This window comes from Topomyia yanbarensis, chromosome 2 (assembly GCF_030247195.1).
Source record: "Topomyia yanbarensis strain Yona2022 chromosome 2, ASM3024719v1, whole genome shotgun sequence".
In the NCBI taxonomy this organism is placed as follows: domain Eukaryota; kingdom Metazoa; phylum Arthropoda; class Insecta; order Diptera; family Culicidae; genus Topomyia; species Topomyia yanbarensis.
The window spans coordinates 152,589,856-152,661,944 of record NC_080671.1 but is presented as its reverse complement, the minus strand read 5'-3'; positions in this window follow the sequence as shown (position 1 = coordinate 152,661,944).

Below are 72,089 nucleotides of genomic sequence, written 5' to 3'. Positions count from 1 at the left end.
TGATCTAGTTATCTTATCCTCTTCGATGAACTGTTGTCTGCGTTGTTATGTAAATTTTTATTTGGATCGTTCTCGGTTTGTCGTCGAAATCGGTAAACGTAAGTTGTTTCAGTTTTACTCGAAAACTGAAACAACTTATGTTTGCCGATTTCGACGACAAACAAAATCGCTAACTAATAAACGGCTACATCTCTTGTATATAGAATCTTATTTCTAGTCTTAAGATAGCTGTAAAATTCTTCTCTTTTAAAAAAATATTTCAACATTGTAACCTCCTAGTTTTAAAATATCCAAAATGTAAAAACAAAAGAATTTGGCACCGCCAAGCTAACGCATTTGTGCCTATCAAATAAACGAAATGAATAAAAAAAAATAAACGGCTACATGAAATCGCTTGAAAAACTGAAAGCATACTGGAATAAAATTTATTGTTAGTAATATATAGATCAAATGGAATAGAAGCATCTGATGAACAATGAATATTGAAGTTGCTTTATTTCAATTTTGCACTTATACACGGTTTACATTACACCAAGCAAATATTCATGTAAATATCGACGAGGGGGGTAAGAGATTAGGTTCATTCGGTGAAAATTGCTTTTAATAGATTTAGATGATACACAAAAGGTTAGTCAATTTCCATATAATAATGTAACATTTTTTTTTTTATTCATTTCGTTTATTTGATAGGCACAAATGCGTTAGCTTGGCGGTGCCAAATTCTTTTGTTTTTACATTTTGTATATTTTAAAACTAGGAGGTTACAATGTTGAAATATTTTTTTAAAAAAGAAAAATTTTACAGCTATCTTAAGACTAGAAATAAGATTCTATATACAAGAGAGGGGGCGAAAGATTTTTTTTATGAAAAATTTTTAAAACAAGGAATTCAATAGTAATAATTTTTAGGAAATATTTACAGTTATCTTAAAACTAACAATATAGTTTGGTACACAAAAGGGGGAACAAATATTTATGAGAAAATTCGCAGGTGTTTTAAGACTAGGGTATGTAACATTTGAACTTAATTTCTCTAATTTTCGTGGCAAAATACTGAAAATAATCGAGAGTGCATCTGTGAAGGAGACTTTAAGAAAATAGGTGTGCATCATAACTTAGAATCTACTGGACCAATTATTTCAAAATTTTGTACAGTACTTCTTCACACAATTTCCAATGGAACTACGAGCACTTTTTATTTAATTATGGTATTACGTTTACAATAACTCATTAATTGATTATAAAGACTAAAATAATTTTGAATACAGTACCTATAAAATGGTTGAATATAATGAAGCCAGATAGCGCTTTATATTCTTGGATACTAACAGATATTAACCACTCCTTTTGGATTTTGTAGTAGATTGTTAGTATTTTCAAGACAACATTATGTCATTTGCATATTTTTGCAATTTTTTAGAAAACTTGTTAAGAAATATGACATTTTTAATCAAAAAACAGCTCTAACTCTTTCTATAAACATCGGATTGTCTTAAAATATTCAACAAAGTTGTGGGTTTTTACAATATCTAAAATATTGTGAAGAACATTGTTGTAAAGAAATGAATACGACAAAAGTTATTTTAAATAAACTGATTTTTATGGGGTTCATTGGAAAACTTCTCCTAACAACGAAGCGGCTGTTGATAGAGAGTTAGTATCTTCAGCTAAATTACTTAAAATAACTTTGTCTGCAACTTTGCTCAACAGACTCAAACTGTCTATCTCATTCCAGTAAAAAGTTACATTTCAAAAATGCCTTTACATTTCATTTTGGAACATGGTCGTCTACTTCTGAAAATCTGTCGTAATAACACCAAAAACTTGTCCTAAGTCACCAAAACTCAAAACCTTATGGTTTAGCCGCAAAATAATTAAAGGCATCAAATTGCTCATTTTGACGACTGTGCGGTGTCATCCTTCCTTATTCAGGCAGTGGAACAACACGCCTGTCAGCCCAAAGTCGCCGTCCAAATCGTGATCCGTGTTTTGTCCGTTGTCATTCCCCATGGCCAGTATGCTATAATCAGGATGTTACGCGCGTCGATGCTGATGTACCGCTTGGCACTCCGGTTGGGATAGAGTGCTTTTATTGCTAAGATGTATGTGTGTGCGTATTTGCGAATATTTTAACAAAATGTCCACATCGTTTTCTCGGAGATGGCTGAACCGATTTTCACAAACTTAGTCGCGAATGGAAGGTACAAGGTTCCCATCGGTTGCTATTGCATTTCATTTAATTTCGATTTCCGGTTCCGGAGTAACGATTTGAAACGTATAGTCACATATAATATCTTGTTAAAATTTCTCCACATCGGTTTTTCGAAATTATCTCAACCGATTTTCACAATCTTAGTCTTAAATAAAGGGTACAATGTTTCCATCGGCTGCTATTGAATTTTGTGTGAGTTTGACTTCTAGTTCCTGAATTACAAGATGATAAGTACGATCACGCAGAAAATCCCGATTTCAACGAATACTGCGATGAATGTATAAAGGTCATTTTTTTTTCAAAAATGCGACCAAACTGCTTCGATTTATAGTTCTAGATCATTAACAGTCGTTCAAAGTCTCTTTGACCACCATCACCGAATCAGGCGATTCAGGCGGAAGTATCCAAACAGAATAACAATTCTATCGGTTTCTCGGAGATGGCTAGACCTTTTGGACCAAACATAAATGAAAGCTTTTACTACCCCGTAAACTGTTATTAAATTTTATTCTGATCCGACTTACGGTCCCAGTGGTACAGGTTGTGGCATGCGGTCACATAGAAAATTTACGCGGTGAATGCAAAAAGGTAAAAATTTCGCTAAAATGTATAATATACATTGTATATATGTGTCAAACATCTTGCATTTGCAGTTCTAGGTCACTGACGGCCAACCGAAGTCTCGCCAACCACATTAACCATCATAGACAGTTCCGAAAGTGGCCCGGAAAAGTCGCCATCTATCAAAATTAATAAACTCACATCGCTAACAACCGGAGTATTTCCCGATCTCCGGAAATCCTCCTTCATGTTTCCAGTTAACAAAAAAGGTAGTTGACAACTACCGTGGTATTACAACATTAAGCGCAGTTCTTAAGCTGTTTGAAATGGCTAAGTTGGAAACCATCTCCAGCCACTGCAAACAATATATCTCCGAGACTCAGCATGGATTTATGCCGAAACGTTCAACATCTACGAATCTTCTGTCGTTCACAACATATGTGACAGATGCCATGTCGGACGGCCTTCAAAGTGACGTTATCTACACGGACCTTTCAGCTGCTTTTGACAAGATTAATCACGCTATTGCAGTGGAAAAGTTGGATAGACTTGGCTTTGGTACTAATATTCTCCGTTGGATGCAATCGTATCTCAGTGATCGTCATTTAGCAGTCAAGATAGGTGATTGTGTATCCAAAGAGTTCTTCGCTTCATCTGGTATTCCGCCAGGCAGCCATCTCGGTCCATTGATTTTTCTTCTGTATTTCAACGTCAACTTTTGTTTAGAAGGACAACGGTTGTCTTTCGCCGACGACCTCAAGTTATACCATAGAATCCGGAATACTGATGATGCGGCTTTCCTTCAACGCCAACTGGTAACCTTTGCGGAATGGTGCGAAATCAACCGAATGACCCTAAACACCAAGAAATGTACGGTCATTACGTTCTCGAGGAAAAAACGCCAAATCGATTCGATTACTGTCTAGCTGAATCCACGATTGACAGAACGAATTGTGTCAAAGATCTCGGAGTTTTTCTCGATGAACAACTGACGTTTAAACAGCATATTAGCTATATTGTCGCAAAGTCATCACGCTCTTTGGGGTTCATAATGAGAATATCTAAGCACTTTTCAGATATTTACCGCTTGAAATCTCTCTACTGTTCACTCGTTCGATCAACTCTGAAATATTGTTCAGTTGTGTGGAACTCTCATTATCTCAACGGTGTCCATCGAATTGAGACAGTACAGCGCAGATTTGTTCGGTTTGCCCTTCGTCGATTGCCTTGGAGCAACCCTCGCCAGCTGTCAAGTTATGAAAGCCGGGGTTTGCTTATTGGACTCGATACATTGCAAGTGCGGCGGGATCTATTCCGTGCTATGACGATTTCGTTTATCCCAAATGAAGATATACAATTGCCATAGATATCCATAAAATTTCCTTCGGATCGGTTATAATTCAGCGGTTCTCAACCTTTTTCGTACCACGGACTCCTTAGAAATCACCCTGAGCTGCAGCGGACCCCACGGATAAACATCGATTTTGTATGCTTTCAATACGTTATTTTCAATTTGTTTTGAAACAAGACTTGAAATTTCAATATACATTCGGAAAATATATTTTTCTTCGCGTACCCCCAGCAACGACGTCACGACCCCCTAGGGGTCCGCGGACCCTAGGTTAAGAATCACTGGGTTATATGATTCAAGAAATATAGGTTGAACCGCCCGGTCACATACGAAATTCCCACATAAGCCGGAACATTTTTTTTTTCTTAGAGGGACCACATGAAATTTCAGAAATTCGTACTTACGATGACAAATATCTCCAAAATGCAACGTACGTCACCGATGAAATTAAATATTTAATTTTTTTGAAGTGAAGTGCGAAAAAAATAGGAAGTATCCCAAATTGAATTAAAATAAAGTTGAATTCATAACCGTCGTTTATGAGTTATTTTTTTTAAATTTTACGTTACATCGAGGTCAAAATTACATTATATCGAGATTATTTTATATCGATGTATAACTGTATAAGCATTTACAAACATAAATATAGGTATTTGAAAAGAAATGTACGTAGTTTTTAAAAGGAGTATATGTACAGTGCATATCGAATAATTAAATAACTATCAGCCAGGGATTTTTACGGGGTTACATACCTTTTTAGTTTTCAAAAAAAATCCAAATTTTTATTATTACTTTATCTGAAAGTACAACTTCTTGAGAATATTTTCCCAAATTTGTATAGAGATCCGAGAAATAGATCGAAAGTTACAGCGCTTCTAAGCGCGCTTAGTGTACAAAGAGCAGTGGTAACTTGAGAATTTAAACTCGATTATCTCGTTTTTCCAAAAATGGTGATTGATCCTAGCGGTTGAACCCATTCCGCCTTCCGTTATTAGATCATCACAAATGAATGAAACACAAGTTGGCACAACAAAAGACGGGCTGTGATATGCAAGAACAATAGAACACACAGTGCTGGACAACGATCAACCGACCACCACTGGCGGTGGCTGAAATAGACTGTAGTGAATTTTAATTGGCACACTTTATCACAGATAATACAACGACGGGGGCATGTGCACAGATTGAGCTCTGCCGCAACAAATGATTTTTCCGTGATCACGATTGCCGAAAAACTACTGAACCGATTTTCTTCAATTTTTTTCAATTGATCGTAATAAATTTTTCTTGTACCTTAACGATTCCTTTTTATGCATAAATGTTTGTTTTGTAGATGAGAATTTTTAATACAATTTTTAGAACTTAAAGCAGCGATTTTTTAGGAAAAATATTTCCTAATGCAGGAAAAAATTGTTGTTTATTCAACTAATCGTTAAGGTACGAGAAATACTCATATACTAATGGATTTTTTTTTGAATTTTGGGATTTTAGTTGATCTATTGGTCTTCAATCGTGATCACCGCAAACCTCTTAAATAAAAAAGGGTTTCGGGGAAAAAGCCTTAACTCCGCCAATTATCAATAATTTTTTGTAAACTTATGCTTGTTTATTTCACTGAAAATTGTACTATCAAAAAACTATAAGTTTGATATAATGAAATCATTGCTATATGCCTTCACGTAAATTCAAACTTTCTTGACATTTTTCGTACAAAAAGGTACTCCTTAACATGAAAAAACTGCTGACTTGAGGAATGTGTTGAAGAAGTAAGTACTTGCAGACGGGTTGAAGATTTGCTGTTGGCTTATTTTTAATTTAGAATATGACCAATGAAATAGAGAAACGTTTGTATGAAATCTTCGTTAGTATTGAGCCTATCTGAATTTGGTTAATATATTAGGTTATTCATAGGGGCTAAAGCTTTTTAAAGCGCTAACTGATTCAGTATAGACATTTCATTCAACGACTACCCTTCCTTCTAATAAATTTAAATGTAGAAACAAGCCACCTACCCCAATCTCGAGGGTGTGTCTGACGAGGCATATACTAGAAATCATTAAGCCCGCAGTGTCACCGACTATCAAACGACATATCTGTCAAGCCCTGATTCCGGTTGTTCGAATAAAACTTCCTAATCCGGGCTGACTTAAAAGTTTTCCTAATCGTACCGTGGCAATCTAGTTACTCTTATTGCGGTAGGCGAAAAGGGACGGTCGACCCAAAAATCCAGGTCTCTACCTCGCACCCTTCTCATACCGCAAAACGGAAATTTAGGTCATCGTTGTCGGTAGCTCATTTCCGGAAGTCAGGAAGCGACCTTTTCTCTGCCTCTGTTGGGGGTATCATCAGCGATGTTTGTTCGGTATTAGATTGTCATCATTGTAGCCTACAAAAGAGCAAGAAGGTATTAAACAGAGCACGTCTTTTAGTAGCTGGAGCCCCTTCACTAAGTTCGTACAGAGGGAATATTTATCATTGAATTCGGTGAAGATGGCAAGGGTGGGTGAGAATACGGTGCAATCTGTGCAAAACATTTTGCTGTATCCCAAATTATGACGTATTCATTTTTCATAACGCAATGTGTGCTATCAGATTTGAGATTCCTTATAAATCTAACACAACGCCTTGCATAATGGATAACATTCGGTTTCTTCAAATGACAGCTCGTGATGATGCCACCCGTCGTATATTGGGAATATGGTTGGATTCAAAAGGCAACACGCATAAAATGGATAAAACATATCAACATCTGCCATTTTTACGACGGCTCCTCCAGCCTGTCAGTCTTGTCGCATATCAGCGATATCCGGCTGTGCCGCCTATCGCGATGCCAAATAATACATACTACAACTCAGCAGGAAAATACGGTTTAAATGGATTTTTCGCTTTCCCAAAATGATATATACGTTTTTCCTTATTTATACCTCTATCCAAACTTTGATATTGCAACGATGAGTCTGTTCATATTTTCGGTCGTACTTCATCTCAAACCGAACGTAGCTTTTGTCGGAACGTAGCTTTTTTGTTATTAATTCAATAAATTTTCTTGTTTCAAAATTAGAAACGCAATAGCTAAATCGAATTATATACTTTTTCGAATTCGGTACCTACACATTAGGCTACCGGCTCCTACTAAATTCTGGTGTAAGATCTAAATAGAAGCATGTTATCTGGGGAATCGTGAATCACAGTACGTGGAATGACTGCAGGGAGTGAGAAAATATGATGCGAATCTTGCTGGAAAACAAGATATTTCCCGCATTCTACCCTTTCCAATCAGATCTCGGAAGTGGGGACTGAAACTATGATTGAGTGGGATACCGCTCGGGGCGAAGACGCGGAGGCATAAATCATTGCTGAGTTCGTGCAAGATGATACAAGTGGCTTCCATCAATGCGAAGACATTCTAATTTGGAGTCATGATTTGATTTTTTCAGGTGTTAAAGGACATAAGTGTTCTGGTTGAGTTGTAAACATCGTTGGTGGTAGGCAATAAATTAACTATGGTACTGCGTTTCATTTCCGAATTATGGCAGACCGAGTAGTCTACTACCAGCGCACAATAGGTATATACGGTCAAAAATTTTGTCTGTAGCGTAATAACCGTAGCGTTACACGTTCACGCTTATTTCATGAGGTATGTCTGCAAAAACGATAAAATCAGATGCTACAAAATTGCATATAATTAAGGTCCCTATGCTCTACATTTTTTCAACAGAGGTTTTTATCATGAATGGTTTCCGCTTTTTTGACATTTTAATATGTCTGTCACATTACGCAATTTTTCCAGCGACTTTTGAGGTTGCCCAACGAAATTATAAAAGTTGGTTCCGTTTGCCCCCGATTTTCCGAAAAACACAGTTCTTAGTTGAAGCTTGGAAAACTATAAAGAATTTTCGTGAAGAATGTTTTTTTTTTCGATTTTATGAAGTAGGGGAGACCGAGGAGGATTGAAGCATTTTTTTGTTTTTGTTAGATAAATCGACAAAAACTGTCATTCGATGATTGCTTATTTTGAAATTTCTTACTTCTGTTTATGCTTTACCAAATAACATCATTATAACTGGTACAAAACAAAAACAAAGCATCAATATATTAATTTTTGTAACAGTGTTCTCTTTGTTTCAACTCTCCTCATACCGAGGTAAGTTGAAACAGCAATGGATATGAGTTGAAACAAGTAACCAATTACTTTGAATATTATCAAAGCGCTTTCTGAAGCATCAAACGCTACAATTGTGTCATTTTTATTTGTTCACACTAAGATAATTCCTTAAAATGACATGCATTCTTATCATTATTTTTCACAGTGTATCTTCCATTATCATAGAAAGTTTAAATGCATTATTTGCTTTCTCAGAAATAAATTTGAGTTCTCAGAAATAAATTGATGTAGGTGTTTCTACTGCTACATTGAATGCGATAGTGATTTGTTGGTAGATACCTCCAAATAGCACTTGGTCCTCTTTGGATTAACACAGGTGTCTTCTCAAATGAAAGGTTAAGGTATTAGGACCACTTCTTCTACGGAGTGAATTTACTAAAAGGCTGTTGTCAACATCTGAATTTTTGAATAATGAACTTATTTTGGGTAAAATTTCAAATTCATACCTGAACTGGCTTAGATATTTTTAGTAATTTCTATATTCTAGAGATCCAAATGAATTCTTTTTGGGGAAATAGTTTGTACAATTTTTGGATTATAAGAGCGCCAGAGTCATTAAATCTTGGTGATAATTGCAATTATTGGTGTTTCATATTGGTTTTTCTTCAAATCTGGGCACCTATAACATTTTAAAAATATATGACACACCTCAGATAGTTGAGTCGAACGAGCGTAATTTGGTGGAAGAAAGTGTATACTTACGGCTAATGAGCTATGAGTTATTCAACACTTTGTTAAATAATCATTTGACATTTTTAGCTATTAATCGACAACAAAACCGTTCTACAAAATAAAACAAAGTGTGCTTAGATAGCATGATGGAAAATGGGAGTTTCCGTTTGTCTCTAGTGTGTGTGCGTTAACGTTCTAAATTCCACTGGCCGGCAGCGGTATTATGGAAAAAAGTTTTCTGCATAAGGTCTGGTTACCCCATACAAACAACTTGATTTCGGGATTTAATAGATGTTAGCTCTACGGATTTTCCAATGATCCTTTTCAGAATGACAGAGACCCAGTGGTACATTCCGAGGTCATTTTCCCGTCGGCAAACCCCGTTCCATTATAATAGGAGTATCATATTTATACCGGTATTGTAATAAAACTTTCGATTCCTTGCCACGAATAAGTGCGCATGGAACTGATGCGTATTTAGTATATCATGAAATTTTAATTGACACATAAATCCGTATACTTATCAAGGTATTGGACAAAAATACAGTTCCTCCAAGTAGTATCCAGGGCTCTGGCGAACCTGAAGAATTGTCGACTGACGAGCGCTACCCTCTTTCATGGCAATTCTTCTCGAAATCCGCAGACACTGGCAACTTTTACATCACTGAAACTTCCTAGATTCACTGACTCGCCGATGCACCTGATCAACACATCAATGTTAGCAGCATCCACTTTAAGAGAAGCCGGAAACCGTTCAAAAATCTAACATTCAAGATCTTTATCGATTCTAAAAAAACCTTGATGGGAGCGAAAATTTCACGCGTCCGACGCACTACGCTTGCTTTGATCCATCGAGTTTCCGTTTGTCTCTAGTATATTAGAATTTATTTTATGAGAATATTATGATATTCAGCTTTTTGTTCGTGGCTGCGTTCTCAAATGCGCACCTCACTTTGACAAGTCGTCTGTCCAGTGTCAATTTTGACATATCAGTCTTGTTAATTTTGACAAGCCGCTCCTGCGGTCTCAATTTTTACATCGCGGTAGGCGTTCATTAATAATATTAATTCAATTTAGGTATATTAATAGCTCCCTAGGTTTAAAATTACGAAAATTTTTATGTCAAGTTAGTGGCGAATTTTGGCAAAAATTTGAATACTGAGTTTTACAAAAGAAGACTTTTTCAAATTCTGAGCAAATCTGTTTCAGAGCTTGCTCAAAATTTGAAAAAAAATCATTAGCATCATGTCAGTTATCATGGCTAACACGGGTCATGTAAATCCAACTTAAACGGATGACATATAATCAAGGAGTCGAAGCAAATTTCTAGTGCAGTCAACTCGCTAAAACAAAAGACTGCTGCTTCACCTGCAACAGAATCCTCCCCTAGTCTAGAGACCGAGATGTCCGCCCAAGCAGCCATTATCTCAGGCTCGCGTTTCCTTGGTAATTCTAAGGTATGGAAGGCTGATTGGTCCGAATACGACGCACGTAACATACGTTGTTTCAATAAACAAAAAATGGCGAAGAAATCTAGAATAAAGAAGAAACACACTAGACATCACCCGTAAAAGTATCAATAACACCAAGCGTCGTAACAATCACGCTACACAATTTTCAACAACAATAGCGGAAGTAATTATAACCACATCAGATTTTCTGACCATGACTTTATTACCAACATTGCACCGCGACATCGACAATCTTCCGTTAGATTGAGACCTATTGGCTGAGGCAAACGAAACTGTCCGATTAAGAAGCAATATTTCGTTTTTGCCGTTTAAATTTGACTGATTCAGCCGATAACAATCCTTAGAATCAACAACAGTCGTCAAACAGCCTAACAAAAAGATGATTCCATATCTGGGTATGTTCCATATAATTATGAAAGTTTCTATTACATTTTAATACACTTAGAACCAATATACAATGAATCGCACACCACGAACTTGATAGCTGCATGTCGACAGAAACACTTGGAACACAAAAATATCATACTCAATTAGTATAATCAGCATTAGTTCAATGTTATCTTTCTGTTTATTTTGACATGCGGGGGTAAGTGTGTGAGGGGGGGAAATACAACCTAACGACCCCTGGCTTATTTTAGCATGCCTGGTGGATGAAGGCAATGGGAATAATAGTCTGAAGGGTCGTGATGGTGGGGGTTCTTAAGGTTGTTTGAGGGGTTGATAAAGGGGGCGGTGTAATATACGAGGAGGACTTCGACAAGCACGTTTTTATGAACAAACCTCGAGTTGACTTCAATTCCGAGTGCCGATGAGCTGCCGGAAACATTAGCAAGGGTGTGTGATGTAACAATGCCGAGAAAAATAGAGCCGAGGAACTGCCGGCGTCTGACGAATCAGACTCAGCATCCTGCGTGCTACCTGCTTAAAAGCCAGAAGACGAGCTCAGAGAGTAAGATCTGAGGCAGACAGAGAAGAGTGTAAGGTGACATTCCGGGTGGCTAGGACTGCTTAAAAATGCTAGATCACTGGTTTTCAACCGGGGGTGAATACACCCCCAGGGGTAAATTAGACTATTGTAGGGGGCGAATTATGCGGGATAAATTTAAACTTGTTGTCCTAACGTTACGTTCGGAATATTGTGTCAAGAATTGAGATGCTTACTGAGAGTGTACAGGAACGAGTTTCTAATTGGAAAAATATGGGTTTTATCCAATTAAAAATCATTTTTTGTGAGAGTAATGATGGTAAACAATTTTCAGAAAGGGATACATCATAAGGATCAATATTCAGAAATTGGTACATGGAACGAAAAAGGTTGAAAACCACTGTGCTAGATAGTGCTTAGTAAGTACACCTGCTACAATGAACTGTACAGAGAAGAAGCGCTAACCCTTGGGGCAACGCTTTCCGTGTCGTGATTGCGAGGATCAAGGGTCCAGCTGAAATGTGCGCTGACAAAATGAAGTTTATTGTAGAAAGTCTTTTCCCAAAGTCGACCCAACTGCATGGCCGCCTACGACGTACGTTGACGCAGACATTGGAAATACTGATGACAATCGTGTCTTCAATGACGAGCTTCTTACAGTGGCGAAAGGGCGGAAAGCGAAGAAAGCTCCTGGTCCAGACGGTATTCCCAACGTGACACTGAAGACAGCAATCCTGGCGCTTCCAGACATGTTCAGGATAGTTCTACAGAAATGCCTGGGCGATGACTACTTCCCAAACAGATGGAAGTTCCAGAAGCTAGTGTTGCTGCAAAAACCAGGGAAGCCATCAATAGATCCAGCATCGTATCATCATATCGGCTTATATGTCTGGTGGATACTCTTGGTAAACTTCTGGAAAGCGTCACCCTGAACAGGCTGACGAACTACACTGAAAGTGAGAGCGGACTATCGCAGAGGCAGTTCGGATTCCGAAAAGAGATCTCGACGGTGGACGTCATCCACACAGTCATCGCGAACGCGAAGCAAAAGATATGTGGTAATCGCTACTGTGCCGTGGTGCCGATCGACATGAAGAACGCGTTCAACAAAGCCAGCTGGGTGACTAACATCGTAGCGTTGTACAGAATACAGGTCCTCTACTATTTGTGCAACGTATGGAAAGGTTACTTTCAGAACCGAGTACTGGTCTACGAGATGAACATGGGGCAGAGGCAAGTCGACCTTACGGCGGGAGTATCTCAGGGCTCCTTACATAACCCAATGCTTTGGAATATAATGTACAACAGAGTGTTAACAGTGGAACTACCCTGGGGAGTTGAGATTGTCGATTTTGCAGGTGACGTTGTCCAGACGATAACCGATGAGAGCCTTGAGGAGGTGCAGATGTTGACGGCAGAGATCATAGGAATCGTGGAAACCTGGATGGCTAACGCCAAGTTGCAGCTAGGCTCACCACAAGACGGAGGTAGTGCTGGATAGCAATTGTAAACAATCAAGCGTGTCGTGATCAGCGTATGCGGATATTGCATCCCATCGGTACGTGCGCCGAAGCACCTTGATGTGATGGTCGATGATCGGTTAAATTACAACACCCATATGGACTATGTACGTGAAAAGGCTGCGAGGACAACTAACGCATTGCACAGTGGGGCCGGGCCGGTCAAAACCTCCAAAATTTATTGTCGATTTTCACACATTTTATATATTTTTTTTTTTCTAAATGTACATCACCCAAATCTGCATTCGCCAAATTTTTGAGTAAATCGATTGAAAAATATAAGTGCCACATTTTTTGAACCGTACAAGGTCTTCAAAATCTGCAAGAATTTGAGTGACAAAAAGCTTTTGTTCATTCTAATTCATATCGCTTTAACAGTGGCGTAGCCAGGGGGGGTTTTGGTGGTTAAACCCCCCCCCCCCCAAACCAAAATTAATTGGATTGAAAAAAAAAATTGATACTAACGAATTTAATTTAATATTCCGCAAAATATTTTTGGAAAAACATTCTCTGATCACTACATTGAGAACTGTGTTTAAAGCGTCATGAGAACTTTTGGAAAATTGTGGGAAGGGGATCTTGTAACTTATCTCTTAGCCAAAATCCCATAGTTGTCAAATTACTTCAATGTAAAATAAAATAACTGTCTGAATTATTATGAGCTCATTTTTGGAAAGATGCTTCAAAATATGGATTAGAGACAATTTTTCGAATGGGAATCTAAATTTGAATAGGTTGATTGCATATAAAACATGAGCTTGTTTACCGAAAACTTACATACATTTCAACATTTGCTGAAAATGTATTTTTTTAGATTGTGTAGAGTTTAGACAACAATTCAATATGGTTAACTACAAGAATAACATTTCAGAAACTAGTTGAAAGCTGATGTAATTTTGTCTCTAGCAGGTCAGGATCGGTTTTATGAGCATTGGATTTTTGTTGTATTATCAACTATATGAATAGCCTCTTAGCAGGATGCAATGAATGGCGGACCAAAACCTTTGTGTGCTACGTACTAGTACTGCAAGTTGTGAGGTTGACTAATGAAGAAAAGTAAAATTAATGCTCGATAAATTTTTAACGGTTACGAACACATTCATTCGAAACTGCCAAATTTCGATGTTAAGTAACATTGAAGAATTTCAAAACGTAAAACTGTTCATCTGCTGATAGAATAATTTTGACGGTTAATCCTCCTAGAAGTAATTATAGACAAGAATTACTCTTCAACCAAATTTGGGTCGAGACTTAATGTCTCCAGCAAAGTTTTCGAAAGTGCTATTTCAAATAACTTTGTCAAAGACATAAATATCCCACATATTCAGAGTATCGAAATATAGTAGTAGAAAACCTTTACAACAAGCTATTCTGAAATTACTGTATTTGATAAATCTCTTCTGCGGTAACTAAATAATAAATTCACATTGCGTTCAAGGTGCCTTTGAAGCTTACAAAAAAATACGGGAACTGGATTTAAAACAAATAATTCCCAGATATTAAAAGGACTCAAAAACACAAAGAGTGATTCCATTTTCAGGAGCTAGCGTCAATTCGGCACTATCTTAGTCCGCCCACCATGTTAGTGTCGGATTCTGATGAGATGAAGTCGAAACGCAACTTTTAGTTCCATCCATCCATAATTTAGTTATAGGTTTTGTGTTCTCAACTCGCAATGATTGTTTCAAACAATTTTATCCGCAGCGCAGAAAAAATAGTTTTCACCTAAATTTTTCTTCACTAAGGAGAAATATAGCATGCCCAGTCAATTTAAATCCCTATATGTTGAATTCATGTAGCCTTCATATTTTCAACAAAATTGTTTGAAATGACATTATCAAAAGCTTTGCTGAAGGCACCATGTCTCTTAATATTTTTGAAAAATTAATTCACCATAATTACCTCTATGAGAATTAATCACTAAAATTTCTATATCAAAGCAGGCGCTGTTTTATGTTGATAACTTCCCGAAGTTGTCAAACCTTCAAAGTCAAGGATTATTATATTAGGTGATCTTGAACGTTGAAAATTTTTTAGATCATTTATCCCACTTTAAAAGATCGCAATTTTTGACTTCATTGACATATTATACAAGAAAATAATCTATAGAGGTTTGAAAACTGTTCCATGTTGATCCTTCTTGTTTGTAGACTGGAATGACGTCTGTTAGACTACTTATGTTTTTGAGTTTTCAATAATTTATCAAACTCATATTAAATTTTAAGATTTTTTCAAAAAAAATGCGATTTTCATCAAAACCCCCTCCAAACCAAATTTCTGGCTACGCCACTGCGCTTTAATAATTACTACAATGATAATTGAACAACACATAAAGGCGTTTCTGATGGAAAATCGTCTCAGGAGTTCAATGGAATATTTCGAATTGAGAAATAATGAGTATTTCACAAGTTACCAATAAAATCAATATAACTAGGGTGAGTGAGCCAGTCGTGGCATTAGCACCAGTGGTTCGCACTAGTGCATCCAACACAGCCATTAACCAAAATATGAGTCCATTCAGAGTATTTCGTAAATTAACATAAGTAAATAATCTTGTTTCACATTGTTTCCAAAAGTTTAACATTGAAACCTTCATGTTGAACGATGTATTGTTCATTTCAAATATAAGCTTTCAGAATTCAACACTTTTCTTAGCCGTAGGGCTAAAAACTATACATTTTATTTCACTTAATTTTAACTGAAATATGCAACCACTCAATGCAGTAAACACGTATAAGTGGTGTATAGTGCTTAGATATTACTATTAAATATTTTATTGTATATGTTTCGTATATTTTAATGTAGTATTTGATAGGGCGAAGAACAGGTGCATCAATTTAGTGTGTGCTTTATTTGGCCGTAGTTTGCTCGATTTGTTTTTTCGTTGTTTCCGGGCGTTTGATCTAGTGATCGTTGAAATTTCCACTCCATAGCGCGGTATTAAACTGGTAAACATTTAGTTGTGTGCCAAAGTTGTGAAATACATTTGTTTGATGCGGAAACTGTTTTGCATCAAATCCCGTTGTAAACCACAATGTATCATTCGATGGATGAATACTTATTTAAATTTACAGCAAAATGGGGAAGAGTTCCAAGATAAAAGGAAGATGCGTTACAAATGGGCATAAAACGAATTTGCAATGGAATGACGAGGTATACCACATGCAAGACCTACGGTATTCCCGTTTCTACGGAGCGGTACCGATTGAGTGGCCACTGGCAGAATAAAAATGGGCCAAGATCTATGCTAACGATGGAGGAGGAGGAGGAAAAAGTAACTAAGTGGTTGACTGACATGCAGGATAGGGATTTTCCAGTTTCTCGAACCACCTTGCTCTTTAAAGTTAACACATTTGTCGCATCAGTCCGATGGCCAACTCCATTTGAAAAAGGTTCGTCTAAGTCAGTATCTATTGCAAAAAATATGAAGCACAATATTGGTTATTAATTTTTAGGAAGGAAATGGTTTGAATGATTTATGCACAGAAATCCAAAATTTTTCCTAAGTACTATAATGGCTGCCACTGGACGGGTCAGGCCTAATCATGTCAGCATTGCATCTGAACCAACATCGTCTGATAAATGTACCGTTGCTGAAAAGCACAACGCTGTCGAGCAAACTGAAAATAGCGATCTTTAGGGTTGTGCGGGTTAAGGCATTTTCTGATGCAGATTGGTGCCGTGAGTTAATATTTCAAATCCACGAAAAATTTCGCCGCTAGATGCGCTGAATAATATGCCAAACGCCCTCCGAGTTTAGATGTTTAATTTTTTTCGGATTTTCTGAGTTTGCCACCATTAGCCGCAGTGAAAAGCACAGAAATTACAAAAAACAATTTCTCCCCGTTCTAAAGCTAAAAAAAGTTACGCAAAATTTACTGCCTCTCCCACATATAACGAATTGTCACAATTTCACAGTTTTCTTCATCCTTCCCCTCGAATAGTACGTAAAAAATATCTAAAAAGATATTTCGTCAGTAAAATCATGTTATGTAACTAAACTTTCTAGTTTACTCTCGCTCCCCCACATTTCACAACATGTCACATTTTGTCGTACCCCTTCCCCCTAAAAGTGTTAAGTAGACTTGTAAATCCTGGCATTTTAAAGCCGATGTCAATAGAGTTTGAACCATTATTTTGTTATTATAGTATCTGCTCGTTTACGGAAATGCTATCCGTGTGCGCACTTATCAACCTGTGCTTCCAAAACCTGAACACAGTTCCGTACAAACTGCATATATCCTATGAAAATATTACAATTTGCATAGAACTTTAAGTATTGTAAACACTGGCTAAGGCATTTCCGAAATAATAATAGTGTCAATAACTGGAGCACTACTAGGGCCAACTAAGGAACACTTGGTGCCATAACTGGAGCAAGACAAAACTTTTTGACTTCACATTAAAAACTATTTTCGATGGCAAATAGGTTGAATTCAAAACAGCTTCTTGTTAAGAACTGTCAGATCTTCCTAAAAAGATATAGATTGTAATTTAGTGTGGAATATTGACAAAAATTAAGGACCAAATTCTTTCCTAATGCTTAGCTAGTGCCATAACTGGCTCACTCACCCTATGTTGTTTAACGCGGAGTTATTTACATTCAGAGTGTCATCTCTTTATCGGTAAAAGCGTGTTGAAGGATCTCATCTAGTACAACTGACGTAGAATTTTATCTAGTTTTCAAAAATCATAGTGCCATCTTGCGCCGAAGTTTGATATTTGGACATTTGTAAAATTAGTTTTTTCATGGAGACGCACAGTATTTTTTGATTTCATGAAGTTTTGCATTATTATTCACCGGTGGAATTCTTTTTCTGAACGCTGCTCGTAAATTCAGGGTTTGGGGCGATTTCTTTGATGCAAATATAAGTACACCTTAGCCGTCTTCCAGCTATGACTCGTGTTTCTACATTTTCACAGTTAACTGCGGTATAGAAAATTCAAATAAATACAAGCCAACGAGGCAAACTATCTGCAACTATTATTATATCTTTCCATGAATACTACTTCTTTAGTAGGTATTGGTTGTTAGCTTTACTGGTGACCGATGTAAGGTAAACACGTGAGTGTGGGAAGTGGGATTTTTAGTTATTGGCCAGTAATGCAACATTTATTTTCAAGTGCAAACTCCCTATTGAATCTATCACAATCAACACTCATATTCAAAATCTCCCTCAATAATTCACTTCCAAATTGATGAAAGTTTCATGCAAAAACGCTCACGCCTCTATTTCAAAGCATACACCTACAGTGCAAAGTATGCTCAGGATGTTTTCGTACAAAAAACCAAGTCAGTACCCACAAGGAGAGCTATTCATGTCATCATTGGAATTGAAAATCAATGGAAAAGTATTGAGCGGGTTAGCTGCAGTATGCATCGTATGAGAAACTGTAAATAGTGCATAGTAGGGCATGATTTGAGATCTTCATTAAATCAAATAAACCTGTCATCTTTTAATATCTTTAGCGATAACTATAAATAAATAAACCAATACAATAAAAATTTAAAGCATTCAAACAAACACCTTAAGATATGCTACCTTTTACAACTATTCTAAACATGCGTTTATGAATTATTACATGAGAATTATCTCTTAAACAGCTAACTCGTTAGGACTACCCTAGGAAATCAAAATGTTTCTGTTCACTTACAACGTATCTGTTTTGAGAAGTTAATAAAATTCACTTTCGCGAAATTAAAAAATAAACTTTTAGAACCACCCTAGGCTATCTAATTTTCATTTTAGCGTCCTAATTTAATTAAAATCGAATTCAGAGTACCAAAATTACCCTTAGATGATATTTTCAGACATTTTAAAATACTTTTGAGGTTTTGTCCAGCTTTTGTATGGAGTGGATCCACTGTGCATTGGCAAGGATCATGCCGAAAGGAGCAAGAGACAACACGAGACGTCTCTTGGCGAGTGTCTCATCCTCAATACTGTGGTGTGGCGTACCAGCCTGGGCTGCTGCGTTGAGCTCAAAGCGGAACCGGACGAAGTTGACAAGCACGTTTCACCTAATGGCTATTAGTGTCGTGAGTGCGTACAGAACGATATCTTCGGAGGCGGTAAGCGTGATTGCCAAAATTATTACCATAGCTGCATCACTATGGCTGAGGATGTGGAATGCTACCAGCGAAGAATTGCACGTAATACAAGGAGACTGTCCCAGAGGACTCGTTGGCTAAGTGGAAGCAAGAGTGGAACAACGCGGAGAAAGGAAGGTGGATCAACCGACTCATCCCAAATGTGTCTGCTTGGATACACACGGAGACGTGCACTTCTATTTAACGCAGTTTTTGTCCGGACACGGATGCTTCCGAAAGTACCTGCATAGGTTTGGACACGTTTTGTAATCCCTTTGGCCAGAGTGTGTCAACGTGCAAGAGACACCGGAACACGTTGTCTTCGAATGTCCTAGGTTCGTAGAAGTAAAAAAAGGTATGCTATGTGTGACAATGGATAATATCGTCATATATCGATAATATGTGCCACGCCGAGCATATCTGGAGCGCTGTCAACAGGGTGGTTACGAGCATACTCTATGAGCTGCAGAGGAAGTGGCAAAAGGACCAACAAAGTAGCGCCACTGGTGAAAAAGGCCGCCGGGAAACCACAAATCGGGTTTCGGGAGAAACTCCGCCGCCGGGGTACTCTCCACCGGTGTAGACTAGGTCCACCACCGGGGACAAGTGGAGTAATACGCGACATAGCACCGGGTTTGGGTTATCGGGGCGTCAGTAAACCTGACGTCAGGTTTCACCGGAATGGTCGGACCAACCTCAACACCTTACCGGTAGCACCTCCGGAGATTAGACCGAGTAGAGGGTCGTTGGGGTGCCAGTGATTCGGAAGCTACGCTTCGCCAGAAATCGCTGGACCTCAACACCTACCGGCCCGCCCCCTTTAGTTGCCTAGATCCACCACCGGGGACTATACCGAGTAGACGTAGCGGGGAGCTAAATAGCTCACGGAAACTAAAATCGGTATCGGGAGCAAACTACTGTCGGAGAATTCACGGTAGGGTAGATTCGCCACCGTGGACTACCCGACAGAATCGCGACGAAAAGGGGAGCTAATTGTCTCTCGAAACAAACATTGGTACCGAGAGAACTTCCGTTGCCGAGGAACTCTCAGCCGGAGTTGGATAATATCCGAGTTGATCTCGATAAAGCTGGAAGCTAAATGGCTTAAGCAAGCGTTTATCGGTGTCGGAAGAAATTCCTCCGTCGGGGAACTATCGGTCGGAGTAGGGTGAGTTCACCATCGGGAACTATCCAAGTAAGTCCCCGTTTAATCAGCCTAAAATTCACCAAGGGACTTATAAAAACGGATCTTCATAGTATTCAAAAAACGACTAAAACTCTATTATGAGGCCGTTCATAAATTACACTACATATTTAAGGGTAAAAGAAGGAAGTATGAAGCATGTTACATAGTGGCTAGAGCAAGATGGCGGGCTGAAACATACCATACGAAACAAAAATTTGCTTATCAGCTTTAGGGGGATTAATTACCAAATTAATATTTTCTCTAAAGTGGGAAACATTTTGTTTTGTTTTGTTTATTACTTGGCTGAAGACACTATAATTCAAAATTCGTTTTTTCATGGTCAAAACAATTTTGATAACTTTTTTCTAACTTTGGAAACGCTGCTGACTCCTCTGTGTAACAACTTTCCCAGAAAGTTGAAAAAATTCCATTTTGACACATCATCGGACCTCCCTATACATTGAAAATGTCCAAAACTATTGATTTTCAACTGCCAACAACTTTTTCTTCAATATAAAACGCTTTCCCGAAAAGTTGAAAAAAATCCATTTTGAGACATCGTCGGACCTCCTTTGCACTGAAAATGTCCAAAACTATTGATTGTCAATTACCAATTACATTCCCTTCAATATAAAACACTCGAAAAGTTGAAAAAATCCCTTTTGCCGCATCGTTGGACCCCCGTGGGAATTGAAAATGGCCAAAACTATTGATTTTCAACTGCCAACAACATGTCCTTCAATAGGTATTTATTTCTAAACAATTGAAAGTTAACCGCATCAACTTTAACTCCAAAAACCTGTTTTAATCCACCTAGCGGTGCAATTGTGCCTTTCTCATTTCTCTAAACTATGGCACGGAGGCTTTTTATGTTCAACATAATTGTGGAAATGTCCATCACATTCTTAGTACACTTTGCACTTATACACAATGGCATGCCAGCCACGAACTTGATGAGCTACGTTTCGACACTTGAAACAAAAAAATATCATACTCCATTAGCCTAATCAGCATTAGATCAATGTTATCTGCTTGCTAACTAATTTTGTCATGCGGGGGTGGGTATGTGAGGAGGGCGAAAGTCCCATGAACGAACGCCCCAGCTTAAATTGGTATGCTTTGTGATATAGTGGTGGTTTCAAGATAATGGGGTTGGGGGGGGGGGGGGGGGTATGAGGGCTGGATGGGGTGGTGGTCTGAGGGGTGATTTAAGGAGATTTTTAAAGGAGGGGAGTGAACAGTAGAGGGGGGTGTAACCCCTCTCCGTAAACCATCAACTACGCCCCTGTTAAAATCCAGAAACCTTATGCGCCGGGATTAAGTGGACGTTTTTCAGAGTGATTGCATAACCTTTCTATTTGAGAAAGGCAAAAATGTGCCAAAATCCAAAAAAGTAAAAAAAAATTCGAGTTTGCATCAAATCTCGACGTTTCATGTACCTTGAACACATTTAGCATCAAAAATAAAAATTCTATTTTAAATTTTTCCTATAGTTTATATGAGAAACTTCTGTGTGGCCGCACTCTGAAACCCGTAATTCCGGAACCAGAATTCCGATCGATCCAAAATTCAATAGCAGCCGATGGGAAGGTTGCACCTTTCATTTGAGACTAAGTTTGGGCAAATCGGTCCAGCTATCTCTAAGAAAAATGAGTGACCTTATTTGACACATACGCACATACACACACATACACACATACACACACACATACACACATACACACACACATACACGCATACACACATACACACATCCACACACACATACATACACACATACACACACATACAGACTTTTTCCGATCTCGACGAACTGAGTCGAATGGGATATGACACTCGGCCCTCCGGGCCGGGATTAGGTTGGCGTTTTTCAGAGTGATTGCATAACCTTTCTATATGAGAAAGGCAAAAACGGGAAAGTAACGCGAAATGTATCGCGATAATCGATGAATTATCGCCGATGCCGATTAATACGACAATACAATTATCGACGGTGACGATGACCGCGACGATACATTATCGTTAACGGAGTTTCCGATGACGATACATTATCGTTAACGAGTAACGCCGATAAATAATCGTGAAAAATGTATCGTATTAACAATCCTGACATACGCCCACTACATATCACGGTCCGAGATCCCACAGTGTTCAGCCTGTAAACTGTCTAATCTCCAACTGCTGCGAGTTCGAGGAACTCCGGATCAGGCATCATATATCAAACTTCATCAAAGAGAGCTTGCCGAACGACCCGGTGCTAGAGAAGAGCAAGATAAGCTTCATTAGGACGCAAACCTCTTCGACAAAATATACCGGCTGGAATAGTCGACAATATAAGACACACCTTGAGAATTTTGTGAAGAATCACAGCCAGATACAACAAAATTTGTAAATTAGTCAGCTAAAACCCACAATCAAATAAATAAATAATAAATTCGACATCTCATATGAGGTCCACTTTGTGGATCGTCATATGTGGCATATAGAGGATCCCATAGTCCCAGGAAAGACACGACTGTTCTGTTTTTCTCAAGTACTACCAGTGCCACCTAAAGCACTATCCGGCGAATGCTACAAAGAAGCGAATAAAATAACCTGTTTTTTGCATATGACCATAGTAGATATGAGATGTGAAATGCGTTCTGTATGCAATGGCGCTAATTATGTGTAATTGGTTATTGCTATGAGTGAGGTCCCCAGTAACTGTTTACTTTATGTTATAACGCTTGCCTACATATAGAATGACTGAGTTCATCGCCGATATAAACACATAAAATCAAAATGTCAACCTGTATGGTGGTTGTTTTTTCTTTCGCATGATGAGCAAAATAAACAGTCACTAAAATTAACAAGGCTTCAGTTGCTAGTAAGCATGATTTTCAACCTGTCCATCGTATGACAACAAGTTTAAACAATTCAAATTTAGACGAGAACAGCACCACAAAGTTTTAGTGCAATGGTTGGTGACGAGTTAAACTGAGTCAACTTTAAAAAGTATTTGCCGAATGAAGGATCCAAAATGTGCTGCATGTATCGTGACAGTTTCATCATACTCACTATTCAACAAAGTATCAAACAATATGTACCTGATTTGTGACATTTGCTGCGTGAAATTAATCTCTGACAGTCATTTTTCTTCTTTTACAAATTGCACACAACTGATTATTACGTACATTCAGGACAAATACGAACGGCGAAATTGTTATAAGAACACAGGCTTGATGCTGCTAGTACACAAAACTTTCCATTCCGATGAAATGACCCCATACAAACCACAAACACCGTACGTGGTCAGTGTGCTTGGCTGGAATTACGTTCCGGTCCGGCCGCTCGCTACCGTTGTCGTGGATTACACTGCCGCAGTACTTAGTTACATACCCAGAAACGGGCGGCCGTAACAAATCACACTTGAACCACGAGAAAAATCTCATTGTGTTGCCCGTGTACCTCCTACATGCCGCACACTGGTAGAGGGCGGTCGGGAAGCTGAAGACCACATATGCCGTGTACCACACTTTGTCCCAGGGAATACTCGTCGCCGTCTGCCTGCTCGAAGTGAGAAGAAAAATGTTTTTCACACCACAATCCCCTGGTGCTTCAACGCCGCAGCAAAGGTTGCGAGATGCCAGGAAAGATTAAATCTTGATTGTGCATTTGCGGAACCAACAAGTCCGAAAAATCCCAACTAGGTCGAAGGCAACTTGCTACAGTAGGGTGACGGTTTGGACAACAGTTGCTCATCGGATGAAATTTCAACTGGTAAAAGATATATTTCAACGGCAAACCGACGAGAATGGAAAACGGATCGTAAACTTTTGTCCAACATTATCGAATTACCAAAACTCTAATATGTAGCTACATTTTGTTTTCATGAGCAAGTTGATCGCCCTGCTTCAAACCGTACATGGACTCAATTGGAGGGGGTGAAAAAACGGACTCAGCCCTATGACTGGGTAAACATACAAACTCTAGGAGCGGATTGCCGGCCAGAAGTGCTAGGGACGAACGATGTAAGATAATGCTTAAGATTTAGGTGTGTGTGTTCAAGTTGGAGGAAATTTTTTTCTTTCTGGACAGTACCTGCCTAGAATGTAAACTATGGTTTAGGTTGTCCCTTTTCATCGTGAATTAGGGAGCGCATCTAAGTTGCAATAGTAATCTATAGGATGGTCTCTACAACATTTATGGTAAATAGGTGGTGTTGGCAATCACAGAAAGAAAATGCGTCAATTCTTTACTATATGTTTTCGAACAGAATGGACACCCTTTGGCAGACATTGCATTTAACGGACAAAGAAGGCTGTGCCGTAAACATTCTGAACCTGTGTGTAGGCGGAAAAAATCGGTCGGAACAGCAGCCGACGACGTGTTCTGCATGGATGCTAAAGCAGCACGTAAAACAGTTTTGTTTTACAAGCTCATCCGATACTGGAAGACGGAGAATGAAAAGACCCAAGTGAGTTTCATAAGAGAAAGTAAAGGATTCTTCATGTGTATGTCGCTGTCGGTTCCACTGTTGAAACCCTTTATTGTGTTTCATTTCTTCGCAGAAATTGTTCACAAGCATTAGCTAAAATCTAGATTTATTTAATCCGGAACCCTCCTTCGTTTCCTTTGGATATGCCAGGGTAAGTTTTCTTGGTCGGGTGTAATACTCTTAGAAAATAAAGTTTACATTTCAATATCAATTCTTCAAAAGGGCTAATGAGATTATTGTAAACAAACTTATTTCGCTAATTATTCCGCTGTCGAGTTGAATTTCATAAAAGATTCACATGAATCAACATCTTTACCCTTGGTAGAATCAATTTCAAATGTCTTCTGTGTTGAAATTATAATAAATTAAGAGAAATCAGCAAAACAAAAGTTTGTTTACAAATCTTATTAGCCCTATTCAAATGTTGATATGGATTTATAACTGTCGCTTATTCAAAACCGAGGTGTTACTTTATCCGAATTTATATGCACACTCGACAGCACTTGCCGCTTCAAGCATCATCAGTCATTCCTCTACTGCTGTCGTGATGGTTCCGGACGGAGTACATAAGCGGTACTCTGCGTGGATTGGTCTACAGCGACGACGATGGCTGTTGCTTTACTCTGGCCGCTGTTGCTCTGGGGGAATGAGGCGCAATACTGTCTAGCACAGATAAGCGGTACAGATTACCGAGTCATTCTATTCCATGCTGGCGCGCGATGCCGCAGGGTCGTCTGGGGAGCGCAAAATCTTTTGATCTCACGGTTGGAGATGAACAAAAAGGACTTTGTACTTTTGCACACACGTGCTCAGAAGGTAGTTTACAAGTGATGGCTTGTTGAGGCACATTCACTTTCATAGAAGCATTTAATTGTAGTAAGGTTTTTGTGGTTACTGGTTTTTATACGGTTCCTACACGCAAAATCCGACGAAAAAGTTTTTTTTTTCATTTCGATAAAATTCTATTATTAGCTTTTCCTGGCGAAAAGTCTAGAGAAAATTTTCAATATAACATTAAGAGCATCTCGTTATTTACTTCCTCTTTCGATTATTACGACGTCACTAAATCACTTTTCACTAATTTTTCTGCACATATCTAAAGCTTACAGTTTTTACAAGAATGCAAGATGAGTAGTAAATGTAAAACGAACGAGTAATGAACTGAAGAGAAAATCAGTAAAGTGAATCCCTCAATGTTGCTTACGACCTAATCTAATTTTTTTTCAAAAATGTTCAATTCTACAGAAAGTGTTCGAATGCACCAGTGTACTTTTGTGTCTCGTACCGGTGAGTGCAGTGAGTGTAAGTACATCAGCGAATAGAAGTGCTTTCGTTGGGCATAGTACACCATTGATGCTGTTGAAAAACTGCTTTATTAGCGTAAATGTTTTTTTGTAGAGCCCTGCACCCAGGCTTCAGTAGCGTATAGTATATGCTGCAGCGTTTTGCTAGTGAAATCGATAGTGCCTACTGCTTTGGAGAGTGCGAGCGAATATCACATGTACGGTGCTGGAAAATGAACACAGCAGCCACAAATACTTTGCGGAGAACATTTTCTACCAGATATGTGTTTTAACTACAGTTACAAACAATAATGAGCAGATCATAACAGTTTTTGCAACCGGCCGAGACGGTTGTGCCTCCAGGTGGAAGGTTTTGTTCTTGAGAGTGCGAGACGCTGTATGCGTTTTTGTGGGAGAGAGAAACCAGTTTGTTAAATATGAGTCGACAGTTGATACGTCGGAGGCGTGGTCAACGGCATCCTCGACAAGTGGTGTTTTGACAGCAAACCGCGGGTAGACGAATTTGCCTACCGCGGTGGCAGAAATCGACAGTGATCGTGCCTGTACACACAGAAAAAAATATATTGTATTGGTGTCGTCGGGCAATTCTAATCGACGAGAGGGAAGCGTCACAGGTAGACCCATTTGCTCTATTTGTCTACCGCAGAAGTAGTACGACGAATAAGGAAAACAAGTGGCACCGAAAAGTGCCGCATCGACAGTGGGATTTTTGCAGCAAGCCACAGGTAGCCACATTTGTCTACCGCGGCGGTGGAAACGGAGAGAGCGTGCTTGTGGTGGTGATATCGACGAGCAGCTTAATCGGAGAGAGTTTTGAAGTGTTGCAGGTAGGCCTATTTCTCTACTGAAGAAGCAACGCGACGAAGAAGGACAGCAAGTGTCACATTGTCAAACAACGGGCACCGAGTTTACAACGTAACACATGAGGTGTGTTCTACCGGTGTCTTCGTCACCTAAGAGATAGCAGATAACAGGTATATTTTTCATTCCTTTTTGTGATAGTTTTTCTTGCTAGGTAAAATGGATGACGAGATGGGAGAACGAGTAACAGACCCTCCCCCTAAGCCTTCTGCTGAAAATGTAACCCCGACTAGAATTAAAATTTACCCAGAGTCGTCAACGGGACCATGGATTGTATTTATTAGGCGTTAAGTAAAGGCGCTAAATATCATTCAAATTTCGAAAGATTTGACTTCGCGATTCTCGGATGTAAAAGAGATCGTCAAAGTTAATAAAGATAAAATACGCATTGTCGTTGGTAGTCTCAAACAAGCCAATGCAATTGCTTCTTGCGAGCTTTTTACGCGTGAGTATAGAGCGTATATTCCTTCAAAGGAAATTGAAATTGATGGGGTCATCACAGAATCGAGTTTGACTGTTGATGACATAATTAAGCATGGGGTTGGTCGTTTCAAAGACACCATACTTAAAGACGTAAAGATACTTGAATGCAAGCAATTGCATTCAGTATCACACGAAGGAGATAAAAAAGTCTATCGACTGTCTGACTCGTTTCGAGTGACTTTCGCTGGGTCTGCGCTGCCCAACTATGTCATTATCAATAAGATTCGTCTCCCTGTTCGCCTTTTTATCCCTCGTGTAATGAATTGCCTTAATTGTAAACAGCTTGGCCACACAGCCACTTACTGTTCCAATAAGGCACGGTGTGGCAAGTGTGGGGGTTCTCATCAAGAGGATACATGCAATGAAAATTCAGAAAAATGTTTAATGTGCGGAGAAAACTCGCATGAGCTCCCTGCATGCCCCATTTATAAATTGCGCGAGGATAAAATTAAACGATCCTTGAAGGAGAAGTCTAAGCGCTCCTATGCAGAAATGTTGAAAAATGCTACCCCTAAACCCATCTTCTTAGAAAACACTTACACATCTCTATTTTCGGAACAGTCTGACTCTGACGGAGCGTGCGAAGGTATATTATTTGTTTTACCCGGAAATTCCAGAAAAAGAAAACAGTCTTCTTTTCCCAAGATGCCAAGAAAGGGCCTTAAAATTTCTCCACCAATAGATAAACTGCGCCCAAAACCGAAAAATTCCGATTCAAAACCGAAATCAATTTCACCCGGTTTTGGGAACGTACAATCCAAACAGAACACCATTACTGGAAATAATAAAATTCCGACTTCCTCTGAGTCTCAGCCGGGGGTAGGAATATTGAAATTTTCTGAAATTGTTGATTGGATTTTTAAAGCATTCAATATTTCTGAACCACTAAAGAGTATACTTTCAGCTTTCCTCCCAACAATTAAAACATTTTTAGAGCAGCTGATTGCTCAATGGCCCATCCTTGCATCAATTATATCTTTCAATGGTTAATTCAACTCCTAAGGTGAAAGACTCCATCACTGTTTTACAGTGGAATTGCAGAAGTATCATACCAAAAATTGATTCCTTAAAAATTTTACTGCATAATTTAAAATGCGATGCTTTTGCTCTATGTGAAACATGGCTTACCTCAAACATTAATTTCAACTTAAATGATTTCAACATTATTCGCCTAGACCGAGACACCCCGTATGGAGGAGTGCTTCTAGGAATTGAAAAGTGCTATTCTTTCTATAGCATTACCATCCCCATGATTGCTGGAATTGAGGCTGTAGCAGTTCAAACGAATATTAAAGGCAAAGACATGTCTATCGCTTCTATATATACCTCCCAAAGTTCAAATTGGACAACGTCAAATTTTTGAGGTAGTGGAATCCATGGCTGCTCCGCGTCTGATACTGGGAGACTTCAACTCGCACGGAGTATTGTGGGGTTCCCTCTACAATGATAATCGATCCACTTTGATATACAATGTTTGTGACGAATTTAATATGACAGTTTTAAATACTGGCGAAACAACACGCATCCCCAGACCTCCTGCACGTCCAAGTGCATTAGATCTATCTCTGTGCTCGACATCACTTCGGTTAGATTGCACGTGGAAGGTTGTACCTGATCCTCACGGTAGCGATCATTTGCCAATCGTTGTTTCAATTAACAGTGAGTTAGGCCTTACGAATTCAATCAATGTCCCTTACGACTTAACACGAAATATTGATTGGAAAACATACGAAACATTAATTTCCACTTCTCTTGCTTCGACAGAAGAGCTACCCCCTACCGAAGAATATTCCTAGCGGGTTTAATTATTGAAGCAGCAGAATGCTGCTTCAAGCCCAAACGAAATGCAATCCTGGAATGACAATAAATAGACGGCCCCCTAATCCTTGGTGGGACAAAGAGTGCTCTGATGCTATGAAGCTAAGCAAGTTGCCTACAAAAAAATTATGAAACAGAAAGGGGGTATACGTGAGAACTTTGAAAATTATTTCATTTTTCAAAACAAATTTGACAGTATACGTCGTGCCAAAAAGTCTAGTTATTGGAGACGCTTCGTTGATGGCTTGTCAAGAGAAACATCAATGAGTACTCTTTGGAACACAGCCAGAAGAATGAGGAATCGAAACGTGTCTAATGAAAGCGAAGATTTTTCGAATCGTTGGATATTTAATTTTGCCAAGAAAATTTGTCCAGATTCTGCTCCTTCGCAGAAAATCATTCGCGATGCTCCCACAAGTAACGATTTCATAGATTCGCCTTTGACAATGATGGAATTTTCAATCGCACTCCTCTCATGCAACAATAATGCTCCGGGACTAGACAGAATTAAATTCAACTTGGTGAAGAATCTGCCTGACCTAGCAAAAAGACGCTTGTTGAATTTATTCAACAAGTTTCTTGAGCAGAATATTGTCCCGCGTGACTGGAGACAAGTGAGAGTTATCGCCATTCCAAAACCGGGAAAACCAGCATCCGATCATAACTCGTATCGACCGATTGCAATGCTATCCTGCATCAGGAAATTGTTGGAAAAAATTATCCTACGACGTCTCGACAATTGGGTTGAGGCGAACGGCTTGCTCTCAGATACCCAGTTTGGTTTTCGGAGAGGAAAGGGAACGAATGATTGACTGGCGCTACTTTCGTCAGAAATCCAGCTCGCTTACGCAAAAGAAGCACAAATGGCGTCTGTGTGTAGACATAAAAGGAGCATTCGACTCAGTCTCCATTGATGTTCTCTCGGAGAAGCTACATCAATATGGTCTTTCACCGATATTAAATAATTATTTATACAATTTATTGTCAGAAAAGCACATGAATTTTTCATGTGACGATTTGGCAACACTCAGAATAAGTTACATGGGCCTCCCACAAGGCTCTTGTCTAAGCCCCCTTCTCTATAATTTTTACGTGAATGACATTGATAATTGTATTGTCAGCCCATGCACTTTAAGACAACTTGCAGATGATGGGGTGGTTTCTGCCACAGGACCAAGAGCCATTGCAAGATAGCTTGGATAATTTATCAATTTGGGCTTTAAAACTGGGCATCGATTTCTCTACGGAGAAAACAGAGTTGGTCGTTTTCTCAAGGAAGCGTGATCCGGCTCAGTTTCAGCTTCAGTTGGTTGGTAGAACGATATCCCAAGTCCTGACTTTTAAATACCTTGGAATATGGTTCGATTCTAAAGGCACATGGGGAGGCCACATTAGGTATCTAATAACGAAATGCCAACAAAGGATAAATTTTCTGCGAACAATAACTGGATCATGGTGGGGTTCTCATCCAAGTGACATGATAAGATTGTATCAAACAACAATACTTTCAGTAATGGAATATGGGTGCATCAGTTTCCGTTCAGCTGCGAACACTCACATTATTAAACTAGAACGGATACAGTATCGTTGTTTACGAATTGCCCTAGGTTGCATGCAGTCGACCCATACGATGAGTCTTGAAGTACTGGCGGGAGTTCTTCCTTTAAAAGACCGATTCTGGGATCTCTCCTCTCGTTTACTTATTCGATGTGAGGTTATGAACCCACTGGTAATTGAACATTTTGAAAGACTTGTCGAGCTTCAACCACAAACCAGATTCATGACAGTGTATTTCAATCATATGTCACAAGAAATAACGCCTGCTAGTTATGTTCCCACATACGTCAATATACTAGATACTCCTGAATCCACTTTATTCTTCGACACGTCCATGCAAGCAGAGATTCGTGGAATTCCGGATCATCTACGCTCGCGGCAGATCCCTAAAATATTCACAAGTAAATATCAACACATAGACTGCCTTAAAATGTTTTACACTGATGGGTCACGAATCAGTGAGGCCACTGGTTTCGGTATTTTCAACAATAATTTTTCAATTTCTCTCAAACTTGCAGAACCCGCCTCTGTTTATATAGCGGAACTAGCAGCAGTTCACTATAGTTTGCAAATAATTAATACTTTACCACCGAACCATTACTTTATCCTCACTGATAGTCTCAGCACAATTGCAGCTCTACGCTCAAAGAGGATTGATAATCACGATCCACGAGAATCTCTGAGTAACCTAACAAGAAAATGTTATAAATTTACCCTAGTGTGGCTCCCCGCCCATTGCTCTATTGCGGGCAATGAGAAAGCTGATAATTTAGCCAAGATTGGTGCACTAGATGGTGAAATATATGAAAGACCCATCGCTTACAATGAATTTTATATCGCTTCTCGACAGAGGACACTTGCTAGTTGGCAAACATCTTGGGACAATGGAGATATGGGATGATGGCTACACTCAATTATCCCTAAAGTATCAACGAAGGCATGGTTCAAAGGATTCGATGTAAGTCGGGACTTCATCCGTGTGATGTCTAGGCTCATGTCCAATCATTATACTTTAGATGCGCATCTCCGTCGTATTGGGCTCGATGAAGATAATCATTGTGCTTGTGGAGAGGGTTACCACGACATTGAGCATGTTGTTTGGTCCTGCACTGAATATCGTGAAGCCAGATCACAATTAGTAGATTCTTTACAAGTCCGAGGAAGACCAATCCATGTTCCTGTTAGAGACATCCTGGCGTATCGCGATCCTCTATACATGGAACTTATCTATCATTTTCTAAAAACAGCGTCTGTCAAAATTTAATTAAATTCATCTCCTCATACTCTCATCCAATGCTAATCATTCACCAATTAAAGTGTCCTAGAATATTTAGTTTTTAAATTTAGACAATAACAGAAAAAAGTAAATAAATACACCCGAAAATACTAGATCATTATGAAATACAACAATGTAAGGAAAAAAGCAAACAATAAAGTGATTTCAGTGTTAGTTTTAGACAAATTACTAGTATAGTTAAAATTAGTCTTAAGGATTTTTGTAACGTGCTATGTAAAAAAAGAAACTGGCGTAAAAAGCTTTTGCAAATGCCGTGTCAAATAAACGTATGAAAAAAAAAAATAATGAGCAGAAAATATTCGTCGTTCGTCGATTCTAGTAATTAAGACCTCATGAGTTACCCAAGAAGTCATCGACAATAAAATGAAACGAATACCATACCTTACTAACACCATATCATTTGTTATCCCTTTCATTTGATGCCGTCATCACGTTAAGCTTCTGGGTTGTTTTTTGCTGCCATCTCAGTAAAACGAGATGTTCTGTTTCACTTTTTTCTACCACCTTAAAAGTAATCGTTACGTTAACAATAATAAACGGATCAATAAGGTCTGCTGCTTTCGCACGGAGTACAACAATTACAATACTAGACATCATATCTGTTATAATGAAGAATTTTTTTGTATCTTACGGTATGCAGCGCTCAAATAACGGAAAAGATAAAGAGTTGGCACGTTTCTGACGAAACTAGTCTGTCGGATCACAGACACATAATGTTCGCCATAGAATCCAATAAACTCACAATGCAAAAATACAGGGAAATAAGGAAAACAAATTGGTGTGTATTCCGCTCACACCTGGAACAATCAAAAAGAACGTTGAGTAAGATCCAATCTCCGACAGATCTGGATAATGCGGCAAACGGCCTACAAAAGAGGTTCATAACCGCCTATAATGACAGTTGTCCTCTTGCAACAAGGTATGTATGTCGTGATGTTCCTTGGTGGAACGAAAATGTAGCAACACTTAGGAAGGAAGCTAGGCGCCTTTTCAATAAAGCGAAGATTACTGGTAACTGGTCAAACTACAGGACCGCTCTTACCAAATACAACACCCAGTTGAGAAAGGCCAAAAAACTATCAATGCGCGAGTTTTGTGAAAACATCGGAAACTTTCCAGAAGCAGTTCGCCTCCAAAAAGCCTTATCAAAGGACCACACAAATGGCCTAGGGCAAGTGAAAAAAGGCGATGGTTCTGTCACAATTGGCAATAGTGAAACATTGGATGTTCTTATGAACACCCACTTTCCTGGGTCGGTTGCGAAAGACGAGAATTCGACAGGTCAGGATTGTGATGGACTCCGTCCTAACAGGACTTGTGAGGCATCACAAAAACTGGCCTGTCAGATTTTCACACCATCTCTAATTAAATGACACCTTCGAACCCTACAAATCCCCCGGCCCTGATAACATTCTTCCAATACTTCTACAAAAATCGGCAGACATAATTCTTCCGGATCTACTAAACATCCTGAGATCCAGTCTTATGCTTGGGCACACACCTATACGCTGGAAAGAAGTTAGGGTAATGTTTATTCCAAAAACGAGTAAAAAAACCTGACACTACCCAAGGCCTTTAGACCTATTATTTTGACATCAACACTTCTAAAACTGATGGAAAAACTGCTAGACCACTTCACAGTGGTCGCAATGGTACCAAAACGTGCGTTTAATTAATGGTGCTCTAGGAGTTGATTTTAGCAATTTGGTGTGTTAGGAACACTTTTTCAGAATTGAAGCCCCCTTCTTTTGATGTGTGTTGAATTGTGATTAATCCACCTAAAAGTGAGATAGAACATTTATTTATACTAACTTTCGAAATTGAGTCATGATGTCAATGACAAAGTTATAGAAAATTCTACTACGAGAAAACTTGCTAAACGTGTCAACTCTCCAAAATATAATGGTGTGGAGATACTGCGCGTTGTTCGTGGAAGGCACCCAAAAAATCATTTTTCCATTATAACTTTTTTCTGAGATTTTTTCAATTCTTTAAATGTTCTGAGAAATTGTTGGAATTGAGAAACTACAGGTATTTGTCGAAGACATCAAAAATTTTTATTCCAAAACTTAAGAGTTATTGAATAAAGTAAGTTAAAAATATTGCCATTTTGAACGTCAATTACTAGGAGATGTGGAAATAAGTGGAAGACATTTCGATTCTATGAGAAAGACAGTGGAAAGTACTCCAAGAAAAAATACTAGTCACAACGGGCATTCACTAGCCTGTATGTAAAAATTACCTTCCAACATTGCATGTTTTGTATTTTGTAACAAAATAAGTAGGACTTTTTCAACATAACCTTTTATAGTGATTTTTTCTATTCGTCAAATATGCCAAAAAATCATTGGAAGTATCAATGTAGACATATGAATCCAGAACTCGCAGTTTCTGTAATCGTAAAATTACGAGTTATTCATAAATTAACACAATTTCAAATGGGAAAATTAAAAGATTTGCCCAAATTTTGGCAGTATTTGCAGAAGTAAGAACCATAACTAAAAGTATTAGATGATGTTTTGACGAAACGATTACGTAATCAAAGTTGCTATTTAGGACTATACTTGCCAGAAATACTTTAAACAAATATTTTCACGTATATCTTACAACTCAGTGAAATTTTGATCATTCAATGTGCATTGCACCCGCATTTTGAAGGATTCAACGCAATTTGTAAAACAAAAGAATTAATAGAAATTCTGACCACGTAATCGTTTCATCAAAACGGCTTACACCTTTTCATTATGGTTTTTACCACAGTCACACATTTTTGCGAATCTTTTAATAATGTCATGATTCGCTGGTCGGTCACTTTGTACCTAGACCACTTTTAATAGGACCTCCGCTAGGTGGACCATTAACTAAAAAGCTTCTGAACGCCAAAATCTCATATCAAATTTGCCTTAACAATCTACTTGACAGTAATTAGAGATGTAAACAGATGCATTCACAGTATTAACGTCTCCTTTGGAGAGTTTTTAACATTTGTCAGACGGTCCACCTAGCGCATCAAATTCGTTAGTTGGACAGAGGCTGTGGCCCAGCCAGCGAATCACGACAATATTCACATTTGTTATCGTGTTAATTTATGAATAATTCGTAATTTGACGATTACAGAATCTGAGAGTTCTGGATTCATATATCCAGGGCCGTAGAGAGAAAATACGGGCCCGGGGGGTCCAACGTACGGGCCCCCACCATTGTGTATTGCCTGAGTAAAATAAAGTTAATGTTTGAAATCCATTGGAGTTCACTTATATTATGTATAGTACACTGATATTTTATATTTATGTACCAGTTTTTTGCTCTAGTTGTTTGTAGTGCCAAGGAAAGAAAAATCGTAGAGCTTTTATACTTTGGGAGTTTTTTAATACCTCTTCAACAGTTTTGGTGACTTTGAAAAGCGCCAATAGTATTTGTAAAAGTAAGGAAATGGAAAGATTAAAAATGGAGTAATTACAGAAATTAAAGATATCTAAACGGCGATCAACGACAAAAGATAAAAAAAACAATAGGAAAACTAAATATTAAAAGTATGTACAAAAAAGATAGAAACAACAAAATCAACCAAATAAACAAATTAATGTCAATTGTCAAAAAATGATAAATCGAGAAAAACCAGAACAAAAGCTATAGAAAGTTGATTAAAGAAAACAGGAAACTAGAAAAACATATTGCGAAGATTAAAGAAGTCGAACATTATTGAACAAATGGTGAAAATAATGAAAAATTGATAGGAAAGTAGGAGAAATTTTAAGAATCAATGACAATGAAAAAAACTACTAAAAAGAATACAAACATTAATATAAACATTAATAATAATGACAATGAAAAAACTACTAAAAATAATACAAACATTAACATAAAACTGAAAAACTCGATAAATCAAGAATAATTAAATTTATTTAGGATTAAAAACAAGACATATTTAAAGCAAAGGAAAAACTAAATAAAACGCTAAGAATGCAAAAAATTAGAGGAGTATATATAAAAGACAAGAATATAATAACCATAGAGAAATTAAAAAATGGACAAACAAGAAAATTTTGAAAAGCTGTAAGATTGGAATAATGAAAAGACGAATAAGTAACGAAAATTGGAAGTATTGAACAAAAACGGAGCAAACAGACAAAATGAAAAACAAAAAATAGTATAAAAAAGCCAACATGGTATACTATATAAACACAAAAAATGGAGAAATTAACGCGAAGAAAATGAATAAAATGGATTAAATTATTTAAGATTTCATTTGTAGTGTTTTTTATTTAAGAATAAAAAACACTACAAATGAAATTTGAAATAAATTCAAATAACGAACTAAACGTAAAATTAAGAAGAAGTGCGCATAGTGTCAAAAAAGAAAAATCGCATGTTTTTAGGAAAATAAAAAAATCAATGTTAACGTATAGGAAAATGGTCAACAGAAATAGTACTTTCAAATGGAAACAATGAAGAAATAACAATAACGAATTAAATCTTAAGAAAAAGGTATAAAAAATAAATAAAATTATATTAAATCAACAATGAGAAAAAATAAAACTTCGAATCACGGAAAGCTAAAATTTAGAAAATGAGGAAGAAAATAGGAGAAAGGTAAAAAATTAAACAATAAGACAAATTGGAATGAATTTGAATAAGTAAAATTGCTTTTGGAAATGCAAAAAAAATATGAAAAAAAGGAAATAGAAAAGGCTTTGATAAAAATAAATGTAGTAAATAGACAAATTCTAAAAATTAGATGGAATGACAAAAGAAACAAATAAAAAAGCAGGTTATTAAAATACGAAACGATAAGAAAAATAAAATAAAGAAAGGAGAATTTTTCGAAAAATTGCGAATAAAATGAAATAACAGAAAAAAAACTATAAATTAAAGTAAGTGATAGTGAGAGCAATAAAAAAAACAAAAGTAAGGAACTTAGAAAGATGGATAAAATAAAAGTATGGAAATATATAAAAAAGGCAGAATATTAAAATTGTGCAAATACAAATACAATCCACAACTTGAAAAAAATAGATTAATAAAATTTTAACAAAATAAAAAAAATCCACGTAGGAATAAAAAAAAAGAGAAACATGGATGAAATTTCAAATAAGGGTTGTCGTTGGATTTTACGCTATGCTGGTTTCGAAAACATTCATAATCCTATAAAAACATGAATTATTCTTTTATTTGTGTTGGTGTGTTAGCACACCTTAAAATATTTTACAAGAATGTTGTAACTGATTTCTAGTAAATAGTTCAAAAATAAAAATAAAATCGTTACGTTCAGGAAGCGACGTTCAAAACCTCACGCTCACTCCTCCAAAACGAAAAAATTTTGTATGCGGATTTAACTTGCTACATTAGTTAGCTAATCTTGCTAACTAGTTGATTTAGTTTGGTAACAGAGTTAAATTTTCTCTTCGAAATCAATCAAACACAATTTAGTAATTTAGTTGAACGTATGGTTCATCATTGGCAGCTGCAGGATTGTGAACTGAGAGATTTTATCTTCATGCTCCATGATATAAAAAATTCCAAACAAACTATATTCGTCATGAATTGTAAAACGTATTTATTTTTTGTGCATCCCTGGCCGCTTTACAAGGGGGGATTGGTAGTCGAAAATCGCCGAAAAAAGCTACGTCATTGGAGTATGACCCCTTGACAAAAAAGTTTCGGAATCATCTCATATCTGAATATGATTTTTTATGGATTTTGTAACAATGAACGGCAAACCAAATATATTAAATTTTAAATTTAAAATTTTGGATGAATTTCGAATTCTTTTGGCATATTGAGAATTTTTGATGACTCATTTGACCAATTGAGCTCGCAAATAGAGGTAGGGTTACCGCCTCTAGTGGTACTTTGACCAGCAGAATTTTACTGAGCAGGAGAAAGACTACACATGGGTATGCGATGAAATCAATTAGAATTTTGATTATGCAAATTCCCAAATGGGAAAATTTTGGACGATACCAAATTTTTTGTGCATAAGGACACATACCTTACATAAAGTACGGTTTTTGTTTTAGTGTTTCGGATTCTCCTCGTCAGTAACTAGCACCAACTGGGTGTCTAGTTAGACGATGTATCTAAGCTAGTACCCAAATTAGCACTAGTTAGACACTAAAATACAAAAAGTCACACGTCTTGCGTGAACACTAAACAACCGGCTTATACCGAGTGATGTCTCGATAGTAAGCTTAGAAGTTCTGTTTGCCGACGAAGAATATGAACCGAAACTGTCTTATGGTTTGAAGACCCAAACGCCTGAGATTATGAATTTTGAATTAAAGTGATCACTCGACAGAATTTTGGAGCGCTTGCATTGCTTTTTATTGTATAAAACGCTTAAAAACAAATAAATATGCCCTGTTTTATTTCTTATGTAGCTCGTAGCACTAGGAGGAAAAATATCTTATTTTTTCACATTCACCGTAGAGTGTAATGTTTTGGTATAACACTGTGCAGTTCACCTTTAGTTTTATTTTTTTCGTATTTGTGAACAGTTTTGTTGATTTAGTTGGGTGTAATACTTCGCTTCCTCGGATATTCACAAAGAATCTAAAAGAACCAGCCACTATCGCTGTGAAGGATAACCCGAGCAAGCTTTGCTCTGCTCCTCAGTAAACAAACACGGATGTGAAATCACACTTCAGTTTCTTTCGAGAATCTTTGTAAGGAATATTGATCCATTGAAGCGAAGGTTCAATGGGGTAAAGTAAACCCAAATGGCACTTTTAAAATAATATTTGTCAACGCCGAGAGGGGCCCTCCTTAACATTTATGGCCTGCAACCCGAGGATGATGTTTATGAGGACTGCGTGCTGGACGATTCCTGATAAAGAAAAGGGCAACGCAAAATTGCAAAATAATCCAATGGATTCTTCCGGGGAAATTCGGATTTACCTGAACGAAAACACGGAATTCGCCTCCAAAAACCGATGTGGCAACTCTAAGCAGGGTTTATTCTTTCAATAATTACTTTCGATACTACAGCGCTTTCGAAGATTGGAAACTCAATAAATAAAAAAAAAACGATTTCATATTAGCAAAATTTTAAAACAACCTCATGACTTCTAATCAAACCATTTAATTGTTTGCCTTACAAGTCTTATCATATTTTTGTTTCGATTATAGACATTTTAACCTTAAGGTTATTCGCTTCTTCATTCAGGTTAGGAATTTTCCTATAAAACATCTCTATTCCTGTGTGTGGGGTTGGGATTCGAACCCAGATGAGCTGCGTACATGGCATTCAACGTACAAATTTCTATGCCCACTCGAGTCTGATCTTGTTTCGATGCGAGAATTAGGTTGGTATAAACATAGTTGATATCAAATATGCAGTAGTTTAGAATTTTCATTATTCTAGTTACCTCATACACAAGATAATTAATTTTAAATTGCATTCTCAAATAAATTGTTGTCGAAAAACTATTTGTCAAAATTTTAGTTTCTGTTAAAAATCCGGGCCCCCTTCAGAACTCCGGGCCCGGGGGGAAACACCCCAGTCCCCCCCCCCTCTCGGCGGCCCTGCATATATCTACATTGATACTTCCAATGATTTTTTGGCATATTTGACGAATATAAAAAATCACTATAAAAGGTTATGTTGAAAAAGTCCTACTTATTTTGTTACAAAATACAAAACATGCAATGTTGGAAGGTAATTTTTACATACAGGCTAGTGAATGCCCGTTGTGACTAGTATTTTTTCTTGGAGTACTTTCCACTGTCTTTCTCATAAAATCAACATGTCTTCCACATATTTCCACATCTCCTAGTAATTGACGTTCGCAGTATCTCAACACCATTGCATTTTGGAGAGTTGGAATGTTTAGCAAGTTTTCTTGTAGTAGAATTTGCTATAACTTTGTCATTGACATCATGACTCAATTTCGAAAGTTAGTAGAATTAAATGCTCTATCTCACTTTTAGGTGGATTATTCATAATTCAACACACATCAAAAGAAGGGCTTCCATTCTGAAAAAGTGTTCCTAACACACCAAATCGCTAAAATCAACTCTTAGAGCACCATTAATTAAACGCACGTTTTGGTACCATTGCGACCACTGTGTACTGTATTCGAACGGAGCACTTATCGAAAACTCCGCTAAACAAGTACCAGTTTGCATATCAAAATCTACAGAAACAGCCATACATACCTTAGTGACACTTATTGAGAAAACCCTCGATTTCAAGGAAATAGCAATTTGCGCTTTTCTTAACATCGAGGGTGCTTTTGATAATACGTCACAAGGCCCTGGAAAAAAGAGGAGTGGAAAACCCGATAGAGGACTGGATTCTTGCAATGCTCAAGAGTCGAGAGATCACTGCAACGTTGGGAGACACGAAAGCAACTATAACAGCCAATAGAGGTTATCCCCAGGGAGGTGTGCTATCACCCCTGCTCTGGTCACTAGTGGTGGACGAGCTACTCAATGATCTGACTGAAATGGGTTTCGAGATTGTTGGATATGTATAGCCCTAAACCTTGTCATGACATGCTGTTTCAAAGAGGGACTCAACGTGAACCCTGCAAAAACGGTCATTGTACCATTTACCAAAAGGAAAAAAAACTGAAGTTGGTTTCCCCCAGCTCTCAGTGGAACTACAATCAACTACGCAGAAGTAGCGAAACACCTAGGTAATATCCTAGACTAAAAACTGACTTGGAACTCGCACCTGACATACGCCGTTAATAAAGCAACAACAGTGCTGTGGGCGTGTAGTAAACTCTACGGGAAAACTTAAGGTCTCAAAACGAGGTTGACTTACTGGTCCTACACGACCATCGCTAGACCACGATTAACTTATTCCTCCATTGTGTGGTGGCCCAAAGTTAAGCAAAAGACCGCCCAAACTACAGTAACTAAAGTTCAGAGACTAACCTGCCTCTCTACCACAGGCACTATGAAATCAACACCCACTACAGCTATGAAAGCCATGCTTCATCTACCTTCATTGCACAAACATGTTATGAGGGAGGCTCTCTGAGAGTGCTAAAGGGTAAACCACTATTTGATGGGGATTTAAATGGTCACCTGAGTATAATTACCAATTACCTTTTTTATGTGTGTTTACTCGTAACCCGCCTAACGCAGTTTTCGTCGCTCTTGGTTATTCTCGTTTTTATTTGTGTAAAACTAGTTAATTCAAGTAGAACTTGCGTGTGCCAGTATCTAGACTGATAACTGAGTTTTCTGTCAGTATAATTGGAGAAATTTCTACGTCGCACATTATAAAAACAGAATTTTGCCGCCGCTTACGACCGAGATACAGTGCCATTGTTCAACACGTAGGATCACAGAGAAGACGCCGAGTACAACAAAGCGAAATGGACTGCCAAAAGTGTAGTTTATTGATTGACTCAACTGATTTGTTTGCGGTCTGCGAAAGTATGTGCAACAAAAAGTTTCATGCCAGTTGTGTTGGACTGACTGAATCGCATATTTGTTGTCTTACCAATAACGTTATTTGGCTATGTGATACCTGTTTGAAGGGATTTTTAACGATGCGCGATACACAACACGCAGTGCCTGTTTCTCCTAAATGTTCGGCTACGAAAATCGACAATGAGATGGCAAGCATGAATGCGAAGATCGAGGATATTTTGAACACGCTCTCGGTGATGGCATCCAATTTCAGTATAGTAGCGATCCGCCAATCAACACCAGTGTCTTCGCCAGTTCTTTAAAGTCGCCCAAAGAATAATCATGTCAATAGAACGGATATTCTTCCACCGGGCAATACGACGAGAGAAGATAACGAGCATTTTTTGCTGTTTCTCTCTAACATCGATACTAGCGCAACCGAATCTGATGTGAGCTATATGGTTAGACAGGCTGTTGGGCTTAGTGAAAGCGAGAAATTAGAAGTAACGAAATTAGCACCAGCTTGGAAGGCCAGCGATACTTTGGACTACATTTCATTTAAAATCGAGCTTGGTGTGGAATGGAAGTCTATTGTATTGGATGCAACGACATGGCCCCGTGGTGTCAAATATCGCGAGTTCATCAACCGTGCAAATGTTACGTGGAAACCCGGTTCCCGATATGCTTAGATCTATACATGCATTGTAATTGATTTTTATGTTCGTATATGTATGATAATGAATCGAGTGATGTCCTGTGTAATTTTTTTCTGTAATTTGAACTGATTTTTATGTTCTCTAGCCTGTATGACGCCGATGGAATGATTACGTTCTATGTATTTTTAGCTATAAGTTTTCAATAAGACCACATACAAGGTCAGTTGAAGTAATCAATAAAATACAAATACAAATACAAATAATAAAGGAACTCAAACTAAACCCTGTCTTGACAACAGTTCAAGATGAAATGGAGGCTAAACCGAACTTCGATATCTCATATGAGGTCCACATAGCAAATCGTCAGATGTGGGATGTAGGGGGTCCTATACTGCCTCGAGGTACAGTATCATTCTATACGGATGGTTCTAAAATGGGTGAGCTGACTGGCTCAGGAATCTACGGACGAAGAAATAAAGAAGCGACATCATTGGGAAAGTGGCTTACAGTTTTCCAGGCAAGGGTATATGCAATATACACCTGCTCGGAGGTCTGTAGGAAATGAAACTACAGACATGCAAAAATCGCAATCTTTTCGGACAGCCAAACAGCACTGTTGGCATTAAGGTCGTCGAAATGTGAGTCCAAACTGGTTTGGGAGTGCATTACATCTTTACAACAACTGGTAACTCGGAATAAAGTAATGATATTTTGGGTACCTGGCCACCAAGGAATCGATGGTAACGAAGTGACCGACGAATTAGCCAGGCGTGGTTCATCAAACACGTTTGTTGGATCAGAATCATTTCTAGGTATATATATATATATATATACCTGTGCCATTAAACTAGAACTTTCGGCTTGGGCAAGAGACCAACTATTAAACGACTGGCGTAACGTAGAAGGTGCTCAACAAGCTAAGAAATTCATACATCCAGATACAACGAGAGCCAAAAAACTAATGGATCTAAAACGTAAAGACTTACGTATAATCACAGGTTTATTTACGGGAGATTGTCCTGCTAAGTATCATCTGAAAAAAATTGGCAAAAGTCAAGATGACATTTGTCGATTTTGTAACTACGAGCCCGAGAGCTCGGAACATATTCTCTGCCAGTGTGCAGTACATACTATTTCATCGAAGGGAGCGATACTTCGGAAGGCATCTTATGACGCCTCACGAGATATGGCATACCTGTCCCAAACAGATCCTCAGCTACATTAATAATGTACTACCCGGTTGGGTCGACACATGTGGACAAACAAACAACTCGCTTCCAACTACATTTGATTCGGGCAATTTGTAACGTGTAGAGCAAACAGGGGCAGCCACAAAAGATAACCTGAATAGTGGTCGCAGTGGCAAAGTTTCCCCTAACAAAAACTACAAGGGGCAGCCCTATGGGGTTGCACGAGCTGTAGACGTAGGACTATACTACTTAATGTAAAATATTCATTTTCTTAGTACATTTATAGTAATAATAAATAAAACATATATCTTACGTATGGGTTAATCACAACCAATCAACATCGAATATTACATATTGAACCAAACCTTCTTGGTTATCAAGTCATTTCATTTGTAGTAGGTGGTCGAATCCGATTAAACTTATTTAAGAAGATCTGAAGAAAGAAGACAGAAAACTGTGACCGAACTAATATCTGGAGCTAAATCTTTATAGCATAAGATTAACTTGTAAAAACTTTTCGATTGTGTGTGGTAAAAAACCCGGACCAGTGAAGAAAAATCAAATTTTAGACAATATAATCACATTTCATGTATAGACCAAGCATTCTAGTTATATTTTGCTATTATTGTAATTTTCCTAAAGTACGCATACAAATATAGCGAATGCAGTGGTCTTAATCATATATCGAAACTATAAATATACAAGAATCGAAAACAATTTTATATATGGACCCGATGCGTTTTTGCAACGGTTTTTCAAGTGGCAGTGTTTTCATTCATAAATAGGCTTTGTAGTATGTACCTATTAGTAGAATCAAAATACTATAGGCTGAGTGGAAATGAATCACGTGATGGGGAAATTAATCGATGAATTGATCGAACGTAAATAATAAACATCCGTTGTGCAATTTAGTAACAAATTAGATCTACCTACCTACACATTCGCCTCTAACATTAAACCCAAGCGCACAAAGCAAAATGAATGAACGCTGATGATGATAGGTAGAGCGAAAGAGACAACGAATACCACGACACTATGTTAACCGTGTTTGCAAATGGAGCTCGTATGTACAAACTATTTTGTGTGCGAATAATTATACATAAAAGTGTGCTGGAAACGAGCACAGCACAAATAAAGCATAGTATTTGAACGTAAAAGCTCAAACGCGTGTTGGACAACACTGGGTAGCGTACCTCCACAGCCTGTGTAACGAACTTCTAACTCAGCTACACTGGCTGTGAAAGCACACAGCGGAGTGATCTGCTTCGCCTGCCGCTCAACAGGCAACTGAGCGTCTTCGACGAGATCTGTCCGTTTAAATAGTCGATGATGACGTCATTCATAGAAGCGTAGCGCGCTAGGTACACAAATCTGTCGTGCTGGACTAGGGAAGTGCTATCTTCTGTGTGTAAATGCGCGATATTTTGACTAGGTTGTTCATTATTTAAATTTTTAATGCCATGATATCAAAAATCTTTGGGTTTATCTATTGGAATCTATTCTTAGAAGTATTTCGGGGCGGTATGCGCAAAAAATTTGAAAATTTATCGAGATGGCTGAATTATATGCGTTTAAAATTGGACCACTTTTCGTTACATACCATTTTTGTAGAATTTGCAACGTGCACCCCTATATCGAAAACAAAGACGTAGTCCTACGTCAAAAAATGAAGATTTTTTCAATGATTATAATTAATCAATACCTGTAGCATATAGACACAAATGATGTTCCACAAAGTTATAGAGTAAGAAAAACATCAAAAATTGGAATATTGTTCGGCGAAAATATTTGAGTGTGACGGACACATGTGATCTCAATTAATGTTTTCTACACCCAAAACTAGACCGTAATACTGTTACGGCAATAAGAAAAATGTTTAATACTAAAAGATACCAAGAAAAACGGCCATATCAACACATTCAAATCCTCTCTGTGCTGCACTTATGTGGAATGTGTAGTATTCAACATCGGATGATACATTTCATGTTGGAGAGCTGCGACATCCTTATCCTCTCGTTACTAAGCGGATAAGAGAAACTGAAATTACTCGATACCAGTGTTGCCGCATTTTATTTTGTACCTGGAGTGAAAAAATCTTTTTCTTCCCTACTATTTATAGAGAAAATCTGTACCAAAACTTGCAGCACTATTATAGGTAATGCATGCGTTTTGCTAGTTAAACAAAATTTGGTTAATTTGGCCGTTTTATAGTGCACCCTTTCCAAAGTTACTTTATTTTTCCGTCATTGATAATTAAAGATCATTGTACAAAAAATAAAAGCAATGACGTAAGTCCCATTTCAATAATCGATTACTTTGTTTAAATACTTCTTGTAAATTCTCTCGTCTCAATTACCTCTGACTGATTTTTTTTTTCGTTTTAAAACTAAGCTCAGGCTGCTCGCTACACGAGATTGGCGTCCATAATGCTATCTCGAAGTTTCAGCCACAAAATGTTCTACAGAGCTGCAGTGTTCATCGATGTCAGAGATGTCAGCTATACAGTAAGGTGGGCCGAAAAACACGAAAATAGTAAAATCCAAGGTGCTTGTGTGTTTTGGACGTGGATCCACGAAATAATGTCGGATCTGGGATTTTGTGGATTTTTGTTATGGGTTAGGGGTCCCACCAGACTAGAGATGGGCAAAACGATTCAGAGTTCGAGAGTGAATCGTGTCCGATTCACTCACTAAACGGAATCGACTCTTTTGATCGATTCAGTGATTCGTTTCAGTACATTGAAAAATGTTTGAGATGAAATGGGAAAAATGTATTTATTAGGCGTTTAGGGGGACGGGTAAGGGTTTCAGCGTGAAAAAAAACACTTTATTTGCACACTTTATTTTTTGTAGCAATTTGGGTTAGACGAATTGATCAAAACTTTTGTACATTATAATGTATCAATTCAATAACATTATGCAATTTGTATATGCAAAAATATCGACAAGCGGCTCTGCGACGAAGCTTTTTGTAGAATGCCTCTGGAAAAACACAATTTAGACTAAATTAATTCGGATCCAAGGACTGGTCCGGACTCGTGGTCTGTTCTGGATTCGGGGCCTGGGTTCAAATCAGAACAGCATTTAGAACTAAAGGCAAGGGCATGGATAGGTCAGAGACCAGTTGGATTGCGATGTATGCCTCCGTCGGTGCAAGGTTGCGTTACGGAGATTTTATGTAGACTGGTCCGCATACGGAGAAAGGTCTGGTTGGTGATATTTTTGAGGATGGAACATCTGCCACGGTTTGCTGGATCAGACAGGGCTTGCTACTGAAACACGTGTGACACTGGTGGTATGTGTGGCGAACGAGGTTGCGTCCTCCAATTACCCAATATTTCTTGTGCATCTTAATTAACGTCAGTTGCGGTCCTGTTTGAAGAAGATTGCAATGGTATTACACAGTAAACAATGCGGACTGCGGATGGTTCGCAAGCAGCATTATCGGGTGCTTCATTTCTTCCGAAACTACGGCGTATTTCAGTCTCCCACCGACTCGAATAACACCATCTTCATACATCGTCGGTTTCAACCAATTTAACGATCCTGAAGGGGGTTCGCGTCTGGTTATTTTGGAGAGCTCCTTGGAGAACATCTCCCGTTGGGCTACGTGACACAGGTCTAAATCAGCCTCGCGTCTTAAGTGATCTCATCACCTTCTCATATAAGCTTGCCGACAACGCGGTGGCACACAACTCTAGGCGCGCTATCGATTGGCAGATGGTTAACGGTGCGAACTTGGATTTTGAAAAGCTGTTGTTAGCAGCTAAAAACAAATCCCTACAGCGAATTCAGACAGGACGTAGCAGAATGCACAATAGGCATTCACTGAGGCACCGGAGAAAAAATGAAGTTTCGGTCTTGACCTGCGACACGAATCTGGGAATGCGGATTGTGGAGATTGTATCTAGCGTACCATGAAACTCCTTCCATTCGCCTTGGAGATGTGGAGGTAGCGGATGATCCCACTCGTAGGAATCTCCTGCGTCGGTCTTCATTGGTACTGTATGATCAGCTTCGCTACAGTGATTGTCGGATCAACTAGTCCTGATGGGTCGAAGATCTGCGCAATCTAGGACATGACCCTTCATTTGAAGGTGCGGATGCAAAACCGTACGTAATAGTTTAGCGTTCGTACGTTACGAGCGGATCGTCGCGATTGGGACGCCAGAGAACGCCTTGAGGCTGTCGGTTCTCGGAATGCAGCTGGATCTGACGGTACATCTTCTAGATGTCGGCTACGATGGCGACCGGGTGTATGCGGACCAACATGACGATCGACAACAGGTCCTCCTGAACGACAGGTTCAATAAGCTGCTTGTCGTTGGCGGAAAATCTTGACGACGATTTTCACGACGTGTTGAAAACAACTCGGACCTTCGTGGTTGTGTTGGATTCCACGAGCACATGTGCGCAATTCGTGCGTATTCGTGCATGAAGTTGTAGTATGCTTTAGTCGCTTCTCAAGGCTCAGAAAGCGACGTTCGGCGATAGATCTGGATTCGCTGAGGTTGACTAGCGGATCACGGGAGAGTGGCAAACGAACGAGATAACGACCGGACAAATCTCGAGTGGTGGTAGTAGCGTCAAGTTCACACTTCACACTGTTTTTCTTCTAAGAAATACACAAAGCACGGTTTCCTACGACCTATTGAGTCTATTTTTTAACTGCTGTAACGGCATTTAATTAGCAAGGGACTGGAAGGTGAAGTATATTTTTCAATATTAAGAGCCATAGTACTCAAGGGAAAGCAAGGAGTTGAAGGAAGAAAGGTTACAAAAGCGTGGAATAGGGTCATATTAGCAAGCTTAGAGTTTCTCGGCGACTGAACACTTTGTCTGCTTCCGCAGAAGTCAGGAACTTTTGACATTAGAAATGCGAATCACCTGAGTCTGCTGCATGTCCGGACGAGCGCATAGTATCTTTGTAGTTCATCCTGTCCCATATGACTCTATTCCACGCTTTTCTAAACTAGCTTCCTTCAACTCCTCGCTCTCTTTTGAGTACTACGTCTCTGAATCTTGAAAAATATACTTCACCTTCCAGTCTCTTGCTAATTAAATGCCATCACAACATTTACGGTTTCTATCTCCTAGAACTTCTGCAACGCTTCTTGTAAGCTTCGACCTACAGTGGTATACGCGGGGAACGGCGGGATAATCGATGGATATCTTCCGGAAACAGTCCATCCAAACACCGTTTCTATTAGTAACGGTAGTCCCTCTCCCAGGGGACGGTTGCTGCCAGGATATAACTCGTGGTACGCTTCACCACCGACAACCATGTCAATGTCGGATGGGATGTGGAATATGTGGTCCGCCAACGACAATTTGGGAAGATTCAACGCAGAAATGTCTATCAGAGCGGTTGGAAGGTTGACTGTTGGTCTCTTGAGGATCACCCGAGCAACACCGTTTGTTGACTAGCAGTTTCAGCAACATACTTTGTTGAAAAGAAATGTACATCAAGCATTATTCAACTCATTTAGCAACCAAAACAGCGCACCAGCAAAAGTTTATGGTTAGGTAACAAACCACGGCCATTACATGTTGCAAGTGTTGCTTGGGCAGGAGCTCAAGCTTGGTGGAGTTCGGTATCGACTTCGACTTGATCATAGCAGTTAATTAGCACCCGATCTGCTTTGTGGATTCACCTATACCAGCTACTGCGGTATCACCCTTGGTGCGATGAAGGTTCAGGGAATTTGCAAGCTTCTTGGTGATGAAGTTGCACATGGATCCGGAATCAAATAGTGCGCGTGTGTGGATCTTTTTGCCATTCTGATGCACGACGAAGGGCGAAACAGTTTCCACTGTACGGTGATTGGCCTGAACCGATAGGCTTACTTGGCTATTCGGCTACACCGAGGTAGAAGGGTCAGCGGTGGCGGACGTCGAGGGAATTGGCTGACTTTCCGCGAGAACAGTCGTTTTATCAATCAAAAGTTATAGTTATAGTTATAGTTATAGTTATAGTTATAGTTATAGTTATAGTTATAGTTATAGTTATAGTTATAGTTATAGTTATAGTTATAGTTATAGTTATAGTTATAGTTATAGTTATAGTTATAGTTATAGTTATAGTTATAGTTATAGTTATAGTTATAGTTATAGTTATAGTTATAGTTATAGTTATAGTTATAGTTATAGTTATAGTTATAGTTATAGTTATAGTTATAGTTATAGTTATAGTTATAGTTATAGTTATAGTTATAGTTATAGTTATAGTTATAGTTATAGTTATAGTTATAGTTATAGTTATAGTTATAGTTATAGTTATAGTTATAGTTATAGTTATAGTTATAGTTATAGTTATAGTTATAGTTATAGTTATAGTTATAGTTATAGTTATAGTTATAGTTATAGTTATAGTTATAGTTATAGTTATAGTTATAGTTATAGTTATAGTTATAGTTATAGTTATAGTTATAGTTATAGTTATAGTTATAGTTATAGTTATAGTTATAGTTATAGTTATAGTTATAGTTATAGTTATAGTTATAGTTATAGTTATAGTTATAGTTATAGTTATAGTTATAGTTATAGTTATAGTTATAGTTATAGTTATAGTTATAGTTATAGTTATAGTTATAGTTATAGTTATAGTTATAGTTATAGTTATAGTTATAGTTATAGTTATAGTTATAGTTATAGTTATAGTTATAGTTATAGTTATAGTTATAGTTATAGTTATAGTTATAGTTATAGTTATAGTTATAGTTATAGTTATAGTTATAGTTATAGTTATAGTTATAGTTATAGTTATAGTTATAGTTATAGTTATAGTTATAGTTATAGTTATAGTTATAGTTATAGTTATAGTTATAGTTATAGTTATAGTTATAGTTATAGTTATAGTTATAGTTATAGTTATAGTTATAGTTATAGTTATAGTTATAGTTATAGTTATAGTTATAGTTATAGTTATAGTTATAGTTATAGTTATAGTTATAGTTATAGTTATAGTTATAGTTATAGTTATAGTTATAGTTATAGTTATAGTTATAGTTATAGTTATAGTTATAGTTATAGTTATAGTTATAGTTATAGTTATAGTTATAGTTATAGTTATAGTTATAGTTATAGTTATAGTTATAGTTATAGTTATAGTTATAGTTATAGTTATAGTTATATAGTTATAGTTATAGTTATAGTTATAGTTATAGTTATAGTTATAGTTATAGTTATAGTTATAGTTATAGTTATATAGTTATAGTTATAGTTATAGTTATAGTTATAGTTATAGTTATATAGTTATAGTTATAGTTATAGTTATAGTTATAGTTATAGTTATATAGTTATAGTTATAGTTATAGTTATAGTTATAGTTATAGTTATAGTTATAGTTATAGTTATAGTTATAGTTATAGTTATGGTTATAGTTATAGTTATAGTTATAGTTATAGTTATAGTTATAGTTATAGTTATATTTATATTTATAGTTATAGTTATAGTTATAGTTATAGTTATAGTTATAGTTATAGTTATAGTTATAGTTATAGTTATAGTTATAGTTATAGTTATAGTTATAGTTATAGTTATAGTTATAGTTAAATTTATAGTTATAGTTATAGTAGCAGTTGTACACACCAAAAAATTCTGAATTTTATCGTTGACGTAATTGCAAAAATGACACAAATCAACAAGCCGCAATTCACTAAATGACTAAAAATAACCGTATTCCGTTTAATTTTACATGAAACATACACTTTACATGCTCAATGACATAAAATTACACTTACTACCATTCAAAACAAACGCCACATGTGAGGTAAAATTACGTGCTGTACGAAATTCACCGTCATGTAAAATTAGAATCAAACGTAAAACTTAGTCATTTTTGATGCTCGTATATGTCAGGGTCAGGAGACGTAAATTTACACGATTTTTTCTAGGTGTGTATGTACGTGTAATGCATAAATAGGTTTTTTGTTGAATTTAAAAATACCAAAGGATTTGTTTAGGAAAAAAATGGACTTAAACGTCTTCGTTCCTGAATAGTAAATTTATAGTTGCCTAAGGGGCCATTCATAAATGACGTAGCATTTTGGGGGGTAGGGAGGGTATACTAAATTTGTGACGAAGTGTGACGAGGGGGAGGGTAGGGTCAAAAGTTGTGCGACGTAGCATTAAGTTTAAAACCCATTGTTTACAGACAACAATTTAATGATACTGCATTCCCAAGAGAAATAAATTTAAATTCAAACAAGTTACTTTTGATGCAGTTTTTCATGAGGTAAATTACGATTCGTGGAATTACAAGTTCGCAAAAATACGAAAAGATTTTGTATGCGGATTTTACTTGCAACATTAGTTAGCTAATGTTGCTAACTAGTAGACTTAGTTTGGAAGCTGAGTTAAATTTTCACTTCGAATTCAACCAAACAAAATTTAGTAATTTAGATGAACATATGCTTTTTAGAATCATTGGCAGCTGCAGGATTGTGAACTAAGAGAACTTCTCTTCATGCTCCCCTTGACATATAAAATTCGAAACAACACTATATTTGTCACGAAACTGGCTTATTTTGCACGCAATTTGCTGTAATAATGAAAATGTTGAAAAAAGTCGTCAAACATTTTGAAAAGACATGCATTTAAAATAATTGAAAAACATGTGTAACTTATTTTCATCCCCGGCCACTTTGCTTGGGACTAGGGGGAGGGGGTAGGTAAATGCTACGTTATTTACGAGGGGGAGGTTAGAATTTTGTGACCAAATGCTACGAGGGGGGAGGGAGGGGTCAAAAATCGCCGAAAAAAAGCTACGTCATTTGTGTACGGCCCCTAATTTTTCTTTTTCTGGATGCTATAGTTTTGACCGTTTTCAATAATTTTTTTTTATTTCTGCTTCCACTATTATTCCGCCCAACTCTGCTATTCTACGGTAACTTTGTTAGACATTCTTTAATTCCAAGGCTAATCTCCGGTTCACCTTATCAAAAAACTTTCCTTTTGGTGTCTTGATAACTGCTCGAAAGCACGGCTCCGTGTGTTTTTGTTCCTCACGAGGATAAACGAAATTACTACATTTTTATGCGGTGTCAACCTATCCAAACTGATTTATCTGCGGAATTTCAATTAGAATCAATTCTTACAATTAAAGTAACACATTGTTCACTACGGGACGGGACAGTGTTTTGAAAATCTCAACACTTTGTTTCAATCCGATAAATCAAATTTGTCATTAGTCCCCCGAAGCTCATTGATGGTGTGTATATTGTTACATCCTTCCAAAACCAAAATTGATACCGAATGCAAGCCTCGTCTCGTTTGTAAATTAACAATTCATCACCTTTCTCTTTGAAACCTTTCGGGCACTCTTCCAAGAATGCCTTGGTCCCACATCACAGCACTGTCCTACAAATAACAATTATCTTCCCTTCTGAGGTGTATGAGATGTCCTTACTCCAAACACCTTTTTGTTAGTACATCTCGAGGACAATTTATTGCTCAAATGTTTACCTCTATAAAAGCATATCTCTCATCCTCCTGTACATCAAATGGGAACAGGTATGGTAAAAGCATCCCTCCAAAGATTCTGACTGATGCTGGTCCTTACCTTGTTCCGGCCATTTGTTGTTGCTGTTGTTGCGATTGTGTTGCTGCCATTTTCACCAGGTTGCTAGATATACGAAAGTATATTTCCTCTTTTCCGTCGGGTTCCAGGCGAAGGTAGCTGACTTCTGTGAAGACGCTCGCATTTACATATAGAAGCAGGGAGGGTCGGCACTCGGTCGGTCTTGAAGCTGTTATTCTTTGAAGGATCGTAAACAATCCCATCCCAATGAAGATGCTCCCTATGGCAACTGAAGATAGATGGAGTGTGTCGAACGATGGGTGATTTTGGGAGTACATACCTACCACGGTGCAGAACCATTTTTCGCACTTCTCTTCCGGTCGGAGCGTTATCTGGTGACCGTCGCATATTGGAGTAATTCTGATGAAAAACTGGTTAAAAATGCCCCAAATCTTTATTTCTAAAACTGGCACTCTTTGTATTAAGTCACCCATGGCAATTTGTTTTCTCGACGGCATGTTGTTAGATACTAAAACCAGTATTTGATTTTTTTTAAGAAAAGGAGGACCAGAAGAGCTTTTTCCTCGTTCTTAGGAACGATTCATAAAACAATAAACGAAAACGAATCGAAAAAAACTCACGTCGAGTTCGTATCTCTTGACGATCTTATTGCTGATTTAATCCTCAAACTCAGTTAGATAGCCCGCAATGAATTTTTAAAACTAATCGGGCTGTATACTTTAAATGCTAATATTTTAGCCAATTTTTTTTCGCGGAATCCACCTGAATTTAATTCTTCAATGGCAAGTATTAACGAAAAATGGATCTACCATTACAATTTTAATTTGTCGTATTTCGGGTGGACCATTTAGAAAATTTTGACGCAGCTTGCATGTGTAAACATTGTAAAGAAATACTTTTGTTTACTAAGTGATGCATTTGTTGATCAAAAATCTATCTATTGGAAAAAGTTTGGCCACGTTTTCACACTGCGTAATGAAGTGTGTTGTACTACAATATACGAAATTTGGGCGTTCTTTGTTGTTTGAGTTTCAAAAAGATTACTTCTCTCTGATGGTTTTTGAAATATTATGTCGTACTATGTGGTATTTTATGCAAAACTCACTTTGTCCCTCAAGTACTGCAATGTAAAAGTGGACAGAATATATTAAAATTCTCATGAATATCATTGTCACGAACAACTTACCGACTTTGCAGGGAAAATATCCCATTTTGGTTCAATTTCTTCGAATTTTTCAATTTTTTTTGAAATGTTCATGATTGCACTTGTCAGCACTAAAGATGTCCAAATAATCAACCGCCAGCCGATAACTGTGTTCACATTGACAGCAATCCAACCACTCAGATGATCATTTTGTTTGCGGCATCAACAACCACATAGGATTATCCATCATTAGCGGAGCGTGTAATAAAGAGTGGTTTTTTTTTTAACAGACATCAACCTCAAAACCCAAAGCCAACAGGCGAATCACCCGATAGAAAAATATGTGCCGAAAAATCCAAAGCTGAAATATTTTTTATTTGCATGAAAAAAGTAGGAAAAAATATGGTAATTTATGTTACTCTAGTGGGATGTTTAAATTGCACCGCTGAGCTCTAGGATAGGGAAAAAAACCGAGAGCGCGAGCGTGTGAAAAATCAGATTTTGACGTTTCGACGCGGTGTCGTTTTTTGTGGCAAACCATCGCATCCTGTTCGCTCATACGGACTATTTCCATGCCACGACGGAATAAATCACGAAGAATGTGAGTATCACAGTTCCTATACATATATGGGAAGCGGGGTATGGAGGCGACTGATACTTATGCATGTAATAACATAATTTTGAATAGTCAAAAATTACTGGCTGAGTTCCTGAAGGGTCTAAAACTATTACAATGTTAAAACAGCTAGCTAGCTGTCTTCTTCCGATGCAAGCTAGCTGATGCCAAAACCAGTGTGCTGAGAAAATCTCCCGCTCCAGCAATGGTGCACATTACATCCGGTGTAGTAACGGAGCAAGCCATTCAAAATTTATGAATTTGAATTTATGAATCAAAAGCAGTTTCCGTTCTTTTGCAGCACTATGCACTGCCCTGTACCTACTGGTTCTTTGTCAGGACTACGGGGAATGTTGGTCCGGACAGGCACACATCTGCATTATACCATTAAAAGAAATGGAAGCAGGTTTAGATTGTACGAAAGTATCACTCTCGGAGGACCCTAGACTAAGTCCGTTTTACATAATGCATTGGCAGATTTGGAGAATTCGGGTTCGGAATGCAGTTGTTTTGCATACACCACTCATATGTTGAGTGCTCTCGTGTGAATCCATTATGGATGAAGAGTGGCCAGCACAGGACATCCCCGATCGGCCAAATTTATGTCTATTGTGGCTTGCGTCCTCTGCAGTCGACGTTGGATGCAATAGGCATTACTTTTAAGCTGATCTGAATGAAAATATTTACCAGCATATGATAAACGATTGTTTCTCGCAATAATTTCTTAAATGGATTGTTTAATTATTAAATGGCAATATTTTAAATCAATTCAACAGTGCCATGTCTACTGCCAACCCATAACTAATGTCAGCTAGCTTGTTCTGAGGAATTCCACGAAGATCCGTCCGAAAATCTTTAAAATCGTGACCGACCATCTTAGATTCCGATGAAACTTTACACATTTCACCGGCTAAACATTTTCCACAGGTAATTAGATTATTTTGACTCAAGAGCAACTTTTCAAAAGGGCGTAAACGTTCCCACGTGTATGAATTTCAATTTTTTTGTTCGATTACCGTATTTTATACAGCAAAACTATCTGAGAACGAGTTACAGGGAATGAATACTTCTGTCCGAAAAAATATATACTGAAAAAAATGTGTCATTTTTCAACAAAATAAAAATTTCTGTTAAAAAATTAAATTGCGAAAAAACCCATCTTTTTAAAAAAATTTATATTTTGTCAACAAAAACCTAAAGAGAAATGAAACATTATGAAGGTGATTGCATGATGGAGAAAAAATCGGTAAAAAAGTTTTTCTAACAATAACTTCAAACATAACATTTCCTACTAATTGACATACTAAACTGTAATTTTATTACAGAATATAATTAAGGGCATAATTTAAAATCAAAATGCATTTAACAAAAATCTTCCAAAATGTGATAGTTTTCGAGATATTTGGAATTTTGCTCCATCAAAAACAATTAATTCGTGTAATTATGCTCTTTTTAAAAGTTATTCGCGTTACCCAATCATAAAATCTCAAAAATCTAATGTTTATCGTTTTAAAAACGTAAATGCAACTTTTTCAGTGTATTTGGATCATGGAGAAGCTTTCAATAAAAAAGTTTTCCTAACACTTTTGACATATTTTTATAATTTATACTATTTGCAGTCAAAAATACAATTTTCTTTTTGAATATGGTTCCATGCGCCATTTTAAATCGAAATGCTCATAACAAAATTTTTCTGAAATGTAGTAGTTCTCGAGATATTTTAACTTTTGTTTTAACAACACAATTATTTTGTTTTATTACGACCTTTTCATAAGTTATTCGCGTTTCTCCATCGACAATAGGTTTTTAAAAAGGCCCATAAACTTTCCTGCAACTTTTTCTTTGACATCAAGGCGATATTGTAAATCTTTTGAAAGTTATATGAAAGCAACCAAAATATGATTCAACTATATAGTTTAATCATCAGGCCCTATGGTTAAATAATATTTTGGTTACTTTCATGTAGCTTTCAAATGGTTTACAATATCGCCTTGATATCAAAGGAAAAGTTGTAGGAAAGTTTATGGGCCTTCTTAAAAATCTATTATTGTTGATGGAGAAACGCGAATAACTTATGAAAAGGTCGTAATAAAACAAAATAATTGTGTTGTTAAAACAAAAGTTAAAATATCTCGAGAATTACTACATTTCAGAAAAATTTTGTTAAGAGCATTTCGATTTAAAAAGGCGTTTAGAATCATTTTCTAAAAGAAAATTGTATTTTTGACTGCAAATAGTATGAATTATAAAAATATGTCAAAAGTTGTTGTTAAAAAAACTTTTTTATTGAAAGCTTCTCCATGCTCCAAATACACTAAAAAATTTGCTTTTACGTCTTTAAAACGATGAACATTAGATTTTTGACATTTTATGACAATTTTGTATGTCAATTAGTATGAAATTTTAAAACATGTATGAAGTTATTGTTAGAAAAACTTTTTTACCGATAAGTTCTCCATCATGCAATCACATTTTCTCTTTAGGTTTTCGTAGACAAAATAGAAAAATTTAAAAAATGGGTTTTTTCGCAATTTAAATTTTTAACATAATTTTTTGTTTTTTTGAAAAATGACAACATTTTTTTCAGTGTATATTTTTTTTGGATAGAAGTATTTATACCCTGTAACTCGTTCTCAGATAGTTTTGCTTGTATAAAATACAGTGAACGAACAAAAAAAATTTGAAATTTATGCACGTAGAAACGTTTACGCCCTTTTGAAAAATTGCTCTTGTATCAAAATATTCCAATTGCCAGAGAATAGCATGGAGATTCATACACCGAACACACCTGCAAAGTTTCGTTCGAATCTACGATGGTCATATTTTGCGGTCGGCCGATTTCTCATGGAATCCCTCTCTGAATTAAAAATTAGCTGCTTACGTGGGAAGGATTACGAGCTTAGCACTTTGAATGAAATGTTCGCGTGCCAACTATGTGACCTGCTTCAAAAATTTTCAGCGACTGATTCCAGCATCACGTCTTCCATGTTGCTCAGAAATTTGTAATTTGTTGGGATTTGTTCATTTTCCTAATGGGAAGGATTTGGGAAGTGACTGGATTAGGGATAAGAAAAATAATAACCCAGAGAACATAGATAATACCGAAGTATTCTTCACTCCCAAGAAAATAAAAGACACTTCTCGATGAGCGGATTTATCAAGACTCCCAAGGAGATATTGAGATAACAGAACAACAACATTCAAATGCGCACTATAGACTTTATAAACTTTTGCCGTGACTTTTTGAAAGCCATAGTTCAGTTTATAACGTCGTCGATGCTGCAAAAATACTGCTTTATTTTTTCTGTAATCGACTAGGTTATCAGAATATCCCAGTAAACTCTATAGCTCTTTACCACACCGGGTTAGGAACAAAAGCACATCCATGAGTTTCAGCTCTCTGTACATAGGTTCATCTGTGTATGGAGAACCAAAAATCCGGATACGCAATTGCATTACTGTGGGGCAGTTACATATCAAATGATATGAAGTTCCATAATCGGATTCACAAAGATCACACGAATAATACTCAGCACACTGAATAATAGCCGTGTGACAAGCGAGTTTACAATGTCCAGTCAGTGCCCTGACCAGAATACTGCAATCGTGCTTGGATAAATGCAACAAATTCTTTGACATTTTCGGAGTGCAAGTTTGCAAGCTACGGGAATCTTGCAAGCTAGAGTGAATCTTGTGCTTTGTCCAACTTATCGACAGTGGTCGAACTGGCTCTGGGCAAAGCAAGCCAGTCGCAACGTCGACTCTTGCCAATTCGATTGCCCATTCATTTTCAGTAATGCTGGAATGACCGGACCCATAGATGATAGCATTGGAAATGCTGAATTCTTCGATTCAAAATGCGATTACTAATGTCGACCTCGAATCAGTCGAACTAAGTTCTTTCAGGGCAGCCTGACTGTCAGAGCAAAAATAAATTCTTTTCCCGTAAATTCCTTATTGACTTGTCGATAATATACCACATAGGATCGCGAAGATTTCTACTTGGAATACAGTATCTACTCAGCGAATGAGATTAGCCGGCTCGGTCCTCCAACAATGAACCGTCAGTATGATAAACTACGTATTTTGCAAGTTGACGCTCCATCCAGCCAGACAGCCATTCCTTGCGAGTTGCAACTGTAACATTGAAAGTTTTCAAAAGAAAACTACATGGGAGTGTGAGGTCACTGGGAATAAGTAACCATTTGGGATCACAATCGTGTATGGCTAGCTGCACGGTCTGTTGGTTTACTGTTCCAGAGACAAGGCACCCGTATGCAAGCATTGGTAAAACAATTGTAGTGTACTGTCCAATTATGTTCTGAGTCAAGAATTACATCAACGTACTTAACTTAACCTGCGAAAATGATCTCAGGTCAAAGAACTGTAAAAGACGAGCTTCGGGTGTAATCCTTCGTTGCGTAACAAGCACCATTGATGTTTCATTTTGATTTTCTAATAGTTCAATATGAAGACATCATTGCTCACCAACACATAAGGCTTGGTACATCAACTCAAAAAGTGTGTTAAATCAAATACCGGTGATCATTATATGATAAACATCATCGGCGAAACCATATGTCGGAATCAGAAGCTCATTAAATATCCTCAACATGTCATCGGCTATAATGTTCCATAGAAGTGGTGACAGAACACCACCTTGAGGACATCCGCAGACACTCAGTTTCCTTATCTCTACTTGTCTTAACGATGAGCGTAGATATCCATTGCTAAGCATTGCTTGTATCCAGTTCGTAATATATTAAGGTACTGGATGACCTCGTGCTGTTTACAGAATCGATTCAAAAGACATTTTGTCAAAGGTAGCTTTAGTAACAAGACAAATTTCTAAACTTGTTCGATTTTGCGGAAAAGCCTTTTCTATGTTGTCGACAACATTGTGTAACAGGGTGGTACTAGACTTTCCCCGCTGATATACATGTTGTGCATCCTGGAAAATGAGTGTCAAAAAGATTTTTTTCGAGATAACATAAAATCTCGACGTTTCATGCATTTTAAAGATGTTTGGCATCAAAAATACGAAATCTATATTTGAAATTTCATGGGGTCCCCCCATCGAAAAAAAGTTTAGAGTTCCGGTTTATATGGAAAGATCATATGTGACCGGACGGTTTGGTCTATATTTACGGAACCATATAAGCAATCTGTACGAAATTTTATAGACATCTGTGGGGACATTATAGCTATCATTTGGGGACTATGTTTGTGAAAATCGGCCCAAACATTTCTGAAAAACTGATGTGAGTTTGTTAATTTTGAAAGATGGCCGCTTTTCCCGGGCACTTCCGGAACCGTCTATGGTGGTCAATGTAGTCAACGAAAGTTTGGTTGGCCGTCGGCGACCTAGAACTGCAAATTTAAGTTGTTTGAGAGACATTTTAACGAAATTTTTGCCTCTTTTGTTTTCATCAGAGTATCGGTTTGATTCGGAATTTGCTTTGATATCGCACGCCACATCACGTAACTCCGGAACCGGCAGTGGGATCCATTAGAAATTCAATAGCAGCCTATGGGAACGTTGTACCTTTCATTTGAGATTAAGTTTGTGAAAATCAGTTCAGCCATCTTTGAGAAAAATGAGTGACATTTTTGGCCACATACACACATACCCACAGACCCACATACACACAGACGTTCATACACACAGGTGCTCATACACACATACATACACACAGACATTTGACAGGGTGTAGCAGAGATAGGAGGACAGAAGTTCAGGGGCTTAACGAACCCCCCCCCCCCCCCCGAAGCTACTGCGAGTTGGGGAGTCTTGCTAGGATATGGTGGGGCAAGGCAATGTTGGGCTCTGCCAAACCTCTAGAAAAAGCCATATAAATCCGAATGCAGCTCCGACGAAGCGAGTCGGTGCCGCTTCCGCTAAGGTTTTACCCAAGACTTTAGCATAAAGCACCCTTACCCAACGGGAGTGCCAACCGGCACATTAGGATCGACACCAGTAAGATCCTAATTACGGCATACTGGCGGCAGAACACGGATGTGAATAAGGATTTCATCGAAATTATCTACGGACCAACAGCCACGCCATTCCACTACCCTTGTAAGGATGGGTGACACTTCCCCGAAAAGACGAGTGGGCTAATGGTGCTGGCTGCCCCCCGTCCCAGTAAAACTTTGGTAGGTCTCCAAGTACGTTCGAAACCCGCCACCTTAGCTGGTGCAAGTAGGCTCAGTTGAAGGCTCCTGACTAGCGCCGATCCGGCTCTGAACGCGGTACCCCATGAAGGACCGCGTCAACCCTTGCATGCGACCTCACTGCTCGCAAAGGTAACCATGGGATCATGTGAGGCGACTACTTATTACGGGCGTAGATAGCGGCTTGGAGTTAGGACCCAAAAAGCATGCAAGAAGACAAAATCAACAAATACAAGAAAAATTCTAACGGAGCAACTGTGGTGAACCCGTTCGCCAGAGGTGGGCTAGCGAGGTCACCGACCCAGCATAACGAACAAGTGCAACAGCAAGTGCAACCACAACAGCAGCAGCAGCGAGAGCAGCCTAGCGAGTCCATACGGAGCACGAGCGGCAACAAACCAACTGAACGCCAAGGAAAGCTAGGATTTCAGGTGTGCACACCGAAACCAAGCGTTACCCAAGAAGACCAGCAGTCTGGGTTACCTAAAGTGACGAAGTTGATGCAAAAAATTGAAGAACTCTACGAATTCGTGAAAAGCAAGGGCAACGTGCACGGACATATCAAGGATCTAGTGATTACCATCAAATCCGCCGTAGCAGCAGCCGAATGCGAACATATGGCGTTACTAGAGCGAGCTGAAAACGCCGAAAAATGCGCTGAAGTCCACAGCGATAGAAGAAGCAGAAGCCTATGAGACACCGAAAGGCGGCCGGGATTCTCGTTCTGTGAAAAGAATAAGGAAAACGCCAGGAGAGGAGGAGGAATCGAAGAAGTCCAGGAAGGTCGGTGAAGGACAGCGAAAAAGCCGACAATCGCAGAGTGAATGGCGTACCGTAGAAAACGCAGAAGAGAGGAGAAAAAAAAACAGAAAGAAAAGGAGGAAAAGAAGAAAAAGAAGAAAGAAGACCTTCGGCCATGCCAGCAGAAGCAGAGGGGAGACGCTCTAGTCGTCAAAGTAAACGAAGGCGTGACGTACGCTGCGATCCTCAAAAGGGTGCGAGAGGACCCCAAGTTGAAGGAGCTGGGGGAGAACGTTATAAGAACCAGGCGTACTCAGAAAGGCGAAATGCTGTTCGAGCTGAAGAAAGATCCATTGATCAAGAGCTCGGCCTACCGGGAACTTGTGGCAGAAGCGGTGGGAGAAGAAGTGAATGTGAGAGCATTAGTTCAGGAAGCAGTGGTCGAGTGCAGGAATCTGGGCGAGATCACAACGGAAGACGAAGTGAGAAGCGCGCTAATAGAGCAAGGAAACCTGGAGAGGGAGCAGATATCAATAAGATTGAGGAAGGCGTACAGTGGCACACAGACAGCAGTGATACGCTTATCGCCAACCGCAGCCAACAAGCTTATGTAGACCGGTAAGATCAAAATCGGGTGGTCGGTGTGCTCGTTGCGATTGATCCCTAGAGCCACTAAACAAATGGAGAGGTGTTTCAGATGCCTGGGTTTTGGCCATCAGGCAAGAAACTGTAGAGGCCCCGACAGATCTGATCTGTGCAGAAAATGTGGGGAGAAGGGACACATTGCTAGAGACTGCACAAAGCAACCGAAGTGCTTTCTCTGCACAAATGAGGTCGGAAAAGACCACATGACGGGAGGCTTCTTATGCCCAGAGTACAAAAAGGCAAAGGTAGGCCAATAATGATGGAGGTTACCCAGCTCAATCTCAATCATTGTGACATTGCACAGCAACTGTTGTGGCAGTCAACAACAGAAATGAAGTGCGACGTTGCAATTATTGCAGAGCCGTATCGTGTCCCTCCCGATAACGGTAACTGGGTGGTGGATAGTGCTGGGATGACGGCAATCCAAGTGATGGGCGGTTTCCCTGTTCAAGAAGTGGTGGATAGCACACACGAAGGTTTCGTGATCGCCAGGATAAACGGCGTATTCGTGTGTAGCTGTTATGCTCCTCCACGGTGGACACCAGAGCAATACAACCGGATGCTGGACACATTAACCGACTCGTTAGTCGGGCGAACGCCGGTTGTTGTAGGAGGAGATTTCAACGCTTGGGCCGTGGAGTGGGGTAGCAGGCTGACCAACGCACGAGGTTACAGCCTATTGGAAGCACTGGCGAAGCTGGACGTAAAGCTGTGCAATGAAGGTTCCGCTAGCACATTCCGTAAAGACGGTCGGGAATCCATCATCGACGTAACATTCTGCAGCGCGTCGCTGATGGATGACATGAATTGGCGAGTTAGTGAGCAGTACACACATAGTGATCACCAAGCCATCCACTACACCATTGGTCGGCGAAATCGTACGGTGACGCAGAGAGTGAGGACTGGCGAGCGGAAGTGAAAAATAAAGGAATTCGACAAGGAACTTTTTGTGGAAGCACTTCGTGCTGACAGCGCCACTCCAATTCCGAGTGCCGATGAGCTGTCGGAAACAATAGCTAGAACATGCGATATAACAATGCCGAGGAAAATGGAGCCGAGGAACTACCGGCGTCCGGCGTACTGGTGGAACGAAAGGCTAAGCATCCTCCGGGCTACCTGCTTAAAAGCCAGAAGACGCGTTCAGAGAGCAAGATCTGAGGCAGTCAGAGAAGAGTGTAAGGTAACATTCCGGGTGGCCAGGGCCGCTTTTAAACGTGAGATAGTGCTAAGCAAGTCTACCTGCTACAAGGAGCTGTGCAGAGAAGTAGACGCTAACCCCTGGGGCAATGCTTACCGTGTCGTTATGGCTAGGATCAAGGGTCCAATGACGCCAGTCGAAATGGGCGGCGACAAACTGAAAATTATCGTGGAAGGCCTTTTCCCGAAGCACGACCCAACCGCATAGCCGCCTACACCGTACGCTGATGCAGATGGTGGAAATGCAGGTGACAATCGGGTTTCCAACGACGAGCTCCTTATAGTGGCAAAAGGGTTGAAAGCGAAGAAAGCTCCCGGACCGGATGGTATCTTCAACGTGGCACTGAAGACTGCGATCCTGGCGTTTCCGGACATGTTCAGGATAGTCCTACAGAAATGCCTGGACGATGGCTACTTCCCGGATAGATGGACGATCCAGAAGCTGGTGTTACTGCCAAAACCAGGGAAACCACCAGGAGATCCAGCGTCGTATCGGCCTATATGCCTGCTGGATACTCTCGGTAAACTCCTGGAAAGAGTCATCCTCAACAGGCTGACGACCTACGCTGAAAGTGAGAACGGACTATCGCAGAGACAGTTCGGGTTCCGGAAAGGAATATCGAAGGTGGACGCCATCCGCATCGTCATCGCGAACGCGGAGAAAGCATTGAAGCAAAAGAAAAGGGGTAATCGCTACTGCGCCGTGGTAACGATAGACGTGAAGAACGCGTTCAACAGTGCTAGCTGGGGAGCCATCGCCGTAGCGCTGCATAGAATGCGGGTTCCGGACTATCTGTGCAAGGTTCTGAAAAGTTACTTTCAGAACCGAGTACTGGTCTACGAAACGAACACGGGGCAGAGGTCGATTAGGGTAACGGCGGGAGTACCTCAGGGCTCCACACTCGGCCCAACGCTCTGGAATATTATGTACAACGGAGTGTTAACACTGGAACTGCCCACGGGAGTGGAGATCGTCGGCTTTGCAGATGATGTTGTCCTGACGATAACGGGCGAGACCCTTGAGGAGGTGGAGATGCTGACGGCAGAGACAATAGGCATCGTGGAAACCTGGATGGTTAACGTCAGGTTGCAGCTTGCTCACCACAAGACTGAGGTAGTGCTGGTTAGCAATCGTAAGCAAATCCAGCGTCTCGAGATCAGCGTTGGGGGACAATCCATTCCATCGATGCGCGCGCTGAAGCACCTAGGTGTGATGGTTGACGATCAGTTGAATTACAACAGCCACGTCGACTATGTATGTGAAAAGGCTGCGAGAACAACTAGCGCATTGGCAAGGATCATGCCGAATCACGGAGGGGCAAGAGGTAGCACGAGACGTCTCCTGGCGAATGTCTCATCCTCAATCCTGAGATATGGCGTACCGGCCTGGGCTGCTGCGCTGAACTCAAAGCGGAACCGGACGAAGTTGACAAGCACTTTTCGCCTAATGGCTGTTCGTGTCGCAAGTGCGTACAGAACGATATCGTCGGAGGCGGTATGCGTAATTACCGGGATGATTCCCATCTGCATCACTCTGGCTGAGGACGTAGAATGCTACCAGCGGAGAAATGAACGTAATGCAAGGAGACTGGTCCAAGCGGACTCGTTGGCTAAGTGGCAGCAAGAGTGGGATTACTCGGAGAAAGGAAGGTGGACCCACCGACTCATCCCAAATGTGTCTACTTGGGTACATAGAAAGCATGGAGTGGTGAACTTCCATCTGACGCAGTTTTTGTCCGGGCATGGATGCTTCCGGAAATACCTTCATCGGTTTGGGCACACTTCGTCACCACTTTGCCCGGAGTGTGTGAACGTGCAAGAGACACCGGAACACTTGGTCTTCGAATGCCCCAGATTCGAAGAAGTCCGAAGGGGTATCCCTGATATAACAGTGGATAATATCGTCGAAGAGATGTGCCGCAACGAGCATATCTGGGACGCTGTCAACAGAGTTGTTACGAGTATACTCTCCGAGCTGCAAAGGAAGTGGCGAAGCGACCAACAAAGTAACGACATTGGTTAGAACGCCGCAGTGGAACCACAAATAGGGTTTCGGGAGAAATTCCGCCGCCGGGAAACTCACCGACGGTGTAGCCAGTCTACCGCCGGGGACCATTTGAGTAGTACGCGATGTAGCACCGGGCTCGGGTCGTAGGGGCGCCAGCGAACCGGACGTCAGGCTCCACCGAAATCGCCGGACCGACCTCGACACTCTACCGGGTAGCTCGTGAGTAGGCTAGATCCACCGTCGGGGATTAGACCGAGTAGACCGCGTCGAATAGCCAGAAGTGGGTCGTTGGGGCGCCAGTGAACCGGAAGCTACGCTCTACCCGGAATCGCTGGATGGACCTCATCATCTGCTGGCTGGCCGTTGAGTAGGCTAGGTCCACCACCGGAGCGGGGAGCTTAATGGCTCACAGAAACGTACATCGGTATCGGGAGCGGTCTGCCGCCGGGGAATTCACGATAGGGCTGATTCGGCGCCGTGGACTACCCAACAGAATCGTGACGAAAAGGGGAGCTAATTGGCTCACGAAACAAACACCGGTAACGAAAGAAATTCCGTTGTCGGGGAACTCTCAATCGGAGCAGGATAAGCGGTAAAGCTGGAAGATTTTAGTAGAGCTAAAGGACTCAAGAAAGCGGGTATCGGTGTCGGGGGAAATTCCTCCGTCGGGGAACCATAGGTCGGAGTAGGATGAGTTCACCGTTGAGTACTATCCAAGCGGATCGTGATGAGGCCGGGAGCTGAATGACTCACGGAAACATGAGCTGAATGGCTCAGGGAATCAGCACCTAAACGGCTCACCACAGGGACGAGAAATAAACGGCGACGTAATGGATGGAGACAAGAAGCAGGAGAGGAACCGAGGGTTAAATCAAAGCTCATAGGTCGTGTCACTCCATGAACCAAGCGAGGCTCCGAGATAGAGCAGCAGAAAGAGGTGCGAGGAAAGCGCAACGAACCCCCCCACGAAGTAATACGATGACGTAGTTCCGTGGGGAAGAAGGGCGTAAAAAGTAAGGAATGTTTTTAGTGGTTAGGCACGAACGTGAGTCGTGAGTCCCACACAGTGCCAATACACTACAGGCCAGGTTTTTGAAGCTTTTTTAACCTTACTAAAAAAAACAAAAACAGACATTTGCTGAGCTTAACGAACTGAATCTAATGGTATATGTAACTCGGCCCTCCGGGCCTCCGTTAAGAAGTCGGTTTTCAGAGCAATTGAAATACCTTTCTATGGAGAAAGGCAAAAATGTACCGAGGCTACCTATCGATACTTAACTAAAAGGCTAATGATGTAACTACCAAGAACAGGTTAAATAACTAATAGACTCCTTCCGACAGTTTGACTTTATCAAATCGTAACGCTGGTGGCGTCGTGCAAGCTGTTGAATAGGAGCTGACAACAAATCAAAGCTGCAAATTCTCCATCCAAGACCATGCCATAAACTAGAGTCACTTTCGTACATTTAAAGGGCTTATTTGACTATTGGGCTCAAAGCAATTCAATGCTTATGTCGTTAAAATGCATTTTTATGAAATACTTCCCCTGCATAGTTTTCTCCCTCAATTGTCCACAAGATTCCCAGCATGGTTCCTTTCGATGTAAACGAAACAATGAAACTAATTGCCTCGTTGGTAGTGAGCAGGGACGTCATCAATATATATTCATTTCTTCGATGACTTAGAGAGAAGTCGAGCCAGAAATTAATGGCCGCTCGGAGGTATGAGAAAACAAAGAATGGAATAGATGTCATACGACTGTGTGTATTAATATCCCCATTAATTCATATCAATATGTGAGCAGGTGTGAGAATGGGTGCGAGTGTGACAATGAATCGTTCTACGTATGGGACTCATGCGGGTGGAGTTGAAGATGTATCGATTGCTTAAACCAGAATTATATTATGATTAATCAATTCGTGCCATTTGTAATTCGTATCATGATACATTTAATCGTTGTGTGTCCAACAAAAAACACCTTTATCAGACCCACGAGTGTACCCGGGTACTCATAACTATGGCTTCCTTTAACCCATTTGGACACTTTTAGATCTTTTGGATTCAGGAATTCGTCTACTTTTTGATTCTGCGAAATTGAACCGAATGAATGGATCTCATTCTTAGTAATCCATATTTGCCGGAGTAATGTTCCAGTACTATGGTCTGATTCGTAAATTTTAATAATATCCTAGCAATATGAATACCAAAACTCTTCAAATTGTCTCGGAAGACTGTTATTTATTGCTACGGGGCAATATGGCATTTTGAAATCGGAATGGCCGCTCACGGTCCAACGGGAACCTGCTCCGGAATGTCCGTTCCGGGGTTAAATCACCAAATAGTTCCAAAACCACGAGTTTTGCAAAGAAATATTAAATATTTTTTGCCAATTAAATTTTCCAAAATTCTTTTTGACATTGAAAATTTCTATCTAAATGTCACACTCTCTAAATAAAATATTTGGTTTGCTACGATATATGAAATATTATTTTCCAATTAAATTTTCCATAATTTTTTTTTTCATAAAACGTTTATTTGACAGGGCATTTTTTACGCCGGAGTTCCTTTTTTAGATAATATGTCACAAAAATATCACGTTATAATAAAAATTTACTTCCTACTAGTAAAGTTCTAGTTTTGAAATTTTCAGTTTGATATTATAGAGCTCTCACAATTATGAATCTATAACTGTACCACAGAAGTTCTAACCGTATTTCAATTGAAGCAACGAAGAAAACGTTTACCAGTTTGAATATTTGAAATAATAAAACAATACGCAAGGTGATTGTTTTATTATTTCAAATCAAGTTTTTCTTCGAACCTCCTATATAAAATACTACACTGCCCTACGAAATTTGATAATAATAAATACTAATAAAATAACTAAAAACTAATCGATGTTTTCTCTTCGCCTTTATTTTTAGGCCTGGCTTTATTTTTAGGTTGACCACTAAGATCGGTTTATTTTAGCCTTTTTAAAACAAAAATCAGTTCTGAAACTGCTCTAACATGAACCCCCGCTCACCCACCGACATCTTCAACACACCCTCGCACTTCAGTAGAAGCAAACCCAATTAAGTTTGCCCCTGCTTTAAACATACATGAATATGCCAGATGCCTTAGTGCCAAAAACACATCATGCATATACGAAATATAAAACGCGTGTGCCAATGGGCTCATTACTATACGTACATACTAACCACCAAAAACATTTGGTGTCTCATTAACCGAACGCGCACACAATCATAAAAGTAAATTAATTTGTCCCTGTCCCAACGCAAACTCACAAGCGGCATACAAACACATCGCACCCAGCAATGTTCAAACCAAAGTACCACCTTACCCACCCACTTTTAAAGTCATCGTATATGCATGACTAGAATTTATCGCACCCGTTTCTTTATTGTGTGCAATTGCGCAAAGTGTATCTCGTGCTCTTCACCGTGCGGTGCGATTTGAAACTTTGCACACACGAATGCAAAGTTTGCCATGCCATCGCTGCCCTGTCCCCCATATCGTAGCGTCCGGACATTTTAGATATTAGAATGACACTCTGCCCCCTGATAGTGCAGTAAGACATTTTCAATATCAAAAGATATGCTGACAAAACATTGCCTTTTAAGATTGGGCAGCTTCCATCTGTTCGAATAACAAAACAGTTGGTAGAGCAACGAAAACTCTGTTTTAAAACCGTTCCGACGTTAAACAGAACAACAAAGTATTCACGATTCGTATTACTTTCCATTGAAACAATCCGTTGCGGTACTCAAAGAAAATTAAATTCTACCTTTTGGGAAGGAACAGAAACAAAAATCCCGCGCTAATTGAATTAAGTTCATGAAACATTCGTGATGCTGCACCCTCGTTGCCCTCTAGCAGGTATCAAGGTCTGGTGCCGTTGTGAGCCTTCTTTTGGAAAAGCACCATTTTGGTTAGTCGTTTCCATCATTTCTCAAGACAGATAATATGGGTTTGTATTCGCTAGCTAACACAAACTATAGGGCCAAAAAGTGGTCAATTACCGCCGAAAGCTCCTCGAGTATGATGATTAATTAGGAAAATGTTCTACCAACCCAACGAACGAACGAACGGGCAGTTTCGTCCTTGGTTTCCCTATCGCTATGGCTATGGGCAGATTAATTAGGCAATCGGAAGTTTGTCTGCTAGGAACCTAAATTCTGATTGGCCTCGTCTTTGGACAGTGAGCCACTTAACCACTTGCCGACCGGGACGGTGATCAATTATTCAGGACGGGTCGATAGCGGTAAAGTTTCGATCGTATCTGGCGTTGTTTAGCACCTATAGGTGTTGTGTTGCATGTAAACATCGAAGCTGATTGGTGAATTATATTATGTTTGCGGAAGTGTTTGCTTGAGGGCAACGGAGTGAGTTTTCTGATGATTTAAACCATTCAACTAAAATAGCTGTTTGAAGTAAAATTAATAAAAAATTGTTGATCTATAGTTATATGACATTTGTTTATGATTTTAACGAGCCTAAGTGGTCGAATATGAATTTTGTTTCTGAATGAATGCCAAAAACAAGGATTGGTGTGTAAATTGCATTGTTCAATCTGTCCGACATCGCCCAGCTACCTTATATTAAAATAGCGTACTGCTAGTGGAAGAGCAGAAAAAATCAATACTCTTTGGACTGCTAAGAATAAACCATGTACGAATCGTGCTGAATGGAACAAATCAATATTAATTCTTCAAAAGGGCTAATGAGATTTTTGTAAACAAACTTATTTTGCTCATTATTCCGCCATATTGAATATTTACCCTTGGTAGAATCAATTTCAAATGTTTTCAGTGTTGAAATTGTAAAAAATTAAGAGAAATCAGCATAACAAAAATTTGTTTACAAATCTTATTATCCCTATTCAAAAGTTGATATGGAAATATGCATTGTCCATATGATTCATTGAGCTAAATTAAATATCAATTGCAATAAATATTGGTTGGTAAACTAGTAAAACACGAATGCTTACATTGTATCAGGAACTACTTTGATTTGTTTGATTCTTTGTTGCACGCTTGCTTCGTGCAATAATCGAAAAACGAATGAAAATTGAATGGAAGCGCGGTTGCTAGGATTGACATTTTCGGCAGCCTAATTGTATGCGACAGGCGCGGCGAACGAATACGATAGATTTCCATTCAATTGTACTTTTGTGGAAGAGCCCTGCCCCGAGTTCGGTTCGATTAGGTGCGAAAATGAACCAACATCTACTCGACAATGCTACCCCCCATGACATTGGTTAGATCAGTGATGCGAATTCTCGTTTTCAGATTAGAATAATGAGAATCTACCTCATCCAAGATTCAAATTCAAAGCCTTCCTCAATCATTCATCTTCGTGTTGGCGGCATTGTCATGACGAAATGGAGCGTCTTCATTTCAAAGTGACGCCTTTTCTTTCACCAACCAAAGCGAGTTTAGGTTAAATCTTGAATGTTAAATGCAGCTCTGGGTCCGAAATTCTTCTTACATTCATTCCAATATTATATTTCAAGTTTGTAATTTAATTCTTTATGTTTTTACATTTTAACGACATTCAATCAGCCAGAGATTACTGGGTAGGGAAAGTTATGAAAATTAGAGCCATAGTACTCAAGTGAGAGCAAGGATGTGAAGTAAACAGATCGGAAAACTAGAAGTATCAGGGTCATTAGAACAGGCTTAATATCGTACGGGCTTAATCTTTGTCTTCTGTTAACGGGGGCCGAGCTTAGGCAGTATAACTACGTAGTTAACAGAAGACAAAGATTAAGCCCGTACGATATTAAGGCTGTTCTAATGACCCTGCCACTTCTAGTTTTCCGATCTGTTTACTTCACATCCTTGCTCTCACTTGAGTACTATGGCTCTAATTTTCATAACTTTCCCTACCCAGTAATCTCTGGCTGATTGAATGTCGTTAAAATTCCAGGGACAAAAAATTTTCATAACTTTCCCTACCCAGCAGGGCTTGGAAATCGAAGCACTGAATAGAAGCAGGCATAGTTCATTCTCTCAAACACTCACGAGTGTATGCATGCTTACTACCACTGCTCTCAAAACCATCCATCGTGTGTAGTCTGTATTCGGCTATTTTTTACCTTCATGAATGTGTATATAATATATTATGATGAATATATATTCCTTTGAAGCCATCTGCTGTGCAATGCTTCGCAGGCGCTATTGAGCCGTGAAGCAACATCATTCAGAGAAATTTTTTGCCGATAAGAGAGGCCTACTATACAGCTCAGTTCTCTCCCATTTTCATGAGATTACGATGGTCTAGCAGAAAACATCCATCAGATTGTTATTCGCAAGGGGTACATTTCGCAAGCGATTTTATCCCTGATTTTGAACCTGTATGTATAACTTTACTTGGGTAATATCGGGTAATTTTAGGTCGCTGATTACAATTGAAGTCTCAATTGTTATAGTTGTAGTAGGGGGAGGAATGAGATAGGACTTAAAGTATGCTTTTTCTGGCGATTCAGAGTGCTAAGATGTTCAGTCAATTTACATATTTTAATGCAACATTTATGCAATATGTTCATTAATTTTCATTGCAAACTATTTCAAATTGAGTAAGTGACCGTGGATCTCCGAGAGCGTTTTAAAAACAAAATTGTTTCATGGTGTACATTATAACGGAGCAATATCTATTGAACCAATCGGACGGTTGTCGGTGATATTGAAAATGTAACTTTTTTCAAGAGCGTACAATTCGCCAATGATTTTTAATCTATCAAATCCCGAATTTTCCACTTTGACTAATAAGCTTTGGTAAGCAATCTTTAGGTTAGATATATCTTATTCGATTAATAACCAAAATCATTTAATAAATTTCAGTGGGTGCTGGATCATT